The sequence below is a fragment of the Polypterus senegalus genome, chromosome 2 (genome assembly GCF_016835505.1).
Source record: "Polypterus senegalus isolate Bchr_013 chromosome 2, ASM1683550v1, whole genome shotgun sequence".
Taxonomy (NCBI): domain Eukaryota; kingdom Metazoa; phylum Chordata; class Cladistia; order Polypteriformes; family Polypteridae; genus Polypterus; species Polypterus senegalus.
In genome coordinates this window covers 211689743-211761831 of record NC_053155.1, presented here as the reverse complement: position 1 = coordinate 211761831, position 72089 = coordinate 211689743, and the positions used below count along the sequence as shown (strand labels likewise).

At 38.0% G+C, this 72089-nt stretch overlaps 1 protein-coding gene across 1 annotated transcript; it reads left to right on the top strand.

Moving 5' to 3' along the window:
• Positions 1-40865: 40865 nt before the first annotated feature.
• serp2 (stress-associated endoplasmic reticulum protein family member 2) lies at positions 40866-65154 on the top strand. Its single transcript, XM_039745278.1, has 3 exons — positions 40866-41077; positions 51077-51149; positions 64247-65154. Exons 1-3 carry the CDS (start codon positions 40994-40996, stop codon positions 64285-64287), a joined length of 198 nt encoding a protein of 65 aa, XP_039601212.1. The 5' UTR covers positions 40866-40993; the 3' UTR covers positions 64288-65154.
• Positions 65155-72089: the final 6935 nt, after the last annotated feature.

Genomic DNA, 72089 nt, shown 5'->3' with positions numbered 1-72089 from the left:
GAAATCTGAAACAGTAAAAAACAGTAAAAAGTTTGTAGTGGCTGTGCAGTAAGTTAAAGTGAGTTTTTGGTTCAAATGTTTGTTGGCATGTTAAGAGTCCAGGATCCCGATGGCCTGTGGGTAAAAGCTCCACCTGAGCCACTCCGTCTTTGCCATAGAGCCACTTGACTGAGTTGAGCAGACTGAACAATCTGTTGTTGGGGTGGGTAGAGTCCATAATTTTTTAATTGCCTTGGTCCTGCAGTGCTTGGTGTAGATTTCCTGCAGAGAGGGCAGTGCTGATATTCTCTGCTGAACACACCACTCTCTGCAGGGTTTTACAATCCTGGACTGAGCAATTCCCAAACCATGATTATTAGGATGCTCTCTAGGGTGACAGTGTAAAAAGTTTTCAAAATAGGTGAGTTGTACTAGGGTGTTGTACCATGTTAGCCATTATGAATGTAGTGAGAAGTCACGCAAAATGACACCTTTTATTGGCTAACTAAAAAGCTTTCGAGGCAACTCAGGCCCCTTCTTCAGGCAAGATGTTGCCTCGAAAGCTTGCATATTGTAATGTTTTTAGTTAGCCAATAAAAGGTGTCATTTTGCTTGACTTCTCACTACAAAATAGGTGAGGAGAATTTCCTCAAGCACTTCCGGTGATAGAGGTGCTGTCTCACCTTCCTGACCTAATTTTGTGTGTGCTGGGTCCATGTCAGGTCCTAAGTGATGTACACACCCAGGTATTTGAAACCACTCACCCTCTCAATAGGAACTCTATTTGTGATGATGGGGCTGTAGATCTGCTGCAACTTTCATCTGAAGTCCACCACTAGCTCCTTGGTCTTACTGACATTCAGTGAGAGGTTATAAGCCTGGCACCACACTGTGGTGGGGGACAATGGTGTTAAAGGCCTAGCTGTGGTCTATAAACAACAGTCTTGCATGATTCCCTTTGTTGCTCTCTATGTGGTACAAAGAGGTGTGCAGAATAAGCGAGATGGCATCATCAATAGACCTGTTTGTATGGTATGGAAACTAAGTGGATCAAAGTCCCTTGGAAAGAAGGAGCATACAGAGCCTTTAATAATCCCCTCGAAGCACTTCATGACAAGGGACATGAGTACTACAAATCATTAAGGCACATCAGTTTGTGATTCTTAGGTATGGGTAAACAGATGTTTTGAAATAGGTAGGAATCACAGACTGGGCTAAAGAGTCATTGAGGATGGATATAAATACTCCTGCTAGCTAATCGCACATGATTTAAAAATGTGCAAGAAAATTCACAAATATTATAGGCAAATACATTTTTGGTGGCCTTTACAATAAGTATGAGCAAAGCAAACAGAAAAAAATTGAGGTTGGCTGGATGGTCTACTCTCATGCATTTGTGTTGGTATTTTTAGATTAATAAATGATGCTCTGGGTGTATAGGAAACCACTGGTGATTAACATGTGCTCCTTGATGCTCCGGGTTGTAATTGATTATCTCAGCAAGAAAGCATGGCCTCTTACCTGTGGGGCAGCACGGTGGCGCAGTGGTAGTGCTGCTGCCTCACAGTAAGGAGACCTGGGTTCGCTTCCCGGGTCCTTCCTGTGTGGAGTTTGCATGTTCTCCCCGCGTCTGCATAGGTTTCCTCCGGGTGCTCCGGTTTCCTGCTACAGTCCAAAGACATGGAGGTTAGGTGCATTGGTGATCCTAAATTGTTCCCCTGGTTTGTGTGTGTGTCTTGCAGTGGGCTGGCGCCCTGCCTGGGATTTGTTCTTGCCTTGCACCCTGTGCTGGCTGGCATTGGCTCTAGCAGACCCCCGTGTTAGGATGGCTCTACCAGTGAATGTTGATTAAGCCATTGAAATGGATCACAAATGGTACCTATGTATTGTCAGATTAACATTTGTGGTGGGTGACTACTAAAATGCGGGTGATTACTCAGAGCAAAGAAGTATATAATTCTTGGAGTGTTCCATTGTAATATACTCTCTAGAACTCTAATAGTCAGTGTGTTACACTAAAAATTAAATTCAAGACATACAGCGAGAATATTGTCAAAACAGTTTTTTTTAGATATCTCATTATATGTCATTGCTTTGGCAGCATTTAAGTCTCTTACATGCAGAATCAAATTAAAATGACGTCTTGACATATTTAATCCCCTCCCATCCCTTAAAGGCTTTATTCCATACATCGTAGGTTGGCCACCCCACCACTGTTTCAAGTCCTTCCAGATAAATCCAAATGCAGATTTTAGCATTGCCAGTGTAGCAGGAAAACTCCATCATAAGATCACTTTGCTTACCAACTTTTAGGGGCCACAAGTAGACTCTCTTCCTGCCTCTTACAGAATGTCTTTCCAGACATAATAAAGTGTAAATTGAGGAACTGAAAGCTAAAAAAGACTACAATTTGCGTCACTGTGTTGAAAGCAGACAAGCAAAGATCTGACATAAACAATTTTTCCTGTTCTCTGACTTTGAAGAAACAAACTATAATTGCCAAATATGCACTTTAGTTATTCATATTTATTTTTATTAATATAAGTTATTGTGTCCGCTTTTCTGGAAATAAAAACAGACATTAAATAAGACACAATATTAGAAAATAAAAACTGAATTAAAAAAATATAAAAAATTGTGTTTGGTTTTGTTTAAGGATTGTCCATAAATAGAAACTGAATTTCCTGAGAAGGGTTGCCATGTATGTGTGTTTGAGGGACACCTTCAATGCTTATCCAAGATATGTAATACCCCACCTGGGTGAGAGGGGGTGCTACCATTTATAGTCTGTGTATTTTTTTTTCTTCCTCAGCAGCGAGAAAAAGCCCCTTGAGGGCAACTAACCTTGCCCCTTCCAACCAGACAGCTATAAAAACCCCATCGTCCCCAAATGTTGGTGTCTCATTTGAACTCGGACTACTTTGAGGACAGAGTTCCCAGTTCACTTCCCACTCAAAAGAGCCAGGAAATGGTGATTTATGTTCTGTTTCCCACCCTTGAGCACCTGCTTTGTTTATTGTTTGTCACAAATTAAAAGGGGTGACACGGCTGGCACCCCAAAACTTCATATGGGCACCTGGTGATATTTCCACCTGTCCACAGGGTACAGTAACTTAACATACTGTGAAGGACAGCCGGGTCCCATGCCCGGCAGGGATGCCCCTGCTACTTATGTTCCAGGGGAGCCGCCATGGGCAGTCCAATACCTCCCCCGGGACGCTTGGTGGCAGCCTCCCTGGCCGACGGTGATTCCCCAACCGCCCGCAGGGCTCCATGGGAGATGGAGTCCTCCACAGCTTGGTTGGGGCCCGGGGTGGCCGCTAGGGGGGGCTGTCTGCTTCACACAGCCCAGCTGGACGAGTCTTCAGCCCCACCTGGAAGTGCAATTAGGACCAGGTGGTTAATCACCTGGAACGCTTCCGGGTGGGCTATAAAAGGGCCCAGCCACCACCACTCGATGAGCCAGAGTTGGGAGGAAGAAGACGAAGCTTGTCTAGGAGGAGGGGTGGAGAATTGTGGTGTTTGTGAGTTTTGTGCTTGATGATTTTGGGACTGTTTGGGCTGTGTGGCACGGGGAAGACGTTTCCCACAGCTGAAGAAAAATAAAAGTCACTGTACTTTTTATACGTGCCCCCGTGTCTTTCTGTGTCGGGCCAGGCGCCTATATAGCGCCTTTTATACAATACATTGTAAATTTCTGGTCATTGTGAAAATTATCCAGGATTTCAATATGTAATTAATTAACTCATTTATTTTCTGAGGTCATTCACTCTGGCTAAGAGGGGTGAGGTTCCACAACGTACTGTAGCATAACTTTACATCTACTGTATGTCTTTAAGATAGAGTGAGGGAACATAAATACCTGAATTAAGGTAAACTACAAACATGCAGCAATGATTTTTACAATAAAATGTGCAAAACCATAATGCCTTTCTCCAGTATGGCACAGTATGGTGGTATCCAAACTGTGTTTGACTCCATTAAGCAAGATAGTGCATGTATGCCAAACCCTAACTCACAACCTCACCTATAGTTCATTACCAAAGATGAACACAGAAACACATTAATAATATTACAAAACATGCACATTTTCTCTGCCAAAAAGAAGACTGTCAACCTCCTCCTCCTACTACTCAGCCCCCCTCAAAATGAACATTTTCCTTACAGAGCTACAATCAAATTCACATCACAGGGTTTGAGCCCTTTCCAAGCAACACTAGGCCCAAAGCAGGAAACAGCTTTGGGCAGGGCACCAGTCCATCACATGGCCCACTCATGTGCACATCAAAACTCACACACACAAAGGGGATAATTCGTAATTATCAGTTTACTTAAGAAGTAAATTTTTTTCAAACTACGCACAGACAATATCTGCACAAATGTTTTAATACCCTTCTTCCTGCGCGTGGCAGCAACATATATTTTTTGATGCAGAATTTCTACTGTACATTGATTGGAATAATGCCAACACTGTGCTTGATATTTACCTTATTGCCATGATAACATAAATAGGACTTGATGTGCAGGTGCAGGTTTACCACCCTTTAAGTTTATTGAAGCTAGATAACTGAAATTAGTTGATTAGGAATAAAAAAAATTGTGAACATAAATGATTGATAAATGCAGGCTTGGTCCATCCAAGAGGAATAGTGCTAAGATTGCAAGTTAAAGGGAAATTCACCCATTTTGATATGTAGGACCATCAAGGTCAGCATTGATACCCAAAGACAACAAGCATGGCATCAACCTGCACTCATCAAGTAAACTCATTTAACTTTAAAACACTTTCTACAGACCTCATTAACAACCCAACCCACAGCTGCCATAGTCATTGTAAATTGATGTGAGAAAAACAAGTTGCTAAGGGAACAATAGCCTATTATGAATATTTTGAGAGATGAATTTACAAGGGTTCCAGGACATCGATTTCTTCACTTAGATTGGCTAATGATCCCGTAAATGTGATAAAAATAGTTAATTCTGCCTGAACTGTTATGTCTGTATAAGGATTTCTCACTCACTATGTTAACATTATGTTATGTAAAGCGCCTGATTGGTGTGTTATTTGGCCAGATCTTTAACATTCATTTGTTTGTTCATTACTAAACACAGTTAATCCAGTTTGTCCCAGTCTGTCCCAATAGCACTCAGTACAAGACGGGATACAACTCTGAGTAGGTCTCAAGTCTTCCGAAAGGCTGTCTCTAAAAATATAGCACGTGATTTTTCTTTTTTGTAAAAAAAATTTTTGCATTTCTTATTTATATTTTAGAAAGACAACAAATTTGCCCTTGATAAAAGGAAAACACACTGAGGAAATTCCACAAAGCCTAGTGGTTTGTTGCAACAATGGGAGGATGATCTAGTTTAGCCACAAGGGAATTTTGGTCACGATTAAGCAGCTTACCTCATCTAAGCCTTAGTGACAGCTGAGGCACCCTGAATTTTACATTCTCACTCTCCTGAAGCGTCTCTATTTGCTCAGCTTTGTGGGTCAGTCTCCTTGCCACTCAGTGTTGGTATTCATAGAACAGTGTGAGAGAGGGCACCATTTCTCCACACTTATTATATACTATCTTTTTTAATTCTATAAAAAATTCTTTATACAATGCTTTACCTAATAGAATTTATTTTGGCATTTAAGGTGTCACACAAAAACAGACTGATTAACGTAAGATAGCATTTATTTTGCCTCACCATCTGCAAAAGCAGGGTTTAGAGAAAATTAACCAAACTACAGAGCTATTTTGACAAAATGATTAAAATTAATTTGTTAAAAAAGTAAAAACTGAATAGTGAAGTGTGCTTCACTTTCTGTACTGAGTAATGATTTTCCATTTGGTAATGTACAGTAAAAATGTGGAATGTATTGTTTAAAGTAAGTTGTCTTTGTAGCCAGTGTGGCACACGGCTGGGGGTGGTACCCAGCCGGGACGCCCAGGTGGACCGGTGGAGGGTTTGCGCCTCCTCCAGACCATGAGGGGGCGACCGCCCTGGTTGCACTGGGGACCATGGGGGCAGAGCTTGGAAGCTCAACCCTGTAGGGGCCCGTGACCACTGCTAGGGAGCACCCTGGTGCCTGAAGAACCCTGGACCTCAGCACTTCCACCACACCAGGAAGTGCTGGGGGGAAGAAGACTGGGGACACCCGGAGGGCTTCCAGGTGCGCAGCTGGCACTTCCGCCACACAAGGGAGTGTCCGCGGAGGAATGTTGGAGAACAGCTGGAGCCCATCCGGGCTGCTATAAAAGGGGCCGCCTCCCTTCGTTCGGAGACAAGAGTCGGGTGGAAGAGGACTGGAGTCTGGAGAGAGAGGAGTGGAGGCGGCCAGAAGGAAGGCACTGTAAAGAGAGGCCTGGACTTTGGGGGATCGGTGCTGGAGGCACTGGGTTGTGCACTAACTAAACTATAAATATTGTAAATAATACATGGGTGTGTTGGGTGATAAACCGTTGTCCGCCTGTCTGTGTCCGGGCCACGTTCCACACCAGAACAAATTCAAAGTTCTGTATCTATCTATCTATCTATCTATCTATCTATCTATCTATCTATCTATCTATCTATCTATCTATCTATCTATCTATCTATCTATCTATATATTTATGCTGCAGCATGGAGGTGCTCCGAATACCAGCAGGGAATTATGGATAATGGAGTTTTCATACACAGCCCTGCTAGATACCACAGGCAACGAGTATTTTTCATACAACCCGGAAATGCGTCCTAGTCACATGGACAAAGGGAATGACGTGCTTCTGGGTTGAAGAAGAAGGAGTTTTCATCTGACCCAGAAGTGTTAGGAAGTCACATGGACAGGGGTTCAGAAGCACTTCCGGGTCATGGACTATAAAAGACTAGTGGAAATACCAGACAACAAGCTGAGCTGGGTGGAAGGGTGGTAACGTGTCTGGGAGAGTGGAGGAATTGTATTATTGAGAATTGTATTGATTTATGAGTATTGTGGAGAGAAGGGTGCTTTGTGCACTGTATTGTCTAAATAAATGAATAATTTGGACTTTTACCTGGTGTCTGGCTTCTGATCAGAGGGTTCAAGAGGATGACAGCGCCCCTATCTGTTACAATATATATATATAATTATAAATGGTAGGGCTTTGAACCTTGACCTTGGTCTTAATCGAGAGCTTATGACATAAATTGACCCAAAGATTGTAGGTTTGGGCTACTTTGGCCACATAAGTGGGCCTCAGGTCCATTTTGTGGTTACGTGCTATGACCTTGCTGGCAGGAAAAGAACCATGGTGACCTCTGTAGACAATGAAGCACAATCCACAAACTGACTATTTTCATTGCAAATGCAGGTCATATACACCAAGTGCAAAAGAAAGTCATACAAGACCAAAGAATTTAAAGTGTAGACTACCTCTGCCACTTAAATGGGCTTCTCACAGCAAGTGGCAGTGTAACCAAACAACACAGCTGACAGGAAGAGAACCGCTGCAACACCTACTGTTAATAAAGCACATTGCACAGGTGACTGATCGCTTTCATTGCAAATGTGTCATGCAATCCATTCAGGCACAAAAGTGGTTGTGGCACCCTCACTAGAGTGACCTAGAGTGCTGGGTTTTGTACAAAGCGTATGAACAACCTTTCTTTGAGGAGCAGACGTCCAAGTGTTTCCTAGTTATATATATTTTTTCAGCAAGGGAGATTGACCTGTTTTGTCAGAAAATTAGTCAGTCTTGTACTAGACACTTTAGGCCACGACAGAGCAAACAGATGCAATGAAATATCAAGGGATCTTAATAACTTGTCTTGTATTATCATCACATTTTCAATGCCCAAATATCACCAAGAAATTAGAAATATAAGACATATACCCTATGTCTTATATTTCTAAAACATGTTGGCCATCTTTCACATCCAAATGTTTAACCAATCTATGTTAGGATTGTTCCTAGTGTTGTACCTTAAGCTGCCAAGATAGGCTCCAATTCTTTGTAACCTTGTGATGGATGCTAGACTAAATGGGTACCAATTTACAATTTCTCATGTTTCATGTCTCAGCCATTAATGCAGTATCTTTATCATTACTACAGAGCCTTAATTTATTGTATTTTTGCGTCAAATTACGAATTTCGTAAATCATTAGTAGATTTAAGATTTATAAGTCACTATAAGCTACAACACTTACTTTACAGAGTGAGAAATGTACAAAAAGTGCTTATATGTTTTTCCCGAATTAAAGTGGATCTTACAATGCATCTTGTTCAGAGTTCCTGACTGGCTTTCAATACTTCTTGGGATAGGTGACTTGGTAGGAAAGGGGTTTGCAGACAGCAAATGATGGCACAACAAAGAGCAATGCCAAAATAGACCCAAGAAGACAGAAGGAAAATACATATATTCTGATAGTGACAATGCAAGCTGGGATGCTACTGCAGATAAAAAGGATAATACAAGGTGACTATAAATCTGCTGCGTATACTAATTGGTCTATAGATGGGCTACCTGGAAGTGAAAGATTGAGAAGCAGCCTGTGTTGATGAACTCTGCACCTCCTCCAGTACAATAGTATACTCATAACTCAATCTGTGCTGGAAGACGGAATGAAAAAAGAAGTCTTCCGAGCCATGGTCAGCACATAGTCTCTGGGTAACAAGAATCTGCTTGTCCATTAAAGTGGACAGACAATGACAGAGTTGACTTAGAGACATGGCCTTTTAAGACAATGGAGAAAAACCACTTTGATACACACAGAACCTAATAACTCCACCGAGATAGTGAATGCATTAGAAATACCACAAATTCTGTGAAGAAGCCTAGGAGCCACGAGGAAATCCATATCTAAATAGCAAAAGCAGACGAACTAAAGCCAGACACTACTCTAGCAGGTAAGCAAACTCGGGCACAGATGCTTTAAGTGTGTGACCTTCATTCTTATTCTTTTGCTGGTGTTGTTTTTTTTTTTTTCTTTACCATGAACTATTGAATCACTTTCTTAAGGCAGTGCCTTCCATCATCAACACCACAAGATGATTACATAAATGCTGATAAGATTATTCATTATGATAAGAATGATGATTAGAATAAAGAGCACATACATACACTGGGTCTGTTCAGTATCATAATTCAATGTTTTTCCAATACATCTGTCACATATGGTAGGAAATTAAAGTCCCCAGATTTGGACTCTGGGCTATGGAGCTGTGATGCAGTACTGCTAAACAATGGATAAAAATGCATCATTACATAATAACAATGACATTCTGGGAAAACAATTTATTATAATGAAAGGGAGGAAGGTATGTACATCATACCAAAACAGCTTAAAATTAATTGTCTCTACATTATTTCAAAGGGAGGTGTTGAACTAGTAAAACGAGTATGACAGCAAAACATTGATTATCTTTAAAACTGATTTGTTTTCAAACTTGAATAAGATCACAGAAGTAGAAATCTTTCTGAAACCAGCAAGAGGAAGTGTAGAAATCCCACTGAACAATCTGAAAGTACTTGGCACTGGGAGTAATGCTTACCAAACAAAGCATGAAAAAATGACACATATGTTAAGTGTAATAATTACAATCAATTTTGATCACCCCTTTTAAAACGGGTACTTTACACAAATATACGACTGTACAGTTTGAACTTTCACAACTTTACCAAGCTCAATAGCCAGAACAAAGGAAAGATTTACACCACTGGATTTGGGTTCTGTACTGTTTGATTAACAAATGCTCTTGAGCTTTTTTAAGTGTCCTTGGCATTTTAATGTTTAAATACATGATGTGATGAAAGGTCATATTTTGCTGGATGGTGACTAAAGAATGGTTTTATAAAGTTTTGCAAATGGACCCTCACTTAAATTCTTGATTTCTTTGACACATTAACGGACATATGGATGGCAGAGCTGGCTCAGGAGACTATCATCAAGGCACGAGCCTCCATGGCACTAAGGTCAGGCTGTTGGTTTAAGTGACTCAGCCAATGCCCTTAAAACTGACAGAAAAGAAAATGAAACTTTTAACCTCTGTGTCCCTGGCAAAAAAATCTAATAGGAATATTTAGTCCTTGTCTGTGGTGATATTTTATGAGCAAAAGCAGCTGCCACGAGTTCCTTCTTTAAAACTTTACATCATCATTTCTGTCTTGCTTCATTTTGTTCTGCAGAGATGCATTGTTTGTGCCAGCAGCTTATTATCAGTAGAGTTGAAATCATTTCAAAATGTACTCTGTGATAAATGACCTATTGCCTACAGTTTTATTTCCTTCCTGGCTGTTCACTTTAATCCCCTTTACACTATCAGTATTGATCTGTAACTGCTTACTTGAGCACACAATCCAGTGATGGGCTGATGACTATTTAACCTTGGCCACTAATACTGCCTTTCTGTTATCCTGCTGGTTTGTAGTCAGTAACTCTTTACGTGCAGGGACATCTTACTAGCATCATAGGCCCCCGGGCAAAGAAATGTGCTGGGGCCGCTGTTTTGAAAGTAAAAGACAAACATACAAAGGCATTTGAAACATTGTGAGCCCCTATGCTCCTGGGATGCCAAGCAAGTGCCCTTGGTGCGAATACGTTAAGAGGGCCCTGCTTAAGTGAACTTGAAAAAGAGTCGTGAGTCACCGAAAATACCTTAATAAGAACAAATGCTACTATAAATAACAAGAGTCATATTTTAAAGTCTATAGCTTGCACTTTACACTTATAAGAGTTTATTTCTCTTGGACATTTCCATATACTCTCTTAACACAATCCAGAAGAAGTTCTTTTTCCCAGTGTCCACTGCTGCCATGGTCATCTAGCTGTCTCTTTTTTTCTGGTGATTTTTGGAAATCCTCTTTCTATAACTTGAACTGCTGGTGTTGAGAATCAACAGGGCATCTGGCTCCAATATTAGGAAATAGTTCTCAGTGACCAGTCCTGTGGGTGACTGTGGTTGGTGACAACAGCAGTTCATCCTTATCATGGCATTTTCTTTGCTGGTCGGCTTGTGGTCTGCTGCCCTCTCTGTTTGGTCACGCAGACTTCGACTAGACTATTGCAAACTTTAAGTTTCTTTCTTTTTAACCATTTTAATGTATACTTGTTTAAGTTTCAGCTGAGATGACCTGGGAATGTCCATGAACAATTTTCTGATACAAAAAACTGAAGTTTCTTCCAATGATGGCAATTCACAAACAAACCATCACGTTAGCCCCTGCAATCCCAACTACTGGTATGCGGCTGTGACTGTCAACATGCAGAATCAGGTTTTACACTAAAATATTGGAACACACATGGATGGAGTTCCAGTCCTTCGTAGTGAACAGTGTCCCATTTATAACAACACATTCACGCACACACACTAGTCCCTTTCACCATTGTCATTTTTTTAAATTATTTCATCCAACAACACATGTATTTTGCATGGTTTATTTAGGCCTGTAGAAATGTAGTGGTAATGTGTATATAACATACAAACATGATCACATACCATCTTATATTAATAATAGCAGTAATTAAGCCATTTTCTCATTGAATGGATAACACAGTAATTATCATAATACTTACGAACTGAGAAATGTATAGAATACTAATAACATACCTAATTTTAAAATTCCAGGTAAATAACTGTGGAGAAGCAAGTCAGACATAAGAACCGATGCAGAATAGGTAGAGATGGTGTTTTCTAAAGGAACATTAGTAATGTAATCAATTGAAATTACAGAATGCAGAAGAAGGCATTAGAAAAGAAATCACTGCATATTATTATACTTTTATGCAGTAAAGAAATATTAAATAAATGCACACCTTAATATGTAAGAAACAGAGAAAAATACACAATTATGTGAATATCTTGCATTTTTTAGAACATTGTATGACATTATTTTTCTATGATAAGAGATAATCATATGCTACTAAACAATTCATTTTAGATTTTTGATATCATGTACCGTACATAGTATTGAAAATTATTCTTCAGCACATATTCTTGTTATGAAAAGAATAAGATTACAATAAAAAAAGTATATAGACGGGTCCAAAACCATGATGCTGCTGATATACTATAATCTGTGAAACTCAACAGAGACACCAGCCCTGAGATTGCCCTTTCTGACAATTAAATGTGACACATTACTGTGGTTTTCTCCAGTTTTTCACAATTAAATTTTCAGTGGCATTTATTTTTTTTATGGGCCTCCTCTTGATCATTAGATCGATGAATCAGTTAATTAATTAAAGCTGTTTTTTCCTATTTTGACTCTAAATAGCCAAGAATTTCTTGTCATTTAGACAATGAGTCAGTCATGTACTGTATATGTAGACATGTGAAGTAGAAGTATTAGCCTGTAATGAACTGGAACCTTCTTCAGATTAGATTTCTGATTGAGGTTAAGGAGATACTGTAACTTCCAACACCCTATAAAATATAACTAGTAACTGAAAGGTTTACAAAATGGATAAGCATATAATATATTCAACCCATTTCTACTTGACACACAATACTATAAACCCTAAATTCCCTATTCCTATTACAAAGATTGAGTATTCATTGTTTAACTTACTCTTTCAATTACAAAAGCAGAAATGGATAGGCATGTTCTTACTGAGCACAGTTACAAACACAGCCACACTTGGCCACATTAGAATCAATATTAATTTACACTAAACAGCACTAGGACAGAGGAAGAATCAGAGCAATCACAATAAAACAAAATGCAGATTTGAGGAAACATACCGACTTTATTAATATAGTGACAAAAACAGGGAATTGAACTCAGATCCTCACAGTCGGGAGTCTAACTTTGCGAGTAAGCTTCTCTGTGATGTCTAAAATGGAAGTAGAGGTGTATTTACTGTAATAAGACGTTGTGTTTTCATTAATCCTGCCAAATAGATGTTTCTTCTGCCGACTACACCACAAGGTGTAAGGATGTGTAAAGAAGATTAATCCGCAACTACAATGCAGCCATCATTGTTTTGTTTTAAAGCACATTTTTTTGTAAGTTCCAGCAGGTTAAATTTGAATGACTCTTTAAAAGGATGAAAGGCAAATAATGGCATGCTGTGCAAAACACAATTATAAAGACTTGAAATATTTCCTTAAATGGATCTGACTTTGACCACCCCAGAATTTCTGCTACACTGCTTGTCCTCTACATAAATCCCACTAACCATTGCTGTATAATGAGGCTCCCTGAGGTTTGTCTGCAGTTCTTTTCAGCATTGGGATCACTTTCAAATGCATCAAGTCTCACTTCTTCCCATCTGTATTATGTGTTTTTTGTATTGATTTTAGGAGTCACAAATCATTTAACCCAAAGGTAAAAGATGGCACTTACATTCATTTTAACCTTTTCAATCCATCCAGTCCTACTAGTGCTGTGAGAAAGCGATGAACTGACCCAATTTAAGACAGCATTCCATGGCAGAGCACACTCTAATACTAATGAAATTAATAAGCATGTATTTATAATGTAAGAGGAAATCTCAATCTCAACTTGAAAAGAAACCTAAAACACCAGGACCATACAAAAGGCAAACAGATGAACAAAGACAAGAGGTATAAAATAAAAAAGAAATTAGGAGAAAAGTATTGACATGCTCTTGGAGAAATACTGACATGCTATTATCTTTGCAAATGAGAGAGAAGCAGCAGAGAGTTGCTGAGAGTTGTTATTTCCTGTCGTGTGAGAGTTTATTAAAAATACATTTTGCTTTTATAAACTGCTAAGGAGCCATACAGGAATTTTCAAAGCTTTTTTCCCCTTTAGAAGGTTTTTTTTGATTTTTTGATTTTTTTTGTTTGCCTGCACAGGAGCAAAAGCAGCTGGATGTTTGGGGTGTGTTTGGAAAAGTTACTTGGTACATGTGTTTATTCTTTTTATTTGTATTCAAACTCGTATCGGCGAGGCAGGGCAGTAAGCAGCAGTAGCTGACACTAGCATCTGTAAGTAAATAACCAGTGTCATTGCAACGAATGGTTAAAAATTAACAGAAACAGCGATTCCTTAGTGAGAAAGAAAAAAGCTGTGATTGACTTCAAAACAGTAAAGGGGAAGGCTCCACCAATCAGGCACAAGCAACTGTAATCAGTCAAGACAATAAGAAATTAACTACCAGCAGATATTTACTAAGCAAGTCTTAAATTGAACAGTTCTTATCGGTCAGGAAAGTATAGTAGTTAATAGGGAGACAGCGTAACGGTTCATTAATAGGAAGGAGTACAAATGGTGCAAGTGGAGAGCTTTTAAGTGAGGAATAAGAGGAACGCAAAGTTAGGAGAAAAGTAAACCTCATAGAAGAACAAACAGCAGGAAGTCAAGGGGGAGTATATTACAGGAGCTTAAGGGACCAGAAAGTGTAAAATAACCGTAGTAGTTATTTAATCTACTGTACTGTATATACTCATGGATAAGTTCTCCCGCGGATAATTCGGGACATGATTTTATTGTATAATTTCTGGTATTTTATAATGTTGTATAAGTTGAATGCGGAAAACTCACTCCATTGGTCCAAGAGATTATGATATGCTAACGTCCACCTGAGAGAGTAACCACGGAGCACACTGCCTTTTTTTTCTATGTAGGTGCAGCAATGTGCTGTATCAGCACATGCTCCTAACCTCTCTCTGTTTCTACTGTGCCTACGTGACCACATGGTAATACCCGAACTATTCCGAAGTGACGTTTTCATTGATTTGTCTTTTTTGTATCTCACACCCTCATACACCTTTATTGTAAGAGCATCCCTTATCTACGATGGAGCGTTTGATCAGAAGAAAATATGAAGCTGGTTTTACATGAAACGTCATTAAAGTAGCGAAAAAAATTGGTAACTACACTGCTGCAACACAATTCAATGTGCCTGAGAAACAGAATGGAGATTGGAGGAGGCAAGAAGATGTAAAAAAAAATGTAAGTGTCACATTTTTGAACGGGGGTATAAGTTGGGGTCTGATTTTATGATAGATTTTTTGTGTTTCAAGACCCGACTTATATGTAAGTATATACGGTAATTTCCTTGGCATAAATTTTTTTAGTTTTACCATTTAAGTTAAATCATTTAATTTTAATAATAATAATAATAAAAAAAAAGTTAAGGCAGTTTTAGTAAACTTCAAATTTTAATAATGAGGCCAGTGCAATGCAAGTCCTGTTGGATGTTAAACTTTTTATATAACAGCTTGGAGAAGTCAGTCTTCTATAAGTACTACATCAACAGGAGATGCCAGCTGATCCAGCACCTTGAGCTCATGGTTGCTGGACTGGAGAAGATGTTGGCTGGCCTGTGTTTTAGTAGAGAATCAGCGGACCTGGCCAGGGTTTCCTGTAGAGAGCTAGTGTGCAACCCTAAGGTGGCGTGGGAGGAGATTCCAGACAAAACAGGTGGATCACGGTCACAAGGCTAAGATATAGGGTGCACACTGTCCTGGGACATCAACCCCAGAATTGGAAGTGTCAAACTGCTTTCAGGTCCTTGCATTGCTGGACGGTGTGTCTGAAGATTCTAAGGTGGCACGCAGGGATGAGGAGCCCCAACGGGCCACTTCAAAGCCAGTTCCTGGAAAGAGAGGGGTAGTGATACAGTAGTTGGGGACTCAATCATTAGGGGGATTTGAAGCACAGGTTTGCTTCAGAGACAGAGAATCTCACATGGTGTTTTGCCTTCCAGGGGCACAGGTGGGAGACCTCCCTGGAAGGGTGGATAGGCTTTTGGTCAGAGTGGGTGTGGATCCAGTTGTCAATATCTATCTATCTATCTATCTATCTATCTATCTATCTATCTATCTATCTATCTATCTATCTATCTATCTATCTATCTATCACCTTAAATAAACTTTCTTAAGGTACACTTTTATTGCAAATGAATATACAGTATTTAACCACAGATAACAAACATATAACCAGGATCCAATACAAACATTAAATGGGGTGTTTTTGAATTTGTCTATGAAAAACAGGTTCCGGCCTGAGGAAGTAAGCAAATCATGACAAATGGATAAGAGCACAGAAAGAGGAGACTGTGGTTAAACCTATGTACAGTACACAAAGAAATGCAAACATAATCCAATGATTGTGAATTATTTTTCAGCCATTGTGCTTTCAACAAAGCAAGATGGCATGGCTTCGGTTCTTTATGTGCCTGTTTCTTCTACTCTTTTTATAGTTTTGCAACAAACATTTTAACTTGGTTTAGCTTAATATGTCTTCTCTATATGAAGCCCCTTCCAAGAAAACAGGAAACATAGGCACACCATCTATGGTATCTTTGGATTTAGGACAGAAATCTTTATGGAAAGGCAGATTTTCAAATGCGGACACACTTCAGATGACAATGACAGTCCATTGCATTTATACTGTATGGTGTAAGCATGCATGCTCTCCTTGAGGATAGTGTTTCTTAACCCTACTGTCCCTACACCTACCTCTTTCTGTTGTGGCCAACAGGTTTTTAGTCGGTGAAACTCTTAATTCAGTTTCATAATCCCCCATATCTAATTCACTGTCACAGAAGTTTTTGCAACATTAGCAGGTACAAAGTCAGTTTAAAAGTCCAAACAATCTTTAAATTGTATTCTTCCTATACTGTAGCATCTTTTTATTGAATATTATCTTAAGCACTTTCCTTCTAATATACTACAATAGGTGTCACTATGCTGTGATGATTGTCACCATCTTCCAGTTCCGAGAGCTGGTATAAGAAATATTAACATTTGAAAGCAAGATCAAACAGTCTCCAAACTGAAATGATGACAATGAATCCAAAAACAATCATAAATGGGTGCATTTTATTACAAATATAAACTACACAAGGCAAGTCAAAGTAGACAGAGAAGACAGTATATATATATAAAAAATCAAAGTTCTTACACCCCGACTAATAGGTGGGGTGCTTTCTGCACTTACCCAGCAAACTACAATAAACTCTACTTTACTAGGTCTACAAACCTCCAGCCTCGTATTATCTATGATCTTTCCTTCTCTTCATTTGAGTCCTAGCCATACCTCATTCCTCTCAACTGGACTCTTAACCATGGAGTGGCCAAATGGAGCTTTTAAATCCCAGCCAGAAACTACTTTAGGAAGCTCCCTGGGCATACGTTCTACTTTCAGGGCTAGCATTTGATATCCAAGGAGTTGTTCTCCTAATGCTTCATCTAGCAGCCACATGTGTCCCTGCTGCCTTGAGCTCTTGCTCCTAAATGGAGGGACAAACAACTCCTAGAACACCTCTTGCCTTATTATGGGTAATAAGAGAACCATGGATAAGAGGTCTTCCTGCTGTAACTCATGAGCATGGGATACTTCTGCTCTATTACCTACATAATCCCAACTATCCTTCCACTTAGTAATTATTTTTGGAATGATTAACAAAGTACAAAATATGAATATTGGCATGGCACTACACACACTTTACAGTTGCAACTCGTATCTGTATCCCCACGTCTGATCAGGCTCCGCTTCACAGGAGGTTCACTAATTGATGGATAGATCAGTTAATGGATGGATGGATGGATGCATGCATGGCATTAGTGACTACCTCTTTTGTAGTCACAGCACCGATGGCAAGAGGTCTGACTTGGTGAAGCAACATGTTGAGTCAGTGGAGGGAACTGAAACAAGAGCCTTGTGGTAACACTTTACTATATGCTGCCTACTCAGACAAATGACAATACTGAATTTTTGAGTAAATAAAACTTGATTCCTAGAAAAACATCATGTTCTTTGGGTAGTAGGGATATGAACTAAGAAACATTGCACAATCATGAACAGACATCCAAACATTAAGAGTCGGAAACAGATTATTAAGAAGGCTGTACTGAAAGGATGACCCAGTTTACAAATGAAGTGTCCTGTCTAGGCAGCAGGCTCCTAAAAATCACTAGGAACTGATGTCATATTCAAAACATTTTGTGCAACAATGTAAAAAGCCTAAAAACCTGCAAATTACAATGCTCTAAACAAATCATGAGGTAGTGCAGTGTAAAGGCTCGGACAAATACTCTATAATACATTTTTGGACAGCAAATTAAAAAGACAAATTTAAATGCTGAAGCTCTCTGTAAATATTTAAAAACGGAAATTGTGTTTCACAAATGAAGGCTTAAAAAAACAATCACTTGATTATTTTTTCCTTAAAAACAGTGCAAGATTCAACAAAGTATAGCAAGTCACTCGAGGTTATTTGCATTTCTCATCACCTCAATAAGATAAGTGTCAGAAAGAAACAGATTGCAATAACCCATTATGCTCATTACAGTATAAACTTGGCAACATGACAGTGGCCCACAACTCAGATCTATATGTGGCCATCCTTGGGTCTCCAGTTTCCTCTCAAGTCCCAAGAAAAGGAACACAGTGAGAATGCTGCCAGAGAGTAAATACAAACACAGCACATTAGGGTTCAAAAGAGATTCTTAGTTTGAACTATCCCAGCAAATTTACTTATAGACAGGAAAAATGCTGTCACTAAAAAAAAAAAAAAAAGTAACTGTTAAGATTTTGCCTGCGTCTCACATCTTGCCCTTTTTGTTTTACCTTTCTTCCTTTCTCTTGTATTTGTTCATTACTTTCAACCAAGGATTGATGTGGCCTAGAATACTAACTGTGCTTTCAGGTGCTGCAGCCATTAGAGCTGCAGTCATCTGAGAATAACGTAAAAACAATCTCGCTCCCCATGGCTTTTTTAATCCATCTTTATTGCATAGAGAGCCATTCACAAGAAGATATTTTAAATAGCCACCAAGAAAGCAAAACATTATAATAAGGTAGGGTAAATTTCCCTCTAAGACTTAAACAGTACAGAAGTTAGAGTCTCGTCAGAATATAAAAAAGAACTGAGCATGGACAGGAGTTGACTTATAGTAAAATGTATGTATTTAAAAGTATACTGCAGTCAGCATAAGTAGAAAAGCTCCAAAGAAATTGTTCTGTAAGGATCAATCTTCTTCTTCTTCTTCTTTCGGCTGCTCCCATTAGGGGTTGCCACAGCAGATCATCTGTTTCCATATCTTTCTGTCCTCTGCATCTTGTTCTGTTACACCCATCACCTGTATGTCCTCTCTCACCACATCCATAAACCTTCTCTTAGGCCTTCCTCTTTTCCTCTTCCCTGGCAGCTCTATCCTTAGCATCCTTCTCCCAATATACTCAGCATCTCTCCTCTGCACATGTCCAAACCAACGTAATCTCGCCTCTCTGACTTTGTTTCCCATCTGTCCAATTTGAGCTGACGCTCTAATGTACTCATTTCTAATCCTGTCCATCCTCATCACACCCAGTGCAAATCTTAGCATCTTTAACTCTGCTACCTCCAGCTCTGTCTACTAATTTCTGGTCAGTGCTGCTGTTTCCAACCCATATAACATAGCTGGTCTCATTACCATCCTGTAGATACAGGGAGTGAAAAAACAGCAGTTTTTGCTTGAATGTTATGGTAGATTGAGATAAAACCAAAGGTAAGTTTTCATCAGAGTTGGCATCACAAAAATGCAAGTGTGGTAATGAAAAAGAGAAGCAGGGATTTCTTTTATTGTGACACTTTTTATAAATTTAAATTTGAAATACAGTCTTTTAAATAAAATTAAACACTCAAGCGTATTTGCTTTGAACTCAGAACATTGGAAGTCAGTTTGCGTTTTTCTTGTTTTTGCAGACTACAAAGGAGTTACTTGTACTATTCAAGAATAACCCAAATTGGACGTAATATTTTAGTTATCTGGTATTGTATTGTGCTTCACAAATGGAGATGGAGATTTGAAAAGCAGAAGCCACTTGTCAGTATGTTGGAAAAATGTAAACCTTTCCAAAATGTAAATGTGCATAATTACTAGAGCAATAAATATATATTTAGCTTTTCATTTTTTTAACAATATAAGTATTGTGCAATTCACTTAGACTTGTGAACCCATCAATCCATCCATTTTCTAGCTCTGCTTATCCATGGCAGGCTCATGGGGCAGCTGAAGCCTATCTAAGCAAGCTTAGGGTGCAGACTGGGACAACCCAAGGGTGGGACGGAAGTCCATCACAAGGTAAACACACACCTGGCTGTGCCATTATATTTATAATGCTGAAAACTACAGAGATAATGGTTCAGTCCCCTTCATTGACTCCAAACATAGAATAGACACACAAATACTATATAGCTGGGATTTGTTATATCCTTTGCTTAAAAGTATGAACTAAACAGTAACCTTTAATGTCTAAATATACACTATATAACTCTCACAGCTGTTATGTTTATGATGCAACATAAATGTTTCTAAAGTATGTATCCCTTTAAAAACCTCTGGTGCATGTTCTGCTTAACAAGTGTTCATTAGGCTCCTTTAAAAGTGTATGTTCAAGGAAAAACATAGCTGGCAGGTGTAGCCATATAATGAGTTTCATTCAAGAAAGCAGATGTGACTTTTGCATCATCTAGACATGAGCTGAGTGCTTAGTACTCATTCTTTTTCAGTTACAACACTGAACCTTTAATATTTACCAGTGGGAAATCAACACCCTTAAGCTGTGAGGCAATCTGCTGTGAATCTCAGATAGTATAGGAAGGTAGTCAAGAAACTGGAAATTATGGTACAATTTTCAAGGGAACCAGTGTGATCCTGAGCGTCTATAAGCTTACATGCACTTAGATTGTAAGAATATACTGTTCTTAATAGTGTTTTCCATGGTATTCATTGTGAAAAACACTATGCAGACTTGATTAAGGAGACACATACCTATTGGGATGAATGAATAATATATAATATAGAACTGTGTTCAGATTGAACATACCCTTCATGATTCAAACATTTTTAAATATATGAGAGTAAGTTTCCAACACCACACAATTAAGTCAAGAATCTTTCTTCTGTACTGATCTCTAGGGTAAGCATTAGTGTTTTTACAGTAAGCATGGCCAGTCAGGATCAAAATGCCTGTCCTATAAGTGGAAAGTTACATGAACATATTCCACATGGTGTGGTCATGAGTGGTGTGTTAAGAAGCATATAAGCTACTTAAATAAACTAAAAATAAAATGAAATCTTTATAAGTAAAGCACTACAAATCTAGGGGCAAGTGTTGGGCTGGTAGGCATGTAAAAGTAAAAATAAGAAAATATGTGCATTGTAATATCTCTGGATTTGATTGACTCAAGGGGCTGTGTCAATAATATAGTACGGTATATGTTATTGAAAGAATACTATATTCGAAATTTTATAGCAAATGCATACTAAACGTTCAAAGTGTATTCGATTTATTGTGATGGGGTGACTACATTAGAAACTATAAGCTGTAAATCCTACTACTGGCTTACTGGAAGTCAGTAACAAAGTCAAGAAATTTTGAACTTATACAATAACATACATGTTTGTTCATCAACCAAACTCCATTCATCTTCTAAGTGACCTATCCAGTTCAGGGTCATGGGACACCAGTGGAACACCTGCAAGACAAGAAGCATCCCAGCATGTGATGATTGTCCATCATAACAGCAACTGATATACACATAAACTCACTTATAAAAGGCCAGTTTGGAGCTGTCAATGAACATACTGCAGGTATGTACAGCACAATGGGATGACAAAGTATTTGTCTTTCCTGAGCTCCACTATTAATTGTAATGAAAATCTAATATTAGATAAAGGGACCCAGAGTAAACAAATAAAGATTTTTTAATTATATCTTTTATTGAATGAATGAAGTTATTAGATATAAGGTACATTGGTAAGATTCTGAGCATGAACTGCTTGTTTCACATTCTGCTACAGCATCTCTGTTGTATTCCAGTCTAAACTTTCACTAAGCCAGTCCAAAACTTTAATTTGGCTTCTTTTCAGACATTCTGATTTGTGCTTGCTTAAGTGCTTTGGATCAATGTCGTGTTGCATGACCCAATAACACTTCAGCTTCAGCTCATGTATAATTCTGCTTAAGAGTTCTTTGATACATAGAAGAAATTATGAGTTCTTCAATTATGGCAAATTGTCCAGGCCCTGAGGTAGCAAAGCATTATTACAGCATCACACTGAAAGCATCATTCATGTTTGACTGCTGATTCTTGCTGTGGAATGCTGTGTTTACCTTATACAAGACATAATGGGACCCATGTCATCCAAAAATTTTGATCTGTCCACAAAAATGTCTTCAAAAGGCTTAGGGATTATCCAAATGCTTTCTGGTAAAAAAAAACAGTTGTGCACCTATGTTCTTCTTGGATAGGAATGGTTTCTACCTTGCCATTCTCCAATAACGCACATTTTTAGATAGGGTCTTTTTGGTTGTGGAGATATGAACATTGAACTTTGCTGTGGCAAGAAAAGCCTGCTATTCTTTGGATGTTTCTTTTTCTTATGATATTAACCACTTCTGGGAAGATTCATCACTGGTCCTGGTGTTTTCTATTTTTAGGTTATAGCTCTCATTGTGATTTGGCTGAGCCGCCGAATCCTAAAAAATAATTCTGAGGTCTTTTTCAAACTGATGGATATCAACATTTTTTTTCTGATTTCATCAGGGTTTTCCTTTGCATTAGATACTTGTGTCTTCATGCTGGCAACTTGACTGTGATGCTAAGGATCAAAACAAGTGATGTTTAAGTTGAGCATGGCCATCTGTGTTTAATCAGCTAACTCTAATTATTCATTTCATTGGGCTGATTCAAATAGATTCATTATGTGAAAAAGGGTGTGTTAGCAATTCACTCGGGTGTACCTGAAAACCTTAAATATTCAGTGTCAAAATTTATATTAAAACAGGTAATCTGGAAGAGGGCAGTATACATTTGTTACAACACAGTATGGGATATAGGAAGAAAATCAGGGTACACAGAGAAAAACTCGCACAGACAGAAGGACAATATGCAAATTTCTGTGACTGGGCCAAGATTCAAATCCAGGACTCTTACTAGGAAGTAGCAACCATGCTAATCAGTGTGAATAATATTATATAAAGTATAGACCTATAAATGGAATTATGTAATTTTTAAAAAAATTTTTTACAACAGAATAAGCTATGGGAGACATTTGTTTCATCTCGCAGGAACAAATGAAATTAGATGAGTTATTGGCATACCATTTACATTTAAAGGCAGTAGAGCACATGCATATCTCACAGCAGAAAAGCTGAGCTGCCGTGACTTGCTCTTTAAGCTTGAACAATAGGTGTTAAATAATGATGTCGTAAGACTGTGCATCTGCCAATCACAAAGGCTTCTCATCTGATATTAAAGACTTTAACACTACACTATAAGTAGAAGAGGTTTAGCGATTAACTGAAACCACTTGACTTTTATCTGGCAATGTAGCAAATGTTTATGTGTATGCCTTACTCCAGGTCTGACGTGCCAGAAAAGAATACTTGGGTGAGGCCTAATTGAATCATTCCTCGCTGGTAAACAAGCCTTTGACATCCAGCAGCCTAACATGAAATTACAAGGTAAGCAAAAAAAACAATGAAATCTAATGTGACTGAGAAAACATGCAGCAACAAAGGTGACATGGTCTGTGCCACGCCATCTCACATTACACGCATCTTCTCCTTACAAATACTTTATGTTCTGGCTTCATTAATCAACTCCATGACATTAGACACTAAGAACATTGAATAAGTCATCTAATTTGATTTGCAGGTCAATTGTTACCTAGCTGTCCATACTTTACTCTTTTTCTTTATTTATCTTATTTTTTCAGTTCCTCCTCTGGGACTACTCCATGCAACAGGAATTAAATCTACTTTCAGTGCATTTCAGGGTCAAGGGTAGCCAGAGTCTCCTGGCAGTATAGGCAGAAACCAACACTGGACAAACTCTAACATTAACATAGAGTTGCCAGTCAATCTAACACACATCTTCGGCATGCTGAAGGAAACAGCAATATCCATGGAAAACTTACACGGTCATGAGAAGAATATGCACACTCCATACAGAGAGTGACCCAGGTCCCTAGAACTGTGACACAGCAATGATGATTACTGCCATTGGAATTAAATTCGGACAATTGTAGATCTGTATAAGAGAACTGTTCATCTATCTGCTTTTACAGTAAAGCTGAATGCAGGCTAATTGTAGATTCTTTTAAGAGAACTGTTCATCTATCTTCTTCTACTGTAAAACTGATACAGGTTATATACTTAAAAAAACTTTGAAATCCCAAATTGTGCAATTTTCAGGATACACATGTAGTCAGTCTCCTCTTTTCAATGTTAAGATACTCTGTGTGACATAAAACAATTTTATGGTAGTAGAATGGAATAATCATTTTGGAGACTAGGGGGCTCTGCCCCCTGCTTGCATTCACTTGCCAACCTCCGTGTAGGCAAACTACTTTGCATCTCTGTCGCTTGTATATGGGGAAGCAGATGTACAATTTAAACAGATTGTTTTTTTCATGGGAATTGTTGCATATGCATAATAGACCTAGCTTTTTACATTGCAGTAAGTAATCAACCATAGTTAAAAATAGTAAAATATAATGAATTGAAAGAAAATTATGTTTCATGTGGCGTTAGAGGTATTAATTGCATTATACATTTTTGTTCTGTTTGGTTTGAAATTAACACGCAAATACTTTTCTAACTTACACTTTCACTGTAAAGGTTCAGTAAAAGCAACATTTGGAACTAACTTTTCGTCAATATCACTTTGAATTTTGTGTCTGTGTTTGGAGTTACATTGTGACAATGCAACACATAACTGCACGTGAATGAATATCATTCTTTCTCTCTAATAAATAAACCTTTTTTGAATGTTTGTCCATGTGATTTGTTAATTGTCATAGAAAAAGCTATTCTAATGGGAAACTGTAAACATTTTAATACGAATGGCATATCAAGATCTCCTTTGGTGTCTAACGTTTTCTGCAGAAGATGTACTACATTACCTTTTCTTGTCACGTGTTAAAATTTTACATGTCAGAATTGTTTGATCAATTTTGAACACAATTCAATAAAATACAATCTTGTCCTATTGCATAGCCCATCACTCATACATAAATTACGCAATAACATTACGATACATCCTTCTTTCAACAGTAATTCGGCCGGTGGAAGACCAGACTGTGTTACCAGTTGTAGATATTCTACAGGATATTGTAAGTTGATATTTTCTACTTCCACCTCATCACGACCAACTGTTTCAGCATAGTCTACTGATACGCATTTAACCAATTTGATGTGTTACCGATCGACAATTTTCACGTTAATTTGTTTGACTTCATTGTTTCTCTGTGCTAGAATTGCCTGTGTACTCATTTCCTCTGTTGATAACCCTTCGGGATTAAATTCTTCAATAAGATTTGGACATAATAAGTCTTCTTTTATTGAGACCTTAAAGTAAGGAAAATGTTAAAATTTATAAGAGATGAGAGCGCAGGAACTGTGTTTGACAAAAGCATTCACATGAATGAGAGGTGAGAGGGCCGTGGGTGTTGACCGTTAACCGTAAATGGTTGAGAGGAAGACAGGACTAGTGAAAATCTTTTGGCAATAGTCTCGTCTAAAGATTTTCTTTTATAATAGAGAGATATTATGTGATCAATGTTGAGTGGGAAAAAAGTTATAGAAATGAAGGACAAGCACCTACAGATTTTTTCCAGTCTTGACCACATTAATTATGAGGTCCACCTCATAATCATAACCACATATTAGATTTAATTATAACTTACAAAGTTGAAATTCAAAATTTAAATATTACTCCATTAAATGAAGTTATTTCCAATCATTACTTAATTACATTTGATTTAGTCCTGCCTTTGCCAACACACTCAAAGATTAAAACAAAGACAGTGCGACATCTAGATTGTAATTCTGTTTCAAAATTTATAGATACTTCGAGTCGAGTGTAATTGTGGAAAACCATTTAGATCAGTTAACATCAAATGTAAATGTGGAAAACAATTTAGATCAGCTAACATCATATTATAATGTGACCTTGAGAAATGCTCTGGACACAGTGGCTCCCCTTAAAACAAAAGTGATCAAAGCACATAGAAACTCTCCCTGGTTTAATGAAAATACTCGAGCTCTTAAATTAGAGTGTCGAAAACTGGAGCGCAGATGGAGAATAACAAAGCTACATGTCTTTCAAATTGCATGGACAGAGATTGTTAAAAATATAAAAAAGCTCTTTTTAAAGCTCGCTCAGAATACTATTCTACAATAATAGATAGCAATAATAAAAATCCTCGGGTACTGTTTAGAACAGTGGCTAAATTAACAAATGGAAATTCAGATCTACAGTGCAAAATACCAACAGATATTAGCAGTACAGACTTTATGAACTTCTTCAATGAGAAAATTAAAAATATAAGATCCCAGATCTCAGCATCACAGTACAAACCAAATACTAGCTTAGCAGACCCTGCCTCACATTGCATTCAGCACTTTAGTAATTTTAATCCTGTAACTGAGCAGGAAGTCTTAACTTTTGTTTCTAAAATGAAGCCCACTACTTGTTCCCTAGATCCAGTGCCAACAAAACTAGTAAAAAGTGCAATGGATGTTCTTGCAGCGCCTATTCTAAACATTATCAATAGTTCATTATTGCATGGCACAGTACCTGATGCACTAAAAGTGTCAGTCATTAAACCATTACTTAAAAAGTCAGACCTAGACCCACACATACTAAATAATTATAGGCCTATTTCAAATTTACCGTTTCTCTCTAAAATACTAGAAAAAGTAGTCACCAGTCAGCTTCAGTCACACCTTATGCATTACAATTTATTTAAGAAATTCCAGTCTGGTTTCACACTGGTCATAGTACAGAAACGGCACTAACACGGGTTGTAAATGACATTCTGATATCCTCTGATGAAGGAAATCCACTGTAATTATGTTGTTGGACTTAAGTGCAGCATTTGACACCATTGACCATTCTATTTTACTGCACAGGCTAGAAAATGATGTTGGGCTTACAGGCCTGTGCTCGCTTGGTTTAGTTCTTATTTATCAAATCGATTCCAATATGTACAGAAATGTGCTGACAGTACTCCATCATTATACACAGAAGTTGAATATGGTGTCCGCAGGGCTCAGTACTGGGACCTTTACTGTTTTCACTTTACATGCTTCCACTGGGATCTCTCATTAGGAAACATAATGTTAATTTTCACTGTATGCAGATGACACCCAGTTATACCTTTCATTTAAATCAAATGAAGTTTCTCCGATGTTGTCTTTAATTAGTTGTGTTAGTGAATTAAAGGAATGGATGGATGAGAACTACTTGTCTTTAAATACAGATAAAACAGAGATGTTAATTGTTGGAGGGAATGACGCTGATCACAGCAATATTTTCTCATCATTTAACTCAGTTGGAATCCCATTAATTTTACTGAATCAGCCCGCAATCTAGGAGTTATCTTTGACTCTAGCATGTCATTTAAAGCACATATTACAAAGTTGTCCAAAACATGTTTTTCCATCTTAAAATGTTAGGAAATTAAGGCACTTTCTAAATAAACAGGATTCTGAGAAATTAATTCATGCATTTATCTCTAGTAGGATTGACTACTGCAATGCAGTGTTCACTGGATGTTCAAACTGTTCTTTATACAGCCTCCAGTTAATCCAAAATGCTGCTGCAAGAATTATTACAAGAACAAGAAAATACGAACACATAACTCCAGTTCTTAAATCCTTACACTGGCTCCCAGTTAAGTTTAGGGCAGATTTCAAAATCCTCCTTTTAACATATAAAGCATTAAATGGCCAAGGTCCGGCTTACTTGTCTGAACTTATCATGACTTACAAACCTGAGCACATTAAGATCTCAAGATGCCAGTCTGCTTATGATTCCAAGGATTAATAAAATAACAGTGGGAGGTTGAGCTTTTAGTTACAGGGCCCCTAAACTGTGGAATGGTCTGCCTGCTACTATAAGAGATGCCCCTTCGGTCTCAGCTTTAAATCCCAGCTGAAGACTCACTACTTCAGTTTAGCATATCCTGACTAGAGCTGCTGATTAACTATACGGACTGCATCTCTGTTGTTAGCCATTTGCACTAAAACATAAGTAACATGATAGTTATAATTTGATACTAACCCTCACCTATTCTGTTTTTCTTCTCTGTACTCAAATGTGGCACTTGGTGCCATGGCCCACCTGTACAGTTGTTTTGCCTGCCTAAGGTAAAGTCATCCCTGGTGGAGGAATCATGGGAAAGAGGGGTCCCTTCGTTGGATTAGCGCTATTTCAGCTGTGGAATGGCGAAATGGGGGAGGCAGCTTGATGAATGAGGTCTCCAGGACTCTAAACAAATCCAAATCATATTATGTGATATCATCTACTTGTAAATTCTACTCCGTACTTCTAAAATGTATATTTTTATACTGTATTGAGGATTTGTTCTGTTCTTTTTGACACCCACTGCATGCCCAACCTACCTGGAAAGGGGTCTCTCTTTGAACAGCCTTTCCCAAGGTTTCTTCCATTTTTTCCCTACAAGGGTTTTTGGGAGTTTTTTCTTGTCTTCTTAGCGAGTCAAGGCTGGGGGGCTGTCAAGAGGCAGGTCCTGTTAAAGCCCATTGCGGCACTTCTTGTGTGATTTTGGGCAATACAAAAATAAATTGTATTGTATTGTATTGTATTAATCTACAGATTGATTTCAGTACATGTTATTAAGCACACCAGAAGAAAACATGGGTGCTATTTTCCTTAGCTGAATGTACAGAACACATGTGAGCACATTGTAAGCTTTCCTCAATGTGCTCATTTGCATGAACTAGGAGTTTTGTCTATGCAGTCAGTATACGCTAACATATTTATTTAACGTGCAGTGAAAAACAAGCTCTTGGCTAGAACAGATAATGTCATTAGCTGATTGTAATTTATGTCAGCAGTGAAGCAGAAGCCTTTAGTATGCTTATCACAGCACAACAATTTGTACAACTGAGTGCTCATAAATGGACTGCATGTAGGTTTGCAGTAGTACAGTATTCATATGCACTTTGATTATCAAGTCTAATTCAGGTTTAAGAGAGCTTTACCCAGTAGCTGCAAACACAAGATAAATACCCAAATATACATTAGTTCAGTTCTGGTAACTGCTAAAACAAATCGAGAAGTAAATAATAATATAGTCAGCAGCCATAGGTTATTAACTACTAACTCTTAATAAAATTAATAACTTAATAATAATAAAGTCAATACCTACTGTATTTACGATACATATCAGGAGTCAAAGACATTTACCAAAAAACTTAATCCAAATGCTAAATAAACTGGTAGTCAAAGAACTACTGTATGAAAAGTAAAGCCCTAAGAGAGAAGAATTAACATGTATCAAGAACTTTAAACAAAACTCATGGTCAAAAAATATTAAAGCCAAAGTTTTAAGTTCAAAAAGAAAAGCAAAACAGCATTAGCAATCATATTTTATCCACAATCATGGATGTCCACTATGGCAACCTGTCAATTCAAATAACATTGCACCAGGAGCACGTCCTTGACAAAAGGATGATTACATTATAAAAAAATGGACAAAAATGGTGATCCCTATGGAAAAACAAAATAATGTTGCAGTGCAATAAAAAATATAGCACTAAATGGACGTACAAGATTCAAAACAAAATAAAACTATCAAATGAAACTGAAAGTAAAACTTGAATGGTTTTGTGAGGAAAGAAAAAAGTACAAGAGTATGACTACAATTTTTTTGAACAAAGTTAAAAAATAATAAAAGTGCTGGAAATTCATAATACATATCTCTTCTTATAATCAAACCTGCTTGATACAATTCATGACTGTAGGGGGTACAGAGCCCATCCCAGCAACCCAGCAAACAACCTTGGACAGAGCACCATTTCACCACACAGTCCACTCATGCACACAGCCAAGTCACACCCGTATTCACACTCATTTACAGCTCATTTTTAATCACCTGTTTGCCTAAATTACATGTTTTTCTGGATGTGGGAAAAATATCCAAGAAACTGGAAGGACACTGCAAGAAACAGACATGGAAAGAATATGCAAACTTCACACACAATGTCTCAGCATAGAATTCAAACCCACTACACTAGATCACTGAGGTGGAATCACTATCCATAGCACCAATAAGCTCCCCTAAACACAAATATTAGATACATTTATGTAATATCTAAAAAAAAGGATGGGCAGCAGAGTGGCACAGTGGAGAGCACTACTATCTCACGTATCCTTTCTTCTGGGTTTGAATCCTAAACCTGATAATTGCTTATGTGAACTTACTACATCCCCCTCATGTTTGCATTGGATTTCTTCACACATTAAAAACAAGTGCATATTAGGTTAATTATTAAGTCTAAACAGTCAAAACTCGGATTTGGTTTACAATATTTTTAGGAAATACTACAAGATATACAAAAGTGAAGGATGAACAAAGGGAAAAAAAATCACAGCAAAAGCTTCAGTCTCTCTGTGCCAAACTATATTGAATGTTGCCTCCATTTTTCTGCTTGGGTGGCATATTTACTTTCCTAATGGAATAAGGATGGCTTTATTTTTACAACTAAGTCACCTGGTTGCAATTCCACCTAGCAGTCCTTGTATCCTTGCACTTCTGAGCCTTCAGTATCTTTGGATATGTTTCAATAGCAGGGTTCTTGCTATATAAGCTGTTAAAGGAATATCCTACTCCATAATCAGTTAGCCTTGGACTTATTAACAGTTTAAGCAAAATATACATTAATCCAAACAAGAAGGTTTCAGTTACTTTTTTACTGCATGTGGTGTCAGTCCATGTTATTAATTTGTGTGGGGGAGGAACGATCGCCTCAGTCTGTCAGTGGAGCAGGACAGTGACAGCAGTCTGTCACTGAAGCTGCTCCTGTGTCTGGAGATGATACTGTTCAGTGGATGCAGTGGATTCTCCATGAATGACAGGAGCCTGCTCAGCACCTGTTGCTCTGCCACGGAGGTCAAACTGTCCAGCTCCATGCCTACAATAGAGCCCGCCTTCCTCACCAGTTTGTCCAGGTGTGAGGTATCCTTCTTCTTTATGCTGCCTCCCCAGCACACCACCACGTAGAAGAGGGCACATGCCACAACCGTCTGATAGAACATCTGCAGCATCCTATTGCAGATGTTGAAGGATGCCAGTCTTCTAAGGAAGTATAGTCGGCTGTGACCTCTCTTGCACAGAGCATCAGTATTGGCAGTCCAGTCCAATTTATCATCCAGCTGCACTCCCAGGTATTTATAGGTCTGCACCCTCTGCACACATTTGCCTCTGATAATCACGGGGTCCAGGAGGGGCCTGGGTCTCCTAAAATCCATCACCAGCTCCTTGGTTTTGCTGGTGTTGAGGTGAAAATGGTTTGAGTCGCACCATTTAACAAAGTCCTTGATTAGGTTTGTATACTCCTCCTCCTGCCCACTCCTGATGCAACCCACGATAGCAGTGTTGTCAGCGAACTTTTGCACGTGGCAGGACTCTGAGTTCTATTGGAAGTCCGATGTATATAGGCTGAACAGGACCGGAGAAAGTACAGTCCCCAGCAGTGCTCCTGTGTTGCTGACCACAATGTCAGACCTGCAGTTCCCAAGACACACATACTGAGGTCTGTCGGTAAGATAGTCCACGATCAATGCCACCAGGTATGAATCTACTCCCATCTCTGTCAGCTTGTCCCTAAGGAGCAGAGGTTGGATGGTGTTGAAGGCACCAGAGAAGTCCAGAAACATAATTCTTACAGCACCACCGCCTCTGTCTAAAAGGGAGAGGGATATATTAATATAATATATATATTACATATAATAATATATATTATTATAATATATTAATATAATAATATATTAATAATATTAATATTAATAAATATTGTATATTAAGGATCTATTAACCATTGTGTTCAAGGATTATTAGAAAAAGGATAAGATTTAAAGTTTACAACTGGCACCACTTTTTCTGATAGCTGCAGGACCACCAGTTTACAATGCAGATGCACACAGAACTCTTAACCACCCAAGACATATACCGTGGCTGCACATGATAATCATGATTGGTTACTTAACAAGACCAGAACTGCACTGCATTTAACAAATATGAAAGTAATGCAGCTCCCTGTTGCAGAGAACATCATTACTAGAGAATGTTTTTTTAGAGAATTCTCTGTGCAAAAATTAATGGACACAAAACAACTTATTGACAAGCAAGTTATTGAAACAAAGTTTGGTTTAAGAGCTTTTTAGGTTGAGCTTTTGCTCTAATGCAGGGGTATCAAACTCAAATTCTGGATGGTCACAGTGGTGACAGGTTTTCATTCCAGCCACTTTCTTAATTAGTAACCACTTACTTTTGCCAATAGAACATACTTCACTTTTGTTGTTAATTGACTTCCATTTTATAAAAAATAATGACAAACAAACAAAACTAATAGATGACCAGACTAACTTGGTCCTATTTGTACTTATCTGTCCTACATACAATCTTAAACTCAATAAAACATCTGAAAAGAAAAAAGCCAAGGACTCAGAAATATTCATCTTCTTGGATCTACAAAACATTTGGGTGGTGTATTCAGAAAATAGTAAATCAAAAGTTTTGGAATTACAGGAGAGTCTCACTTATCCAACCTTCGCTTATCCAACATTCTGTATTATCCGACGTCCCACCACAAAAAAAAAACAAAAAAAAACTCAGCAGTCGGCAACAAGAACTGCAAGTTGCGAGCGTGAGCGTAGTCTATTTTTAGTTGCTAAGTTAATTTTTTCAATTAAATTTTTCTGTCGTTTTGTTGTCAAACATGATTACAGTGGATTATGTGGCCAGCCCTCTTTGGCGTGTGTGCGTGTGTCTCTCTTGCTCATGTGTGTGTGTGCCTGTGTCTCTCTCGCGTGTGTATGCGCGTGCCTGTGTGTGTCTCTCTCGTGCGCGCGCGTGTGTGTGTGTGTGCATGCATGTGCCGTGTGTGTCTCTCGCGCACGTGTGTGTGCGTGCGTGTGTCTCTATTTCTCTCGCGTGTGTTTGTCTCTCTTGCGCGTATGTCTCTCTCGTGTGTGTGTGTGTGTGTGTGTGTCTGTGTCTGTGTCTCTTTCTCGCACGCGCGTTTGTCTGTCTATGTGTCTCGTACTCTCTCTTGCTGCACAGGGAATGCACAGAGAGAGACTAAACACATCCAGAAATCATCGGTGCACACAAACCACAAGGGAAACTGGCTCATTCGTATACCTAGTGTGTGGTCATGAACAGATGCAAAAATTTGACAAACTTTTTGGTCATAATCCGATTTGTACGTGTCCAGAGACGTTCGTGAACCGAGGTTCATAATGTGTAAAATTATAACATAGTTTGATGTTTAATAGGCTTTTTCTTAACACCTCCCATTATCCGACATTTTTGCTTATCCGACGTTCTGGCGGCCCGTTTATGTCGGATAAGCGAGACTCTACTGTATATACTAGTATGGAATGAACATATTAACGAGGCTCCAAAGTAAATATGTTCCGTAAAAATGAAAAAGAATATTGGTTGGAGTAAAAATAGTGGTTCTATAGCAGTAATTGGAACCCTTCAGTTAACTGTTCATCTTTTGGCTAGAACTGCATTTCAATATTGATTTGGCTTCTCGTTAAGAAAAAAAAGAAAACAATGAAGTCAACAAGTCAGTTAAAATTAAGGCAAAGGTAGACTGTTCATTAGCAGCAGTAATTGGCCACTAATTAAGGAAGCGGCTGGAAGGAAAACCTGCAGCCAGTTTGACTATCCAGTGTTTGAGTTTAATATGTCTGTTCTAAATGCTTTGAATACCAATGTCAAACAAGTTCATAAAAGTACTTGTCTAAACTTTATCCTGACTAATAATAAATATAGGCTTATAATTTTTGTTCAGTTTTCATCCCTTGACTGCAAGCTACTTGCTTTCTTCACCTCTCCCACCAGGAGCATGCCTTGTAACATCACCAATTTGCTTCTTGCTCTACACCCAGTGCTTCTGTGATGATCCCTGGTTTCCCTGCGACCTTAAACAGATACAGAAACTTATTGCCGCTGCTCAAAAATATATTATTGCACTATTTTACAAAAATACTGTGTTATTTCACAAAGCATTGTATTATTATGTAATATTTATTGCATTATTTCAAAAATACAGTATCTGTAACCTATAAAGTATATCTTTAATTTTAACCCTTTTTTTGCAAGATATTTTGAAACAGTTTACTCTGATGGTGCAGTACAAAGTCTTCAGACCTTAAATCTTTGGGGTCTCAGGTTAGGGATGAATAAAGGAGACAGATGTTATGTACTTCACAGCACAAGAAGGACTAAACATATTTTCTTTACTTCAGAAGTATCTCTGATACATTTACAGTATTCAGTATTAAAAGGTAATCTGATAGTGTGAGACAGGAATGTTAACTCTAAACTATCATTCTGCCTACTGTATGTTAAAGCATGTGCACTAAACATAAAAAAACTTTAACATGATTAAAGCTAAATGCGTGCCTATAACTGTTGCTCAGTCCTAGTCACTTGATTGCAAGCTACACTCATGCTTAATATCTCCGTCAATTGTTGTCACTAGACAGTCAGAGCACATGTGTGCACAATGATAATAGCAGCAGCTAACGAGGTGTAAAATAAATCAATAATTATTGCAAAACAGGGCAAATAATAATTTTATGAAATATTGACATAATTATTCCATAACAGCAAAATACCTTTGTGCAAAATGCAATATTTTTGTGAAGTAATGCAGTAATATTTTTTTGAGTGGTGGAAACAAGCTTATCAATATCTATCTTAAAACAGATACATTTCTTCTCAGATATCAAAATAAGATATTGTCTATGATATATGATTCAAACAAAAATTAGTATATGCAATACACACCATATGGAGCACTCTTAAGATGTTCCCAAACATAAATAACGAACCAAAGAGGCCAAATAAGAAGAAGTTGCTATAGGGAAATGTTAAACATAGGGAGAATGTAAGAGTACAACAAAAGCGAAAAAACAATAAAGCCCTAAAGCTCCACAGGGCCTAAACATGCAAATGGTTGTCCCTGACTACCAGGTGAGGTGGCTGGTTAACTTGATCATGAGTACTCTACAAACACTCCCTGCTCACTGTTCTTAAGAACACTCCTTCTCCACACACAGCCTTCTCGTCCCTGCACCACTTGAGCCCTTGCCAGTACCTCACTTCCAGACTATGCACTGACCGGTAAGTACTTCAAAGTTCTGACCAGTAAATATATTTAGATACACTCTTTGACCATCCAGTTTCCCAAATGACCTATAGAAGTCCTTGGGTTATAACTATAGAAGAGCCTTTAGTGACCCCAGTACTTCTGTACTTCAATATCTTGACCACCATGGACACAAGCATGTGGAGCCTAGCCAGGCTGTACTCCCCAGTAATATAGAGGAGTTCAAACACACATAGAAAAATTATATTATGTTCTCTAGATATTTGGGGGAACAACTATTAATTTGACAGTGTAGTGCAAGCCCAATTTTCCACTGATTAGGGCACTGAAAGAACCTGAGATTACCTAGTAGCCTACAGGATGCTGCAGCTGACGTTAGCTGCCGGCCTCAGTGTCACATAATATAATAATAAACTTCTCACTTCTTTTAATTTCCACATACTTAACATACCTTTGTCAGGGAAAGCATTCTTGAAAACAAGCAAGGTAACTGTGAAGGTAATTATTGGCTTATGATGCACTGGTTACCACCTTTGTTTATTTTTGTTTCTTGTCTCTGGATGTTTCTACAGAGACCTTTGCTTCAAAGCTGCTGACAGTGCTCTGTTATTTTTACAGTATTCAACATGCAGGTGTTGGCATTAATTCATCTTTCATCAAAGAGTGGTGCTTGAGTCTGACTCCATGCCAGGATGCTATACCAGTCTATTTTACACATTTTTCCCATGTTTATGTGGATTTTTAAAAGGTACTCGAGTTTCCTCCCATATCCCTAACACATGCACTTTGTCTTGACTGACTAGGTCAGACAGCACCTGCAAGTTTTTGTCAGTCCATTAGAACAGCCACAGCCTACTTTGGCAGTGTTGAGCCCAAGGAATAAACCAAGCCTGGTCAGGACTTTAGTCTATTGCAGAGCCCACTCACATACACACCTATACTCAACCACACAGGGCAAATCTGGAATTGCCAATTAACCTAATTTACACTTTTTGAGAATCTGTGAGAAAACACACATCAACATAGATAGAACATGGCAGTTCTGCAAAGATGGAATCTTAGCAGGGATATAGGCACATGATTTTTGAGCTGTCAGGCACCAATGCTGTGGCAAAATGCAATTGTGGCAAAACGCTGAACATCACTGAAATGCAATATGCTGCACGGTCAAACTGATTGTAGAAAGGTCTTTTAAGGCCTATACATTGATATTGCTGTTACATTCTAGCCAGTCAGGCATAAAATGGAGTATGGCAATTAAGATACTGAAAACTGCCTTATGGATTTGCAACACATAAATACATACCAATACTGAAAATTATAATACCTGGACCTGTTGTGTGTGGCTTCTTGTTAGGAGCTGGTTTCTATCTGTATAGGCTGCAACAAGTGCTAATCTGAAATGAATTAATCAAGTCATAAAATTAATGAATGGATGGATGGACAATACTTCTATTCAATAAATAATTCTTGTATACTTGGCTGGGTGACATACAAAATCATGAATTAATCAAATGATTTTTCCTACAACTGGAGTACAGGTAGAATATATGACCTGATAAATGTTTCTGGGACAAACAGATGGCAGATTCATAAAACATGTGTCCACACAAAAAGAGGCCCAAAATGTGTATATACAGTATAACTTTCTACCCAAAAGTCAGAATTGTGTCTGCAATAGCAAGATGACACTGATAAACATTGTGGTTTGGTGGCCTAGGTCAAGCTGTGATCATTTACAGTATTTTGAGGGTACTGTATGTGATAGCTTGGTTGTTGGTAAGGTAAACTGTTAAACCCTCAAATTTTCATATAGCATATACTTTTCACCATTCACAATCAGCAATCATGTTATTACATGTGCCAGAGATACCCACTCAGACTCTGGCACATAAAGCAATTTCCTGACACCCAAAACACAGTTGTGTTGTGCTTCTCAGTAATACAATACACTTGCACATTTAGTACTGTCACTCAGGGATGACCAGTTTTTGGAGTTCATGGTGATTTACTTGATTTGTTGGGAAAAAATTATTAAGAAGTGACAACCTCTGAAAATTCATTAACCATGATATCTAAGGGTTTAGAGGTAATGCCTGATTATCTACAAGCTGTCAATAGTGTTACTATATAGTGTTAATTTTAATAATGATAGAAGATTAAGAATACGGGAAAAGAAAAAACAGCACAGAAGCAAAACATTTGTTTGCATAAACATCTAACTTTTCAAAAGACCAGCCTTCTTAATTTAGTGATGTTGCTTTATCTGTATGACCACTCTTCGTGATGTTTCCAGTTTTTTTTTTATTTGAGTCACACGTCACTTTCTCTTTTTCAGGGTCACATGGACCCAAAGCCTTTCAAAGTCTCTATTACTCTGCATTAACTTATGCTTAGTGTTTCACAGTACAGACTTCTTTTGACTAGTGGAATTGAACTCCTGTATGAAACGCTTACCCAGCACACTGATGCAGTGGTGAGTTCTGAGCTCTGACAGCTTCACAGTCCTAGGTTCATATCTTAGCCCTGGAATTACAGTATCTATATAGGCAGAGTTTGCATGATATTCCTGGGACTATCAAAAGGCTTGTGTTCATCCATGTTCCTTGTGATGAATTAATGCATCTTCCATGGTGGGTGCCAGCAATTTCTTTCCAAAAGAGTTAGTGTGTTGTTTTTATTTGATTTGTTCCAGAAACTATGCTAATTGACAACAGTTAAAAAAAAATGCACCTGTTTTAACTGATTTATGGTAATGTGGAATAAGTCATGATTCATGCAAAACACTAGGATAAAATTTGCATATAACAAAATTGTTAAAAAAAATGATAAGCATTGCTACTAATACAGAAAGCAGGAGGTATTACATAGGAAATATCAATATTAGTATTTGCCCATAATCTTAAAGGGCAGGATCGAAAATTGATGAACGGACAGTAGAAGGAACAGGTTTTCCAATTCTTCATAAAACCACCTTTCTTTGGTAAAACCTTGCTTATTAACTTCCAAGTGTAAGTAACATAGTGAATTAATACTGCAAATTCCATGGTTTCAGTGAGCAACATTTAAAGATAGGTATATAGAAGTAGTGTCATAAATTATTTTAATTGGCCTGATTATGTTCTTCAAGTCTAGGATGCTTCAGAAATCCATACTAGTTTGGCTATAGGTATACTAATGCCTTTTAAATGGGAGTAAGCACAAGTATGACTGAAAGCAAATGAACTGGCAGGATCAGAGTGGTCACTAAAAGTAAGGGTACATTTAGATTAATAATTGAAGGATAATATGTATTCACCATTCACCTTATTGGTGAGCAGAGTTTCCTTTATATAATTTACCTGGCTAAATCCACTCAGTGAACTAATTTACAGAACTACTATACATAGACAGTGTAGGATGACAATTACTGGACTGAGTGACCAACCTACTTGCAAGGGTACAGTGATTAGAGCATCCAAGTAGGCATCCACGTTGCTCCTGACGGAATTGATTTATTGCAATCAATAGTGGCAGTTCTGAGCCAGGCATGAATGAATCTTCATGTAGTAAATACTCATCAATCCAAGTTAGCCAAACCAGCAAGCTTTAGAAATCAACTTGCACATATGAAATTGCCTTCAGAAGAGTCTAAGACTTTTATCAGCATGTACAGTTCACAGATTGAAGATGCAGCTATACATTTTATTCTTACTGAACCAATTAATTTAATAAAATAATAAAAACAGCACTATCATGTTTATTGCATACTGAGATCAATGGTATGCCGAATGAAAAACGCCTAAAGCCCATCTTGTCACTCCCAGACAGCATCCCTAGTGTGCTGTGCCACATTAGAGATAAGGCGGTTTTAGCCACAATGCCATGTATCTTGAGACTCCAGGAATTGGCTATTAAGAGCACTGCTCCTGTTTGGCAGAACACACAATTATGGTCAGCTGGTATTGTGGGCAAACGTCCAAGGATTTGGACTAGAAACCACAAGACTACAGATTCGGTCTCCACCTCTGATTCATTCTTTGACCCTGAGTCATCTTGTGTAAGCTAAAATTATAAAAATATAGCAGGCACCTCTCTATGAACAGATAAGGATTACATATGTAAAATGCTTCAAAGTGATGTTCAGGATGAAAGGAACTATATAACTGGGATTGTTAGAGTCTATTAATATGATTTTTTTTTTCAATCATAAAATTACTACTTGAACACTATACAGCACTTATTACATGCAATTCAATTATTCTTATATAGTGTCCCCTGGAACAGAGAGCCACAAAACTATCAAATGTAAAGTAAACGAGTTTATCAGCCAAAACAGCAATAATCCCATTACCTAACTAAAATATGATAACTTATAACATTTTCATAAAACAAGGCAGATTTATACCTTATCCGCGTCTGAATTCTGCCTTAAACTACAGCCAGGATACATTCAGCTCTCAGCAACTCAGCACTGGAAAAATGGCTTCTGAAAATTGGAACTTGCCTATGCTGAAAGAAATGTGACAAGAGAGGACAACAAAAGCTGTGGTGTCTTCAAAAACGTGGACAAATATGTTCCTGGGGAGAACTCAGTCCATATAAAATATTCATAATCAAGTGAACCATGGGTCTCCTGGCCAGTAGAAAACTACCCATGGTGCTGACATTTAAAGGATTTTCATCAAGATACTGCTCCTTGTGAAATCAGACCAAGGCGGTGACATTTCTTCCATTTTCTTTGGTTCAGGCTGTGGTCAATAGTACATTTTAAGGAGAAAAGAATGAAATGACAGGCAAATAGTAGACATTTTTGTAATGGACATCATCAAGACAGAATATGTTATGGTATTTAGCAGTAAACATGCTCCTTTATGCTGATACAAATTCTTACAGAATAACTGAACTTTATTAGTTTCTGGGATTAAATGGTCAACCTGTATCTGTCTTTTGACAAATCTGAAGGTAATTTGGTAACCTGTTCCTTGAGTCTGATAGGATTTTTTCTTAAGGTTGTCCATTGAAGAAAACTGAAGAAAGTTGTCCCTTACTGTATATAAATGTTTTACGACAGAAAAAATATCCACAAAACCTCTGTGTATTTTCTGCACTTCAATTTTAGGATATTAAGGACTCAATGCAAATCCCTGCAACAGCGCATGCATGAACCACCCCCAAGGCAGGCCATCCTTCTAATGCTTTGCATTACGAAGGTTTACACACGTTAAATAAGGCTGCCTACTAACTAAAATGGGGGGTCTGAGTTAAAGTTACTGACTACAGTTAAAATATTTCGCTATGCGGCGTTCAAGTTTCATTCATGTGTACATTTACAGTGCAGAGGTATTTATTAACTCCTTTAGTAAGGCCTTTAAAAAACGGATGGCACGGATTCTTAACCCTACTGTCAGCTTTTGAGTTGTCACAATAAGCAGAAAAAAACGGGGAACGCGTGGAACAACTCGATGCCTCTTCTCCAGACCACTCTGCTGATCCCACCCTTCCTCCGTGACACTTCTGAACTCTCCACACACTCCGATTCGCGCGCCCAGCTCCGCTCTCTGACTGTTACTACGGCGCGCGAACCCCGAAACGTCACTTGCCCGCCGAAAAGCCGTATTACACCCAACCCGGTTCCTTCGCGCACTCAAAAACCAAGTGCGAGCACGAAGCCGTGTTAACATCTGTGTTATAAGACGCAGAGGAGAGCTGGCGAGAAGAGGATCACACTTAATTCCACAAATATTCGCTGCTTACTTGTTTTGTAATTAATGTATGTGTTAATAAGTTACGAGGGGGCGGGGAGGCGCTGGGGGTGTGCTGGTTTGGGGGCACTTCCGTCCGTTTGGCGTTACGTGCGCGTCTCGCAGGTGCTGAAGGACAGCAGCCTCAGCATCACACGGCTTCACCGCTGCGAGACACGGGGCTGGCGTCAGGGAAGAACTCAGCGCACGGAAGGAAGATGGTAGCGAAGCAGAGGATTCGAATGGCAAACGAAAAGCACAGTAAAAACATCACACAGAGGGGGAACGTAGCCAAGACCCTGGTAAGAAGGAGCGAGCATCTGCTTGTGCGCCAGCGTACGAGAAAGGAGCGGGGGGCTTGTGCGGCTTACCGAAGGGGAGCGGAAAGTCCCTGTTGATAATAGCGGTCACTGACTTATCAGCGCGTGAGAAAATCTCAAGAGTCAGGTGTCGTTGCGTATCCACGCGGATTGATCCGCACTGGAGTGAATAAAAGGTGAGCTTTAAAGCTCAAGGCAGGGGGCGTGGGTGTGGGCGTATTTGCGTTCATTGATGGAATATAAAAGAACTCGGTCGGCCTCTGTCTTTTTCTTCGTTTCATTTTTAGTCGGTAAATTAAATTACCAGCCTGTTTCTGTTCACACGCTTGCTTTGTCATTCGTTCGCGTCTTGTTAGGGTTTCACCGCACGTATTAACTAGAACCTGCAGGACACGAAAAGTGGGTTGCCTTCCCAGTCGCCTGCAAGAGTGTACTTGTAATGTCAAAACTGTCTTTTTCCCCTGGCTACTTAAGATTTATTCTGTGTTGCTTATAGCAGATCACTTTAAGATAGACAACTTTTGTACACAATAAGTAGTTATAGTAATGTTTATTATCCAAAATTATATTTAATGTTAGTCAAAAGTCTATTAAATTTAGTTCATCTGGAGAGGAAATCACTAAAGAGAGGGTGCCCAAAAAATTAATAAAAATACATTGATATGGGATAACGCAAGGGAATAGAAGAAAATAAACAGAAAATATGTCGCCTAAGAATATAGGAATGTAAAACAGCAGAGTTCATTTCAGGTATAATAAATAAATCAAAACGGATTCTAGAGGGCTACAGTGACATCAGGTTTTCATTCTAACAGTTTTCTTAGGTAGTGACCAGTTTTTGCTGCTAGTCAACTTCTTTTGCCTTAATTTTGAATGCCCTGGCATTGAAGACTAAGACCCCTTCATTGTCTATTGTTTCCATAATTAGGAAAGAAACAATAATGAGATACAAAACAAGCCAACATATGACTAGCAATCTGTGTCCATCATGCAGTATCTAAAAATAAAGGAGGGTGAAAGTCTCAGAAATGTAGACCTGCTCAGGTCCACAAAACACTCTGAGGGTGCTCTTAGAAAAGAGAAAATCCACAGTTTTGGAAATATCTACAGTGGCAGAATGTGAGCAACAACAAACTGTGAATTTAAATGACAGGTTTACTTAAGATGATTCAGCTTCTAATTAAAAAACTGTTTGGAGTGTATTTGGTGGGAGTTTGAGGTCCCAAATTAGCTGGTCATCTGTTGGCACACTTCACATCTCATTTTTGTCCAACTGATTTTATGCAAAAAAAGTAAGCTGTAGGACTGAATCTTAGAAAACAATTAAAATTAAAATGAAGGAAAAGAAGGTAATTAACAGAGGAAACTGGTTACTGATGAAAAAAGTGGTAGGAAGGAAAATGTGCAGCCATATAGCGGGCCTCCGGGATTGGAGCTGGACAGCCCTGGTGGAGATAGACAACAAACAAACACACAGGCCTTTAATAATTTTTACTGATAAAAATAACACTGTGTAAGGACCAGAGTTCTTCTGTTTGGTTTTTAGCTAATGGGTAGCCTCGTAAATTGATATCTGCAGACTATTTAAGTGTAGTTTACATCTGTAAAGTGATATGTGAAGTAAAATCAAAATAGTTTATGCTACAGATGTATAACTTGTGAGGCCACAGTGTTATCCTGCGCAGTATTGATCTCTTTATTACAAAGAAATGCACAGAAATAATATAGAGATTCCAATAAAAACTGTCAGATTGTTTCTTGGAGTATGAGTTGTGTATAAGAAACCACAAAATCCTTTTATCTTAAGCAAACTGAGATTTAAAATAACACAATAATAGAGTTTAAATGTAGTAAGTAGGTTAAGCACCAGTGTTTACTTTAAAATCTCTTCATTAATGGTATGGATTCAACTTGATATTGGTTATATGTAAATGTTACAGAAATATTACAAAATATTATTGCACATGAAAGAAGTTTGTGATGATAATAGCATCCCTTTTAACAGTTGGCACAGGAATCCTTGGCAAATTTACTTTCTGAAATTTTTGATACATAATTTGATAATAATAATAATAATAGTACATTTTATTTATATAGCACCTTTCCCATAGTCAAAACAGTTAGGGACAAGTTTGAACTATTGATGAATTGATCAACAATATTCTGATAAATTTTAAATGCTAAACTGAAGCGCTGACTGCAAAGAGTGTGTTTTTTAAAGTGTTGTCTTTGTACTTGTCACAAGGCATTTAGTGTCTTTTAAAAGGTTTTGAATATGTATACACTCCAAAATGTTGATTTATTTAACTATGGCAGAAGACATAAAAGTCCAGTGATGTTCCCTTATTTATATTTCTTTGTACAAAATGCATGGCATTTTTGTGTTCAGAATTATATTTTTGATTTTAGGATGCATCATTTTGTTATTTTATTTTTATTAGCATTTCTTTGTAATTGTGTATAGAATGATGGGATCATAAGTACACATATGGCCAATTACAATAAATCAAAACAATCTGAAATCTTGTTGGTAATATATATTCATACATGAGTCAAATTTGTGGCTGTATGCTATATGCAAGCACCTTCCTTGATTGTCCTCTTCAATTGTAATGGTTTAAAGTTAGGTGCCAAAAGAGAAATATGATATTTGTAAGAGCTCACACAAATAATTGCGGTAACTCCCATTCACTGTATATATTTGTCTGTCATTGAATGTGTGAGTGTGTATAATGAGCTGTTCTAATTATCTCAAGATTTCACAGTAATGGTACACAGAGGCACATACAGTTATGATTTTATAGCGGCATTCATTAAAAAAGCTGGATATCAGTGAATATTTGGCCAGTGGGATCACCTGTAAAAGCTGGCAGATGGAACCTTGAGTTTTCGTCAAGTTGACAGCAGTACAAGTACAGGTACCTCAAACCAGTCAATCTATAATCAGCAAAAACATAAAAAGGCTTATTAGATTGTTATTCACAGGAGATGTGATATCATCTCTGTAACAGTTTACACCGCTTTTACACTGCACGTTAGTTCCCGGATGGGTTCTTTGGTTTTAACTTTGGTTTCTGATCCAGCTGACACCTGTTATGAAAGATAGCAGTGTAATAGTTGGTATTTGTTCATGGCCAAAGCATTATAATGGTGGGTTTACATTGCTCACTGATTATGTCACATCCTGACTTTTATGTAGTAAAAAAGCAATTCAAAGAATAAGAAAAACCTTAAAAGGACAATATATTATAATACTGTACTGCCTCATGCAGAATATGTCAGATAACAATTACTGTATATTATTAAATCTTTAATTCATGCAGAATCTAGGATCTTGAGTGGATGCAGACATCTGTAGGACAAGGAGGTTTAAGCCTCACTGTCTTAATTAATGTGACATAAATCTGACTTTTTTTATCTCCAACCCCCAGACCTCCTTTTGGCAAGTATAGCTGAGGATATACTGTATGATGAGCAGTTGTATACCTTTAATATTAACTTCAGTGAGCATCAGTCTATTGCTATTTTATATAGCACAATTTAGAGAGTGACTAATTCCTAAAATTTAGAGAGCTATCATACTCAGTAGTCCTCATCCTTATTTACTAGTTTTATTTTTTTTCTTTTCTGCATGTTTTTTATATAAAGCTTGTAGTACATTACTGCATAGGTATGTTTTTGTCTAGTTTTTGCGATTGATGTAAACATATTATGTAAATATTTTGGGTGATCTGGGTAGTGTTGCTTTTTTTCTGTGTATTTTTTCCCCAAAGCTTCTGATGTCCATTCACTACCTAATTAGTTATGCATGCAGAATAGCATTAGTAGTTGTATAAATTGTATTGCATATCAGCGGAGGCGAGAAAACACACCCTGGTGGCCTTTAGATTAGATTAAAAAAAATTATTAATCCCAATGGGACATTTAGATGCATGCAGTAGCAGAAACATTAAAAACAAAGACACAGACTCAAAGGACAAGTAACAAACTAAATAAACTGATAAATAATAAATAAATGTGTATTGTTCAGAAATAGAAAAAAGAACTTAAAAAAGAGTATAAGCATTTTGCCTTGGACTTCAGAAGAAAGCATTGAATTGCCTGACACCAGTGGGCACAAAAGATCCCTAAAGGAGCTTCTTAGCACTTACTTGTCATCAGGTATCATTTTAGCTCAGACAACCAATGATACTGCTTACAGTACTGCTTAGTGCTTACTGGCATTTTAGAAAGTAGATTCTTGATTACAGAGTTTACAACAGCAGTATTTTAATGGGAAACATCACTGATTTTCATAATGCTTCCCACAATCCCCTCCCTCCAAACTGGTCTGTGATCCCAAGTTAAGAAGAACAGTGCCACATGATCAACAATTTCAAACAACTTAGCATTAGTGATCATAAAAGTATGAAGGTTACATCAAGTAGATCTGAGTTTATAGAACATTTAAGTTAACTCAGTGTAGTTTTCAAAGTCATCATTGATATTTGGTTACTTTTTAAGTCAGTGTTATCTATTTGTAAAATATAAATAAACTGTATTTTAAGTTCAGCCACTTTCTCAACTTTAACATTCTTCTCATATTTGTATGCTCATGATTTCAATCCATTAACTCCCCATCTATCAGTAAATAAAATGTAATTATAACTGCACTGTATCACAGTTGATTGTCAGTTTGTCATCTTGCAATGTATGGGTGATACAGTGTTTTATCAATACTGACCACTTCCATGTGCATAAAGCAATTAGCAAATAAAAAGAGTGTTTCATTTTTCAAAATGAATTTCTGTTTTGCTTAGTAAGCTTACACATGTCTGTTAAACTGAACCGATCCATACATACATATAGAAAAACGTTTCCATTATCCCTCAATTTTCACACATCATTCTATGTATTAAAATCAAGCAACTTGCTATATTCCTACTTATTTTGTTCTGCTGCAAGATTGAAAAGAACAGAAAGGTGTGTGTTGTGTTAAAGAATCCCAGATGTAACCCATTACATCAGCATGGTGTTTTAAGCCTTCCAATACCATCACTTGACTAGTAGACACCATTGTGTATCATGAGTTATCATCCCAATGTACTATTGGACACACAGTACATTTCAGGTAGCTCTAACCAATTCTGAGAAAGTTATAAAAGCGGCTGTCTAAATTATTTGTGAACAATAACAACACAATGAGTGTTAAGACAAAATTAATAAAATAAATTTGTGTATTCTTAATTGGCATGAAAGAAGACATCATGACTGCAGTCACAGCCTGAGTCAGTTATTCTGGAAGTTACTTTAGATGGAATCCATCTTGCTAGACAACATTCTGAGATCACATTGTCTTTACTAACTAACACATATGCTAGACTATACAATTTGTTGTCCAGTCTTGAGCAGCATTGTTAAAGAGTGTTATTATTTGACCATGGTTCCTTACTCGCTTAAGTAGGCTACTTGTTTGTGATTGCTAGCACAACTCAAGATATGAATGTCCTTCTACACGTGAAGGGGTTACAGCCTACCAATGAAACTGTCAATATTTTATTTTGGGGAACTGGTTGTCTCAGCTGTTGCAGAGATGTACCGTTTAAGATTTATACTAGAGAAGATCTGTAATGTGAAGTCTAGGTTACTTTATTAATCTGCATTAAGAGGTGGATGCTAGCCCAGACAAGGTAAATGAAACAAACATATTAGGGGAGTGAAAGACACCATTTTAGCTGTGCTGCTTATGATATGACCTTAAAAGATATTCACTGATTAAATTTAGTCATGTATGAGTTGGTGTCATTTTATGGTTACATATACAGTATCTAGATAGAGGTTTTGAAAATATTGTAAGATATTGTAAGGTAGAAGATATAGTATTGTAAATGTGCGTTATCTTATCTTAAACATAAATTAGAAAAGAGTGATGAATCTGGTGACAGTAGAAGCATCTTGTTGTTCAAGAGTTTCTTTCAAGTGATAATCATAATGAGTTTTGCTAAACATAAAATGTTCCAATAATCTAAATATAACGAATTTTTTAGAAATCTGTTTTAGTTATTAATAAAAAGGGATATCAGGGTGTCATGGATTAGCACTATTGCCTCCATGTATCAGGAGTATGGTTTCAAATTTGTACAAGTAGTGGAAAGGCGTTATTTCTTCTGAATTGCTCCAATTCATTTAGATGTCTATGATAAGTTATTCCCAATGCCATTTTGGAAGGTATTAGCATTCCAAAAATGATAGTGTTACCACTTGCTTTTTTCATGACCACAGTGTTTTCAGGTAGTGTATGTGGTATACCGACTTGGTAGACCTTTCTCTCCATGCAAAAGTTGAATACAAACAAATTATACATTCTTCTCAGGCATGTGGAAAATTATCCAATATAATTATAGACAGAAGAAATATCCTGAATTAGAAAAGTAACAGAGATCTAAAATGCCAGAGAAGTTCATGCAATTATCAACACTGGGCAGACGTGAAAAAGTGCAGTTCAGTATAGGCAAATAAATGTTGTTGCAGTCATTTAAAATGAATAAATGGGAGACAAGGAGAACTAAGAATAATTTCAGAAAAGTAGGTCTTTACAATAAGTGCTATCCCAAGTCCATTTTAATAGCAAAACAAGAGAAGATTTATGGTTTCATGCAAATGCATTCAGTAGAGTTGGCCATTGCAGTCCTAACCAACAGCCAAACACATTATTGTCTGCTCTATTAAGAAGAGGAACAACTCATTCCACCCATCATTCAGTCATATGTTGCGTATTTGTGTCTGAAATTGCTGACAAATCCAGTTACCTCCATTGTGAAGATTAGGCATTTATGGGAAACAAAACAATTTATAAGAAAATAATCCAAACGTAAGAAAAAAAGCAGGAAACATTAGACACTCAAAGTACAGCCTTTAAAGGCCTAGTTAGCAACTCAGAATAACAAAGGTAATTTTAAGATAATTGAAAGTAGAAATAATATTGTGATGGGCAAAACTAATTTGTTAATTTGAAAGGTATGACCTCCTAAATACTAGGTAGAGAGCTTAATCTGATTCAGGGGCTAGAGTAACCTGAAAACACTGAGGTGCAATCAGGAATCAACCTTTTAATTTTCAGTGAAAAATTAAAAAGAAAATCAATATATCAATTATATTTGTTTGTGATAAGTTTGTTATTTTGTTTGTCAATTTAGTTTTTTACATATTTTATTCTTTTATGTAAGGAAGAATTTCAAATACCCACTAAACTCATGAGCAGCTATGAAAATAATATCATTGTGTTTCATCTTTTGAAAAGTAAAATGCAGAAATAAAAAATGTAACAGTTATAACTGTGTAACACAGCAAGAAATAAATGTCAGCTTGTTTACAGTGAGTTTCCATTACAGTCATACATTATCCTATGAGACATATGAGGCAGATAGATTAACTTTCTCAGGATACACATGTACATCTGGATTGGAGATTTCCATCTAAGTTTCCATCTCAGAATTTCTCTGCATTGGCAGATTGGTGTCACTCTACTCATTGAAATATCCCTTGCTGCTTTAGTCTCCTAAGGAAGAAGTACTTGAGGGAGCAAAGCTGTGCTTTATAAAACACAGGTGTAGGTGTACAGAGGATGACATATACTTCTACAAATGAGACAGGGTAGGGATGTATACAGTAATACTCATCCACTCACAAGAAATTGGAAATTGCCAAATAACATTAAGGTCTCATATATGACCAGTCCAAGTAAAAAGACTATATTCGCCTTTACTAGAGTAGATTTGTTTCTTTAATTTATTATTGAGTTTAAAGGTGCCAGCGTTAGCAGTCATAAGTTATATTTTAACAGTTTAACAAATGCTCAGATACAATTCAGATGTGGTAAAGGAATGCTAGAGTATGAAGAATGAAGAAGTGGTTCAGTTGGACTATGGAGAGTTGTCATAGCTGATCAGGTTTATTTGTGTTACAGATCAGCGACCAAGCTCTGTATGTTGCCAAGTATTATTTAAAGGCTGGTCACAGTGAATGTTGAGATAAGTGGATAAGATCAGAGGCAAAAGAAGGAATCAAATTTAACTGAGCTGGAGCAATGGTATTTTGTCAATAGAGAGCTCAAGGTTGAAAATTGTTTAACAAAAGTGACCATAGTGTAGCTATCATGTATGTAGGAGTGATCTTCGTGTAAAGGTTAGCATCATTAGTATACTTGTTTTAACTCAACACCATCCATATCCTCTAAGATGCTACAAATTAAAGTTAAGCTGATGGCAAAATGTAGGGATGCATTAAAAAGGTAAAGTGCAAATGAGAGATATTCTCCACATACTGTAGATGTTGAAGAGAATATAGAATAAACTACAACAACATTTATTTATATAGCACGTTTTCATACAAATGATGTAGCTCAAAGTGCTTTACAAGATGAATATATAAAAGTTTATAAAAAAATTAAAATATAAAAATACTAAGTAACAAAGAATAAAGTAAGGTCCAACGGTCAGGAGGACAGAAAAAAACAAAAAAGAAAACTCCAGAGGGCTGGAGAAAAAAAAAAAACTAAATCTGCAGGGGTTCCGAGGTCACAAGACCGCTCACCCCCAACTAGGCATTCTACCTAACATAAATAATCTAAATCAGTCCTCATAATTTTCAAGGTTCTTGTGGAAGAATTAGATGATGATGGACATCTGGCCTTCAATCCATCAATGTAGGGACTACATGGTGCCTTGATCAGGTAGTGTTGGCGTAGATCGCCACCACAGAAAACCTAAATAATTTAAGTTGAAACATCTAAGTTGTTATCATTTAAGACTGATGATGATGAAATTCTTAAAGCACACAGTAAAGCTGTTAAATATCTTCATCAGAGGTTCTCAGTTTTCCCACTGAAGAATGCATGTGACTACTATGTGTTTACTTGTTCCACCTAATTTATTAATCGGAATCCACTTTCTGAGGAACAAGAACATATAATTTCATAGTTTCAGTTTTTTAACTCTCCATCTTTTTTCCATTTTTGCTTTACAATTTCACAGAATGGTGGAGCTTATAATTCCCTTTAAATCAAATAGTTGTTTTTACTAATCTGAAGTTCAAAACTCCTTCCTTCTTTTTCTACTTGCACTTTTTTACACAAGGTGTAAATCTTACTCTAAAAGATAACAATAGAAGTGCAACTGTTTTCTACGACAAACGTGGAAAAAGTAAGAGCTAATCTGAATTTCACATTATATCAGAGTCTTATACTTGATGGAGGTAGTGTATTTGTAAAAAAAATGGAGTGCAGTTGTTTTGTCACAGGGGAGTACCAGCTCCTTCAAAAACAAACAAGCATTATCTTATGTCACAATTAACAAAAAAGTTTTTTTTACACTAATGCAGCATCTACAGTAAACGTAGGTGTGCAGAAAAGAAGAAATAAATGAATGGCAACATTTTTCACAAACATTTAGGATATAATCTTCTACCTGAGGCCTAACATGAAAATTTATTTTGTTACCTAAAGAAAACTGCCAGTCACGATGTAATCAGAGAGCTCACAATTTTGGCATAACTTAAGGTATAAAAATCCTGTCATCAGACATTTGATAAATCATTACATCCTACTGAATGTGAAGCTCCACTATTGATGATATTATAGACTTGGGTGTCCAGCTTGGTCCACGAAAATCTGAAATTGAACAGTGTGACATAACCGTGAAGAAGTCAAATTTATTAGTTTTAGTAGCATGGTGAAATTTACCAAGAGGAGTAAATTTCTAACTTGCATGTCCCACCAACATGAAGCATGTCATGGTTTTACAGATAACAGACATTGTGCACACAAAGTTTGCAGGAGAAGCTGAGGTGCCTCCTTTCCAAACGATTATGAAGAAGTGTCACAAAGATTTTTTTTCTAATGAACACAGAATGTAATTAACTGCAGGGAAAGATACTGATTTTTAAAAAAAACGATCAAGTCACTACTGCAACAGTTATAAAGATATCTTGTCTTCCTTATTGCAGCGACCACAGGAAGAGAAATACCCAGTTGGACCATGGCTATTGGCTCTCTTTGTTTTTGTTGTATGTGGATCAGGTAATACCATCATTTTCCTATATGTGCCTCTGTTTGGGAATGATGTGTACAATGTGTAGATTATAAAGAAAGAATTGTAGTGATAAACCAAGAATTTGTTACAGGTTACTGTGGTTTATTTGAAAGAAAAAGACATAAAAAAATAACCAGATGATTCTATTTAAGAATGCTGACAAAAAGGTAAATCCAGCATGATTTCCTCATTGAGTATCAATTTTCAAATTATTTGAGAACCTTATGTAGTTCTTCTGCTTTACTATTTTAAGGGAGTTGTAGATCAGGATAGTGATATTGGAGTTATATTTTGCTTTACTGTCTTTATGATGTATGTGTATTATAAAGAGGCTGTTTGTACCAAAGACACTCAACTAACAATACATAATGTAATTATAATATAATAAAATTAGGAAGAGTAGCAAAGTGGCTCAGATGTAATGCTTCAGCCTCAAAACTCTGAAGTCTTGGGTTTAAATATCAACATGGTCACAGGCTGTTTAGAATTTTCAAATTCTCCGTATATTTGTATGGGATTTATCCAGGGACTTCAGTCTCTTCCCACATCTCAAATTCATGTGTGCTAGACTTATTGGTGACTTATTGTGAGCTTTGTGAGTGTGTTCGTGTGTGAATATTAAGCTGTCCAGGGCTGGTTCCTGTCTTGTACCTGATGCTGCAGTACACAGCTGAGACTCCACAATCCTCTAGTGAATTATGCAGATTAAAGAATGGCCCAATAGATAATGTTAATAATATTAAAATTGAGAATGATATGTTATTAGGAGATGTCAAGGTTTTAACCAAGAAATCATTAATTTGTATCGGTATAGTTAACAAATTGTGGGGATGCAGTGTATAAAGTATCCTAGATAAGACATAAAGGTGGGTGCACACACTTGGGAAAATATTAAAACACTAGTAAAACTGGCAGCATATCTTTAAACTATGAGAGGAAATCTTTGTGGAGTAAATCCATACAAACACTGGACAAACAATCAAATGTTAACACTACCCAGCCAGTGAGTAGCAAGTGAGAACTTTGTGGTGGCACTGATGGTCACTGTGCAGCAGTATAGCCCAGTCCATATTTAGTAGTCATATCAGAGAGAAATCAAAAGTTTTGAAGTTTACAAATGTGAAAGATTTGAGGCATGCCCTTAACATATTTTCTTGTCATGCAACAGAATCAATTGAGTGAAAAGTTACTGTGAAAGTAATTCTCTGTTAAGCTTGACTCATGTATATAATTAATTATGGCCCTGTTTGATTATTTGCATCAGAATGACTTCAGTTAAGGGCCTTGTCCTAAAAATATTTGAGCTTTTTTACACTTTGGCATATTTTTGGAATATTTATTGAAAACATAATGAAGAAAATTGGCCATTTGCCATTCTTCAATCTTAATAATCCATAATTTGTCTAAACAAAATTAACAAAGTATTGTATTGTGCTTAAACGCTTTGAAATAGTTATTCAATCCATTTGCTCCTGACCTCTCAACCAGTTAGCCTTATTAGCAGTAAACCAGTGATTCCAATACCATGTTGTATCAGTTTTGAGTATTTTCACCAAGTACCAAAATAAATTCTGTAAAAACAGCAAAATATTGTGTATGCCAAATTGAAAAACCTGTTATTCTTGTGATTCAGCAACACCGTGATTTACATGTTATATTTCAAAGCATGGAAATAAAATAAAACATTAAGGTAGTGTAAGTTTTTAAGTAAGTAGTGAATGTAATAATGTGACAAATGCTATTTAATATTGTTTAGACTGCTTTAAGTGTTATGCCTGCTTACTGTAGCAATTTGTGTGGTCTTTTTTGTTTTTGTGGGATGCCTGTGGTGAAACACAGGAGTGTAACTAAACAATTTACTAACAAAGTCTTCACAAGAGGCCTTTTCTAGAAAGCACTGTTGTGAGGCATATTTCAGAGTAAACAAGAGTACAGAGCAGTACAAGATAGTACAGATAAATAAAATTCTTAAATATGAACTATTAAGTATTGGATTAGTCAGTATGAGATCTTTATATCCTGGGTAAAGTTTGCAGAAAATACACCAAATCACATCAGAGCAGAACAGAACAAAAAAATAAGTATTAAAGATACTCAGTTAACAGTAAAGATTGCTACCACAACATGTTCAGCATTAGGAGAACAGGCAGAGGTGTAAAGACAATTTTAAAATTAAAAGGTCTGAATTAGCATAAACTGCCCTAATTCAGGATGTTTCTAAAAAATATAATGATTTGTTTCCTGTGATAGAAGTACATAATAAACAAGAGTAGCTGTGTCTTATATTTGAACTATTAAAATAAGTGCTTCAGTTTAAATTCAAATTTTTTTCAATTGTAAAAGTAATTTGTCGTTTTTAACTCTCTGGTTCCTAGAGGGCTCGGGCCCTAGTAAAGGATCAAAAATAACATCATATTTGTAATCACTGACCTTAAAATAGTCTAAAATAATACCCCACATACTTGTGTAATTTTTAATCTTCTGGGGGTGGCTCTTAGAGTAAAGAATCAAATATCAAAAAATTCTCATTTGTGAATTTCAAAATAGCATAAAGCAGCACTCCACATTCCTATATTACCAATCCCCATTTTTAGACATTTTGTGAAAAGCAGTAACTTGACCCATTATATCCCATCAGGGGGTGAATCTCTGGGGTCGGTTGAGGTGGCATGCACAAATTCATGTGCTTGTGATCATTTTTGCCAAAGACACGTATTGTTTTTACTGTTTATCAGAAGGGGTGCAATTTCCTCCACAAAATCTGATTGAAAAATGGCCTGAAAATGAGGGGCCAAAAATAGTGGGGAATCCCAAAAAGCTTGATGTCTTGCATAACTAAACATCAGAATGAATCGAATGGTATATATTGTACATGGGGTTTTTCTCATAACACTGAGTAAGGTGGACTGGACAAAACAAGCTAAAGTGATTTCAAAGCATTCATAAGTAATTCTTCTGAGCACAAAAATACATGAATGGTAGTTTCAACATACAGCTTTGACCTAGAGCCTGCATGTGCACATGGACACATGTGGCACACACACAGTATCTCCCATCTCAGCTATACCCATCAGTTACAGTAGCCATTCCAGGATGTGTCAAACCACTTGATACTCAGTTTTTCAAGGTTGTTTAATTTAACTATAAATTCATTCATACATGTGCCATATTTTTACAGTTTCTTTATAAAGAAATCTGTTGAAAATTTCAGCACTTCAGAATTTTTTTATATTATTCCTAATTGAGGATAATCTTCTCCAAGATCTGCTTTGAATGTGTTTTTGACTCCAACACATGGCTTTTGATAACAGGTGTACTAGCACAATAATTTACTTCCCAGATCAATTTAGTTCATTTAGAGCTCATAATGGTATATTTTCCCTGGACATACTGTAGGTGGACTTCATGTAAGTAATTATGTGACATTTAGTAGGTGGTGAATACTTGGAGAATTAGTCATTTCTGTTTTTCCGCAGAAAGGTTGGTCATGCTAGGACAAGGCATGACATAGTCGCACTCCTTCATAGCTCCAGAGGTCTGGGTTTGGACCTGGCCATTGACATTGCCTGAATGGGTAGTATCTAGCACTCCTTCCCACAAATAAATTGTTAACTGGCGACTCCATACTGGCCATATATGAGTGTGCCCTGTGAAAGGAACCAGTCTGCGATGTGGTGAGAGTCTGCCTTGTGTAAAATCCTGATAGCAGAGTCTGCAACTCCTGTAATCCTGATCTTGATTAAATGAGTTGGAAAATTAAGCTTTATATGGCAAAAAGGACCAGTTAGAAACATTAAGATTCCTTGTTGTAATACCATAAAATGGGTAATAAGGGAGAGTGTATAATTGTTTTTACAAACAGGGTGCCTATGCTAGTAAAACCATGAAACAAGTGACAAGAAGACTTTTACTCCATCTTAACTTATCTTAACAATATGATCCCTTCCCGGGCATGGAAAAGATTCTGGAACAAGTTAAACTGAGAATATTGGCAAACCCTGAAACAGACCATTATAGTATAAAAATATATACCAGATGGTCATAAAAAGTAGGCAGACTTTTCCCTTTAAAGAATTTTATAATAAAATGCTACTAAAATAAATAAGACTAAGGGGAGAAAAGTCAGTGAAAATCAGCTCTGATAAATGTAATAAACTTTTTCTGTGACACCAACAGCCTTTTAAATGTAACAGGCAGTGAAACTGTTTGGTGTAAATTAAATACAAGGGTAAGAGGATGAAACATCCATGGATTTGTCTAGACCTATTGTGATAGTTAATGCCACAAGATGAAAATACACATTAAGTGTTTCTCAGGCTGTTGTTTACTTACTGTCAATTCCATTTAAATAATGGCCACTCACGCGTATGCGAGGTTTGATTTAGTTTGAAATTGTTACTGTCCTCAGACATTGCTGCCAGCAATGACAGGAAGGGACGCTGTAATCCTGCTGTTATCATATCAAAAGTTGCTGAGACTAAGTCTAGCATAATTATTATGACCCTAAATTGAGAAAATGTTTCAATGACTAGTTTAGAAAAAAAGTTTGTAGTTGCATATAAATTCTGGTGACAAGGACTGTCCTTTTGTGATACAGTCTAGCTAATCTAACTCTGCAGTAATGAACATGATACAAAGAGGAGGTACTGCATGTATGGCCTTTTAAGAGACTTCTGCCAGGTCCTGTGACACCAGGTCCCTTGGATTCCACAATACGGATAAAATATGGTTGAATAAATACAAGGGGCGATGAAAAGGTTTTAAGCATGAACCTGGAATTGGTATCCCATGGCCCTTGTTTTCTAAGTGACAGTTTGAGAACCAAGTCAATATGGACATCAAAAGCTCGAAATTAGGAATTGTATTCTCTTTGAATTTCTGATGCTAGTGAACGCCTTTAAAGATTCATTCTCTCCTAGTCAACATGTTTTAGGACCAGTCCCCTTCATGTACCACAGACATGTGATTGGCTGTAGAATTCCATAATGGCAATATGTCTCTTGAAGCTGACCAAAGGCCTGAACAAACTCTAACACTGATGACAGAAGAAAATGTTACCACAGTGTAGCAAATTATAATGGAGAATCAAAGGATGATGTTGCATGAGAAAGAAGACAATTTACAAATTAGTTATTGGTTAGCTGAATCCATTCTTCATTAACGGTTAAACCTGAGCAAAATCTTAGCACATTGGATGCATCACCACATCCAAGAAGTATTTCAAGCTAATGAGTTCAGACTGTAAGAAATCTAAGAAGCATTTCTTAACTGAGGATGAAATTAGGATATATCATTATACTCAAGGAGTCCAAACAACAATTTAAACAATGGAAGCATGGTGAAGTGCTGGCAAGATCAGACGCACAGTCTTTTTATAATGCTGAGGGTGTAGTCCATATGGATTATATGGTTTATAAGGCAAACATAATTGGTCAGTGTTATTCTGATTTGATCTGCCATTTGCAGTTGTCTGGGAAAAGTAGCAAGGAAAGCTGCTGACCACCCCTCTGCTGCTTCATCCCAGTGCCCCCACCCACATTGTACAGGTTGGAAAGGCTGCTCGGTGTACCCACCCTATTCTCTAGTCCAGGCTGAGGAAACTGATGCCTTTATTCAGTCTATTCAGCTTCCTCAATGGGAAGCAATATTCCAATAGTGAATACATCATGTCCACTATAGAGGCATAGTTGCATAAGCAAGACAAACTATTGTAGATGAGTGACAAACTTTATGAAAGTTGTAATAAAAGTGTACTTAATTTCTATGGGGATTATATTAACAACATATTTCATTTTACTGATGTTTCTTTTAATAATGTGTGGGTACATCCCGGAGTTGACTCATCTCTGAAGCATGGCACTGCTACTAAGTTAGCTCCCTCCGCTCCCTAATGAGCATCAACAATGTTCTCTGGCATACAATCAGAGGAAATTATTCCACTATTACAATATTGTCAAGCTGTCATGGGATAAGGGAACTGATCACTGAATATCAGCCTGAGTCAATAGGGTATGACCAGATGCAGACTTACAAATATATTGCTTACCAAAGATCTATCTAGAGGTTGCAACATCTGAGGAACATGACACACTGCTGACATTGATGCAAGTTTCTTCATTCTTCTCTGTCTACAATTGTCATTTCACAAAAACGCTAGCCCTTTGGCATCTGTAATTAGCTTAATGCTAAAAGGAGACTACACTTGTCAAATGAGGTATTTACAGTATTTTTGTCAAGCACACACAAGAAAATGGTAGCAAAAGAAAACCAATCATACCCAGCTTCCCCATTAAACCTTTGTAAACAGAATGGTGCCTCTGTCTATTATCAGAGGTGGCCTTCCAATCTTCCAAACTGTACAAAACACTCTCCATCTCATCTCTCTGTCATTGTCTGGCTTGTCTTTGTCTTTGATAGCAAGCGTTTGAAACAGCATTGCTTCTAACTCCAGACTCAACTGTCCTCTGGGGCCAAGAGTGTTCCTCTGCAGCTATAGGAGTAGAGCACAGAAGTAACTCCATCTGACAATAAAGTTCATGCACCCCTTAAAATGACCGTGTCTTCAATTCAGGTTCTAGCCTACCTGTTCCTTTAAATGAGCTACATATTCTACGAAAGTTCAGTATTGTCATTGGTGCCCAAAAAGGTTGCTACATCTGGGGTTTGACTTGAGGTAACAGAGCATTAACGAACACAATGGCGTTATAGGTTTGAATTCTAATAGCCATCTTTCATTTGGCTAAGACTTCCCTTTGTCCTTTGAATGCTTGCCCCTGACAACTCTTCACTATATTTATCCATCCATATATTTTTGAAACCAGCTTTTCCACAGCAGGGTCACTGCTTATCCAAGCAAACAGTGTGTGGAAGGCAGGAACAGTCCCTGGACAAGGTGAACAGACACACACACGGGCCAATTTATCCTCAGCAGTACACCTAACCTGCATATCTTTGCACTGTGGGAGGAAACTGGAGCACACACATGGAGAACATGTAAACTCTACACAGGGAGCACCTGGGACTTGAATGCAAGGCAGCAGTACTACCACTGTTCCACCGTGGTGCCTCAACTCTCCATAATATGTACAGTGTTGAGTAAATAAATAACACATGTAATATTGTTAATGCTGAACAGAGGAAAATGTTACAATGTATTTTATATTTTTGTTTCTTTGTTGCAAGCTGCATAACACAAACACTGGATAAAATGGTATATTTTTGCTAAAAATGTAATAATAGGTCACCTTTCACTCTACGGAAGTTATCAGCATCTCCAAGAAACTTCAGCAGGTTAGGAGCACTGCCCGGGAGTATAACTTGATGAAACACAGAAACAATCCATTAGCAGCATTTCAACAGCACAAAACGTAGACAAGTAAATTGCAGGCAAACGTTCACAGATTTGTAAAGGGTGGCAGGAAAGTGAAGTGCTCTGAAAATTGCTGCAGTGTCCACTGTTCAGTCCACTGAATCCTAACATTCACTTAAAGAGACTGAAGATACAATGAAATTGGAGTTCCTCTTCGTCTTTGACACAGTACTAACCCATAGCTGTTTTCCTCCTTGATGAGGATGATGCAGTGCTCATCCTCACTAGTCGATCCACTGAGGCTCCGCTTGTGCTGTCATTTAGAATCTTGAACTCCGATGAGCTGGTTTGGGGGTGATCATTGGGCATAGGATTGATAATTTATTTTGAGTAAATATTGCGGTGGGTGCTAATTAAGAAACCTCTCTAGAGAGGGAGCCAGTCCATCACAGTTCCCATTTTTAGTGGAATATTTTAGTTGAGACCTCTATATGGCTTTACATGTTTAACACTTGAAATAATTTTAATATCTGTTGAAACAATTTTAAATAAAATCTGAAAATTGAAACTGGTGCAGCTGCATTACTCTGATACATTGCTGGGTTGTGCAGCATTACGTAATCCATCCATCCATTATTCAACCTGCTATATCCTAACTACAGGGTCACAGGGGTCTGCTGGAGCCAATCTCAGCCAACACAGGGCACAAGGCAGGAAACAAACCCTGGGCAGGGTGCCAGCCCACCGCAGAGCATTACATAATGCTCTGCAAATAAATGTACATTTTTCAGTTTCCTTGTTCTTCAGTTCAGACCAAAATAAAACATGTCTGCCTTTATCTTATACATCAATGGCAGCTGCATTTAGGCAGCTTTTTTTTATTCAGCCATTTATGCTTTATGTGAAAACTTTAAGGCCTGTTGTTGCTAATTAAGCTACAACATTTAAATTCATAGATGTGCTATTAAAGAAAATTGTTCCAGGATACTTTCTGCATGCTGTAGTCTACAGGCGATGGTGATCCACCCACAGAAGAATGTTCACCTACCCCAAGGGTGACACTAATCCATGCTTCACATTTCTCCTGTCTAATGCACCCTTCGGTTTTGGGTGTGCCCTACTGTAGCATACTCTGCACGCCTCCATTATATGAAGCAAACGTCCGTACGTCCATTCTTCATGTCACTGATTTCCATTATAGGTGATGTGTGAAGTACTGTGTACAAGGCCTGGATCACCTCTGGAAGCTCACTCCAAAGCACACCCACTCATTCTATCCAAATTTACAGTGAACAGTCAACCTAACTTGCATACCTTTTTGATGTGGAGGGAAAGATGGGAATATTTGGAGACAGACAAGTATATTATGCAGACTCCACAAAGATAATGGCCAGGACAAGAATCACACCTGGATGCCAGAGCTGGCTGCTCAAACACTTTGGCTGCCATGTCTTCCTTTGAAACACGTGGTGTATGTAGGTATTATGACAAATTAACTTTCTGCAATTTGTTCTGCTGAAGCCACAGTGTATTGTAATGCTACAAGGACATTTCATTAGTCCAAATTAAATGTCATTGTTTTTTATAATGAATTAATTTTTAGCAACTTGCTCTTGATCATTTAAGAATTCTTTTACTTTGCCTGTCAGCTCCTAACCGTTGTGCCAATTCTCTCTCAACCATTTCTTTTAAAATCTGCCAAAAGCTGATATGGATCTGGTCTTGGTCACTGCTGTACTGGCAAAATTACACGTTCATTGTTGAAGATAATAAGGGTGGTACAAAAACAGACAATTTGTGTCAACTAATCTGAAGACTATCAGAACAAGAAATACCACAAAAGAGTCATCAAAATATATATTTTCATTTCCTTTCCTAGCTGTTTCAAGTTAATGCTTGTAAACTGCAGGTAATTTTAATTTTGGCCGTCCCCTTCATCCAATGTGACATAAAACATTTGTGACACAATTGGTTACATTTTGTTTGGTTTGCCAATTGGAGGTCACACAGGCAGGTCAAGTGCCTTGCTCATGATCACACATTGTCAGTAGCGGGATTTGAACCCACAGCCTCACGGTCTGAAGTCCAGGTCCACATGAAATACTCCTGGGAGGTTGAAATGTAGGGTGGTACTTTGGCATAGTGACTGGCACTGCTGCCTGCAGGAATGAGCATTTTGAATCCCACACACATTTGTTATTTGCTGGTTGTTGCTCTTGCATAACAAATGTGTGTATTTAGTGAATTGCTAATAGGCTCATTCCTGCATTGTGACCAGTGCTGCCTGGATAGACCCCAGCTGACTGAGACTCTGAATTAAATTATGCAGTTTTCAGAATTGATCTGGCAGGAGCTCAAACTCTAATAATGTATATTTTCCTTTTCTGAGAACATCACTAGTGTTTTGAGAACCTCAATAAATTTAGTATTTCTCAGATATTCTGTTTTACTGTACTTTTACTTTATATTTTTTCTCCATGTTTTATGGAAACAGTCATATATGATAAATACTTACAAGGTGCAAATGGCGTCAAATTTGATGGTAAGCTGTCGCCTCCCTAAATAGTAACTGATAAAAAAAAAAGAAGTGAGAGAAACAACAAAGGGTTAAATGATGCCTGCCAAGAATGCTTCTTTAGCAGGCAGTAGTAACTGGAATCTACTGAAGAAGCCAGCTAAGAATTTTACAAATTGGCAGGAATGAGAGGCTGCAGCCTTCCAGGAAACACGTCTCTCTTTTCTTCCTGTGAAAATCTTTCAGTGTATCTGTCTATTTTCTGATTCACTGACCAAGTTGGGAAAGCAGGTGCCTGTCAGCAGTATGGGGTATCAGTGAATCTTTCATGCCTCCATTTTCAAATCCTTAATGAAGATGAACTTCTTCTTGTTCCCTTCTCTCATATAGTAATCTTGTAGCTTTTCGCTGTTCAATATAATGAAGGATATTGCCCCCCCCTGAATTGTTTGAATTAAATGTAATATTTGATATTTATAGAGCTTGAATGAAGTACACAACATTAAGATTTTACATTATAATGCATTTCCTTATTTTCTACCTCTGGTACCAAGAATGAAAAGTGTTTTTTCCCCGTAATACAGAGCAGGACGCAGGTGTTTCATGAAAGGAGATTAACAGGGGAAATGATTGAAGTGTGTAAAATTATGAAAGGAATTAGCAGAGTAGATACCAGCTGTTACTTTAAAATATATTCTGCAACAAGAACATGGAGACGGGGTTGGAAAACATTGAAGGGTGGATTTTTGCATTCATGTTAGATATTTTTTCTTCACAAAAAGAACCATAGACACATGGATTAAATTACCAAGTAGTGTGATGGACAGCAGGACTTTAAGGACCTTTAGATCTTGAATTGATGTTATTGTGGATAATCTGGATGAATAGGATAGACGAGATTGCTGGGCTGAACGGCCTGTTCTCGTTTCATTTTTTCAAATGCTGTAATGTTTCTTTATAGTGAATCATAGGAGAAACACACACACACACACACACACACACACACAAGCCAGTTTAGCAAAGCCAGTTCACCCAGCTTGCATGTCATTTCAGTTTTACGCCTTTTTGAAATTTTAAGTTTGGGATACAGGAGAGTAATGTGTGAGGTGCACGAAAACAGTCCCATTACTGTCACTAAAACATCAATTCATTTATCCCAAAACCCTGCAATTACAATATTCTTCATATAAAATTCTCAAATTTACATTTAAATTTACAGCAGTTAAGCTAAAAGGATCCATTAAGTGCAAAAAGCGCTGTTATCAGTGGGCTAGGATGAGCAGTGGTTCTCAAGCTCGGGCTAAGAGGATGGCCATGTTTCCTAATCAGTTCTCCTTTCTGCTTTGAACTGAACTGCTGTTTATGCCTTACGTTATGTAAGAAATCTGAAAAATCTGCACTTTTTTAATCCTAGTTTTTAACTCTCAGGAGTCACTTTTTCCATTTTTTTTTTCTTTTATGGTCACAAGAATTAATTATAATGTTCATAAGAATTACTTATTAACGCTTTGAAATCACGTCAGTTTTTTTTATGCCTTGCGCCTCTTGACTCACTGGTACAAGAAAGACCCAACTTCTGACATACAGTTTGACTCGTCTCAATGTCTATTTATGCAATACATCAATTTGTTTGGGACTCCTCCCTATTTTTTAGCCCTCCAGACTTGAGAACCCCTCATTTTAGGCCATATTCTATGCAGGAAATAACACCCTTATGATAAAAAGTAAACCGATATAGGTGTTGTGATAAGGATGACTCTGAGACAACATAAAGGTTTGGGGCAGCCATCTGTATATTGTGTCCCGGCTGCAAATGCTTTTGAAAATAATAAACACATCTTAACAGATTGGAGTCCACAATTGAACTGAACTTGTTGACTTAAGATGGCGACTTTAAAGGCCAGTGGAGGAAGTGATGTCATCCAGACCGAAGCCGAAAGTGATGTCAACAGCAGTGCCGGGACTGGAAGTGCCATCATCAGTAATGCCGGAACCAGGCGGGATTTCCCGAGAATGGTCTGTAAGGGATTGAGAGACACAATTAGAGCACCTCGCCACCCCCTGGCCAGGCACGGAATTACAATTATTCAGGCCCTTTAGTTGTCTCCTATCCGCATGTGTGTGACAGTGTCTTCAGCAAAAATGGTCAGCAGAACTTGAAGTTGTGCATGCCACCACATCAGTCCACTTCAGGGGTTAATGGGATACAAGGAGTCAAAGTTACTCCTTTTCACAAAACTTTGAAAAATGGGGATCAGTAATATAGGCAATGCGGAGTGTTGTTTTATGCTATTGTAAGGTTGCAGATCATGAATGTGATAATATTTTTGATATCTAATTCTTCACCAGTGGTCCTAGCCCTCCACTAGTCATTCCCAGTAGGTTAAAAATGGCAAATTTCAAACATAAGCATTTGGGGTATTGTTTTAGACTTCTTCAGGTGATTTCAAATAAGATGTTATTTTTTGTTGTTGTTGATCCTTTACTGAGGATCTAGCCTTCTGTGGAGGGTGAAAAATGACACATTTCTAATACAATTGGGAATATTTAGACTTTCTTTAAATTGAAGCAGACATTTTAGTATTTTAAATATTTGACACAACTATTCTTGTTTATTATGTACTTGTACTTCATGAAATAAATAATTACATTTCTTATGGACATCCCTAATTAGGACAGCTTACACTATTTCAGACTTTTGACATTTTTTTCTCTGTGACGTTTTCCTTAATTGGATACAATTTTCAATAGGAAAAAAAAAATCAGAAAGATAACCTTGAATACTTGCTCAACTGAAAAAAGTGAAAAATTCTTCATGGATGTTTCTGAAATGACACAATTAAAGGTGGCAGTATGGCGGCTGCCTCAGAATTCAGAGCACCACCAATGTGGACTTTGTGTGTTCTCTCGGTGCCCACATGGGCAGCTGCATATTTGCTCAGCATATGTGTAAGTTTGCTCCAGGATGGACATGGGCCACATTTTGGGTTGGTTCCCACTTTACAGCTCCTCATGACCCCACTGCAGTTTAATAAATTAGAAAATTGAATGGATGGAGAGAATAAAGGTAAAAACTAAGAAATAGGAAGGGGTCAAAATTCAAGCAGGAATTGATTACACTGAAAATCAGCAGCCACAGGAGTCCATTGGGACCAAATCTGAGAAAGGCTGACTGAGAATAAGAGCAGGTTTAACCTCTTGGTGTTTTGGTGCCTGGGAATGGTGTGGTTACTAATCCACTTCTTTTCTTTTAATCGCAGCCATCTTTCAAATTATCCAGAGCATTCGGATGGGCATGTAAGAATCTTCACTTTTCTGGGGGCTCCTTTCCTCTTTGAAATTTCAGACACATGTAGACAGAAATGAAAAGAAGTGGAAAGGAGGGAACGCAAACATTTTCTGTGGATTCTGCCAGCATATTCACTTCTACATGCCTAGACGAGTGGAATACCCATGGCATTAGAGATGCTTGGCTCTTTTTTTTTTTTAAACTGACGCTGTGGATTAACCAAAATGATTGGCTCTAACAGTGGGGTCTGTGTTTCATTTTTATTCACATGACTAATGTATTGTGAATCTATGTGAGTGCTCAGTCTCATGTATTGATATTCATTTTTAAGATACAGTATGTATGTTTGATATAGAGCAATAGTAAATTTTGCAAATAAAATTTTATCTGTTTATTTTTTTCTGTGGCTTGTACACTGACAAGATGAACAGAGTTCATGTCCAGAGGGACAAGAATAAGCCAATTTTATGGTGTCTTGTTGGAGGCTGGCTGTCTTAGAAACTCACCAGGTAAAAGCTACACTTTAAACCTTCGTCTGTGTGATTAGACTACGAACGTGCAGGATATACGGTTAGACTGCAGGGTGGAGAAAACTGCACATCAACAAAGACAGGAAAAAACAATGGATGGAGATGAGAGTGGACAAGTGGGTGAAACAATTGATGGGAGGCAGCATCATATGTTGTGGGTGAACTTGAATGGCCCTTTGAATGTGGGAATGACAGTAACACATAAAAACAACAAAAAGCACTGGACTTTGGGCCTGCAGTCATTTACTACTGTATGTGTTTTAATGGTCTTCATGATTAAGCTTGCATTGTCACATTGCAAATAATCACATAGGAATATAATATTTACATATGGTATGGTGGGCTGGCGTCCTGCCCTGTGTTGGCTGGGATTGGCTCTAGCAGACCCCCCATGACCCTGTAGTTAGGATATAGCGGGTTGGATAATGGATGGATATTTACATATGCAACATTAATTTAAAAAGTAAAGTAACCACCACTAAAGAGATCATCCAAGGCATCAACTAAGTTAATGCTATATTTGAAATGGTACATAAAGTGGATTCAGAAAATATTTAAACCCTTCGACATTCTCCACATTATATTGGGTTGTAGATTTAATTTAATGCCCAAACTACACTTAATAAACCATAATGACAAAGCAAAAACATGTTTTCAAAAAAGTTTGTAAATGTATTAAAAATTAAAAACTGAAATCTCTCATTCATGTAAGAATTCAGACCCTTAATTTAGTACTTTTTTTGGTAGAAGCCCCTTTGACAGTAATTACAGCTTTGCATACCTAGATTTGGCAAGTTAATCCCATTCTACTTGGCAGATCCTCTCAAGCTCCAGTAAGGCTGGATGAGAAGTGCCTATTAACTGCCATCTTCAGGTCTCTCCACAGATGTTCAATGGAGTTTGAGTCTGGGCTTCAGTTGGGCCATTCACGGGCAGCCAGTGACTTGTCAACTTTGTCTTGACTGTATGGTTCAGGCCATTGTCATGCTAAAATGTTAATCACTGCACCAGCCTGAAGCCACATGCATTCTGGAGCAGGTTTTCTTCAAGTACCTCTTTGTGTTTGGCTGCATTCATCCTTCCCTCAACTCTGACCAGTCCCCTTATCCTTGCTTCTAAGAAGCACCTCCAGAGCGTGATGCTGCCTCCACCATAGAGATGGTATAAGGCAGATGATGAGCTGCACCTGGTCTTCTTCAGATAAAGTGCTTGGAGTCCTGCCCAAAGAATTCTATTTTGGTTTCATCAGACCGCAGAGTTGTTTTCCCCATGCTCTCAGTCCTTTAAATGCCATTTGACAAACTCCAAGCAGACTGTCAGATGTGCCGATTGATGTAGTGCCACTGAGACAGTCATCCTTCTAACAGGTTCTTCCATCTCAGACAAGGACTTCAGCAGCTCTATTAGAGTGACCAGTAAGTTCTTGGTCACCACCCCAATCAAGGCTCTTCTTGTCTGGTTACTCAGTTTGGCCAGACAGCCAACTCTAGGATGTTAGAAACTTGTTCAGTTTCACAATTGTTGATGCAACTGTGCCCCTGGGGACACTCACAGCTTTAGAAATGCCTATCCACCCTGGACTTGATCCATGCCTTCCCATACTTTTATCAAGGGGGTCTACAGAGTGTTCCTTGGACTTTATGGCTTGTCTTTGTCCTGACATGCAGTTTGAATTCTGGGACCCTATATACACAGATGTGTGCCTTTCTAAATGATGACCAGTCATTTCATTTTCCAGACGTGAACTCGAATCAAGTCCTAGACACATGTCAAGGAGAATTAAAACAAACACTCGACCACAATCAGGAGCGCCACAGTAAGGGTCTGAGTACTTATTATAGAAATGTGAGATTACAGTTTTTGATTTTTAATAAATTTACAGACCTTTCAGAAAACCTGTTTTCACTTTGTCATTAAGGGTATTTGAGTATAGACTGATGAGATAAATGCCAAATGTATCAACTTAAAATAAAATTTACAACACAAAGTGAAGGGGTCTGAATACTTTCTGAATCTTGTACATAAGGAAATGTTTCATATACAAATGGCAACTACTTAAACTAGTGTGTTTTGAAAAATAAATTATTTAGTTAACTGGAAAATGTTAACTTCCGGAGCAGCATTAATTTAGCTTTGCGTGTCACTTATGGGACTTTAGCACCACAAACACCTCTTCGCTTTGCTACCACTAACTGAGCTCAAGACCACTCACGCCATGAACTTCATCTGATAAAGCCCCCTTGTGAAGGTTCTCCTGCCATCTTTTTTTTTGTCCTTGCAGATTCTCAGCACCTCGTAGGCCCTTTCATGGGGTCCTGCCGTCAGCAGGAATCTTAGGCGTCTCTTCTTTTATTCCCCTTAAATGCTGTATTTTTATCAGGTGGGCCAACACTTCTTTTTGAGAATTTTTTTAGGCAGGACACCATCTGCACAACTCTCCTCTCCAGAAATACAATGACAATTCTGAAATTGTGTGCGATTTATTCTATTCAAGACACGTAACAAAGCACAACTCAATAAAGTATGACACATTGCTCCAAAGACACTTTACAAAAATCAGCAAGGAATTGTGATGGAAGTGACGCTCATTTCTTGCTGTCGATTAGTAGATGGCTATTGAGGACAATCGATTTCTTTCTTAAGTGGGGAAAAAGAAATGGCTAGTGGTTGGTAAATGAGAAACGTATGACTAAAAAGCTGGTCACGGTATTTGAACAAACTGGTGTTTCTTTTTAAAATTGAGGACACTGACACAGTAAACACAGCGTATGTCTAGCAGGTACACACAGTAGTTAAGAGCTTTAAAATAAAGACAACGAACATCAGAACAACAATCACACTAGACAGCAGAAGATAGCCAAAGTCGTCTGACTGGTTCACGACATTAACAGATCTGTGGCCTGAAGCCTTAGACTACTTACTGTATGTAAGAAAATAAGTGCTGTGCGAGCTGCTGAGCCAAGGGCTCCCGCTCCAGTGGCATGGAGGAGGCAGTGACGCCCAGGAGGCCATGTTCTTGTGGGATTGCCGCTCTGGGTGGGATGTAGACCTTCCTCACATAGAGTTCAAACAATTCCAGAGTAAGTAGTGAGATCTCTTCAACAATTACTTGTTTTGAAGCAAACGTAAAAAAGAAAACCACAGCCACTTAAAATGCTTTTGTTAATCCCATGCTACGTGGTTGTTAGGAGACACACGGCCGCTCCTCGCTGAGGTGTTTCACATTATTTAAGTCGTAGTGATCCATTTCACTTAAGGTAATTGCTGACTAGTATTATCCCACCGTCTTCTGGGTTACACCATCATGGCTTTACCAAGGTGGTCAACATGCAGAGATTTTCACATAAGATCAGGTAAGCCACTGGCTTTTCATATCTGTTATAGTGAGTGATGCGTGGTGTCACTGTTGTGCCATTTTCCTTTGCTGATTTACGTTCTGTGCTCCTACTGCTTTGCTTTTTTCATGTATGCTGAATATCACCCACCTCCCCTCCCTTGTAGCTAAACTGACCACACAAGGCCAGCTGTGCCAACTGAGACCTTGTGAATGTGACAATAGAAAAACACCACTCAAGCTTCTCAGGAAAGTGGTGTCCCCTGTTTGTGTGCCCTATGTCCTTTCTTGAGATTTGGACTGTCCTGTTGCCAAGTATGTCTGCCTTTATGGTACAGTGAGACCATCATGAAATTACTTGAATACAGGAGCAAACGGACTCCTAACCCATTCTGCCAGCTTGTCCAGTGGTACCCATGATGATGAAGACGACCCCATTGTCTTCTATTCTTTCCACCACCAATCACTTATAGCAGCCTGCGTACTGCTCTATGCTGTGGTCTCCTGCAGAAGCAACTTGAGTTCAAACGACACAAAACGCCTGAGAAAAAAAATGTATCAGGGAAAAGCTGCTCCAACACCAGGGCAACACTGGAAGCTGTTGTGGAAAAGAGAATGGAGGCAACACTGTATGCCATTATGAAGAACCCCCTGCAGGGGGCACTCTCTTTTAGCCACAGGCTCAGAAGCGCCTCTGGGGATCCGATCTTCAGCAATTCAGCACTTCCTCCCGACATCCCAGACCAAGTACTTACAATCTTTTAACTTCACTTTGGTATTTCTGCACAATATATGCAGTATCTATTATTTATTCCATTCAATCAATTAACATATTTTATCCTGCAAGTCTGTATGTTTGTTTTTATGTTTCCGCTGCTGTAATCATCTACCTAATTATCATCCACCGAGCACAGCACAGCACAGCTCCGCTTGACAGCTCACTTAATGCACACGAGGCTCTTCCATGTCTTCTGCAACTTCACGACCACAGTCTTCCCAAATGGATTCAGACCCCTTCACTTTAGGCACACTTTATTGTGCAGTAGATTTAACGTTGAATGGGTAAATGTGCCATTTTTTTGCATATCAATCGACACTCAGTTACCCATAACGACAAAGTTAAAACAGGTTTTCAGAAAGGTGTGCCAATTTATTAAAACGCCAAAACTGAAACCTCTCATTCAGTACTTTGTAGAAGGTCCTTTGGCAGCAATTCCAGCTTCTTCTTCTCGTTTTAAGTCTCTAAACTTGGCACACCTGGAATTGAGCAGTTGACACCACTGTTCGTGGCAGACCCCCCGTTAAGTTGTGTATGTGCTGAGACTTTCACTTTCTTGATTGTCCTGTTGTCAACATCCTCACAGTGGACACTAACACATGTCCATATATGTTTCTGTAGATCGACGTTTTTATTATTTTATTCAGTTTTACAAACAGGGGATGTGGGGAAACCCGAGCACCTTAGTTGGAGCCATTTAAAATCACAGTGGAAGGAGAGCAAAAGAAACTTAAGGGGGGCACACACCTCCATGAGAGGAGGTAAAAGAATTGGGGCTAATTAAAGCAGTCGCTCCACCATGGATTCTTTTAAAAGCATCCAATTTTTGTAACATATGTTAAATTGTGGTTAAAAACACACACACACACACGCACACACCTATTCCCCCTTTTTATCCTCACAAAAAGTCACCGCCACATTATAGGCTGCCCAGAGTTCATAATCTACTTCTCACCCCCGACTCAGTCACTTGTATGTTATGTCTGAGTAATGTTTGCCGCTAAGTGAAGACTTTGAACTCGTCACGTATGGTAGCTGCTTGGTGCCTTCATCGGGCCCGAGGCTTTGGTCCTCTGTGACTATGAGCTGGACGGACAGATGTTTGCTTAGGTGATACAAACTGCCCCTCAATGGTTTTCACATATGAAACAATATGTGGTGAAAAATCCACAATGTGCAGCACTAGAAATGAGAGGAGCAGCCATCATGACTCAGGAAGCTTTTTTTTTTTATGTCTTGGATGTTTACTTCGCCTGTGCACATGGAGAATGGCGTGTGCCACCCGATGTACTCAAGGCGAGGCAGCACTCTGTACACATGCTTGTTTACAGTACAACAGTCTGTGTGTATGCTGGCACCACATTACAACACCACTATGAGCTCCTTTCATCTGTGAGCAAGTGAGCCTACAACTTAGGCCTTATCACCACCAGCACTTCATAGCCACTGTTTGGTTATGGTCTAAAAACAATAGAGATAACAAATGGAGCTGCAAATCATCTTAAAAAACAACAAAAAAAAAAAAAAGAAAACAGTATGCTGTACCTGTGGAACCGCAGTAAATGAGCCAACATGAGCCCTGCTTCTCCGCGTGCTGTAGACCCACCTGAAGGGCATAACACGCTGCGTAAATGGCCTGCAGTAAATAGTGGGGAATGAGATCTGCAGTACAGGAATGACGTGGTGGCACCGAAGAGGACTTTGCTGCTTGAACTGCAGCTCAGGTTCAGTCTGAATGTGCACAGTAAGCCTGCGGGAGTTTCTTCGCTTAGCCTAAAAATAAACCGTCTGCGATGAACTGGTGCCTTGTACAGATCAGGATCCTTGTGGGCTGAAATGGCATAATAAACCTGCAGAGTTGTGAAAACGCAGACCATGGGGGACAGTTGTAAGCCAACTGTGGAAAGCTACCGGCTAACAGACGGGAATGGCGGTGGACAGGTCAGTCGTACTCATCACAGTTAAGTGAATGATCACAATTGGTGGAGTTTTCCTTTACTCCTAACAACGGGAGTGGACACATTTAGGAAAGACACCTCATCAGGCTGCAATGGACTGGCGTCCTATCTAGACTTTGTTCCTGCCTTGTGCCCTATGCTAACTGGGATAGGCTCCAGCAGAACTCTACAATCCTGTTCAGAACTAAGGTGGTTAGAAAATGACGGACCTTACCAGGTTGGGCTGCACGTGTGACATGGCATTCAGTGTAATCCAAGAGTGTCATCACTAGCAGCTCCTATTTGAAATGGTCACCTTCTTCAGTGATGAAGCCATACCGATGAGCCCCAGTAAAAGATGTCACAGTCCTCCTCATGTGAGGCCAGTCCCTGCTGTTTTGCGTTGAATCACTTCTGATCTCCTTTGAAGGTATGAAACACCCTATAATTCTGTGGTTTACTGTACTTCTGCAAGATCTGCAGTTAGTCTTCAAATCACAGTCCTCCATACCAGTCACATACATACAACATTTTTCTTTTGCGTCCAAGTAGCGTGACAGTGAATCTAATGTTGCTATTAAGAAGATGAGAAGGATTTTGAGGTTCCTGTTGACACACCCTTTTCATCAACTAAGCAACATGCAGAAATGATATGAAGGCAAATAAAATGTTAGGTTATATTGTAAGAAGTCTACGTTACGCTTAGATGATATAATGCTCTGGTAAGACCACATCTGGAGTATTGTGTGCAGTTCTGCTCATCACGATACAAGAATGACATAGCAGCACTTGAAGCTGTGCAGAGGAGAACAACCAAGAACATCCCAGGACTGAAGGACATGTCCTACTGTGACAGACTCACAGAATGAGACCTGTTTAGTCTCGAGCAGTGGAGACTATGTGGGGACCTAATCCAGATCTTCAAAACCCTCAAAGTACTCATGGGCACCAGTAAAAGTTAAGGGGAAGTTCATTTAGGACTAAAGCCAGGAAGCATTTCTTTTTGCAAAGTGGTGTGGGAATCTGGAACAAACTACCGCGACATGCAGTTGAAACAGAAAGCTTAAAAACCGTTAAGAAGAACCTGGATGAGGTATAGGGACAGCTTAGCTATCAGCTAAACAAACGGGCTTGACCGGATGAACTGCAAGGTCTCCTCTTGTTTTTCAAATTTCATATCTAAAAAGTCACTATCTCTGTTTGTAGAAAAGTGGAAGAACCACCTTAGGGAGCTA

What these genes read in the sequence shown, in the direction of transcription:
- serp2 (XM_039745278.1), top strand. Translation starts at nt 40,994, where the DNA reads ATGGTAGCGAAGCAGAGGATTCGAATGGCAAACGAAAAGCACAGTAAA. An exon ending in GGAACGTAGCCAAGACCCTG is followed by an intron (nt 41,078 to 51,076) that starts GTAAGAAGGAGC and finishes TCCTTATTGCAG; the next exon opens with CGACCACAGGAAGAGAAATA. An exon ending in TTTTGTTGTATGTGGATCAG is followed by an intron (nt 51,150 to 64,246) that starts GTAATACCATCA and finishes TTTTAATCGCAG; the next exon opens with CCATCTTTCAAATTATCCAG.